Source organism: Notolepis coatsorum (genome assembly GCF_963971535.1).
Source record: "Notolepis coatsorum genome assembly, chromosome: 19".
NCBI classification, from domain to species: Eukaryota; Metazoa; Chordata; class Actinopteri; order Aulopiformes; family Paralepididae; genus Notolepis; species Notolepis coatsorum.
Genome location: NC_140183.1, coordinates 55205801 through 55271109, shown reverse-complemented (window position 1 = coordinate 55271109; position 65309 = coordinate 55205801). Strand labels below are relative to the sequence as shown.

The window sequence follows — 65309 nt, the reverse complement described above, 5'->3', positions numbered from 1 at the left end:
GATATTCTAGATAACAATGCCAGACAGTGCAGGGAGTCTCTCAGACAGGAAAAGCAACGAAGTAAAATGCGAAAAAGGCATTCAAGAGAAATAAAAACTATGAAAGAGAATATTACAAATGTAACAAAGCAACGAAACAACCTGATAAAAACAATAATGCGCAGAAAAAAGGCTACAAATACATCACCACTGGACTCTCCAGGCACAGAAACAAAGAAGATGCTATCAGGAAGCAAAGTAAGGAATCCAAAAATCCAAAAGACCCTTCTATTCCACAACATCCCCAGAAGAGAGCTGAAGACAAACAAACTCCTGGCCCACAGCGCCAAAAACCAGCACTGAGTGTGTCATCAGGCACGATTCTTAAAAAGTATCGTCTTCTTCAACAAATGAAAGAGTTTGGGTTAACCTACAAGTTAATGAGAGAAAAGGAGCAGCCTCAGAAAAAGCCAACATTAATACAGGGTATAACACAGACTGTTCAGGATTTCTTCCTGAACTCTACACGTGTGACAACGGATAAGACTGACACAATCACCAGGAACAAGATCAAGCGGCACATAATGATCCTGCTAGACTCCATGCTCAACCTCCACACTGAATTCCAGATTAAGAACCCCACTGTAAAGCTGAGCTATTCTTCATTCTGTGCTGAGGCCCTTCTATGTCACAGCACCAAAAGCATCTGATCGGAAGACATGTCTGTGTCAAATACATGAAAATGCATGCTTAATGCTCGAGGTCCTTACAATGTCTGGTGTTGTGAAGTCAAACAAACTGGATGACAGTTTTCAATTAGTTTGTTGCTCTCCAGCAAGTGAGGCCTGCCTTCTTCGCGCCTGCTCACAATGTCTAAACAAAGGTACAGTTACAACCCAAGAGCAAGACAAAATCGATGTTCAATGGAGGCAGTGGGAGAGAGTTCAAGAAGACACATGCAATGGAATCGACATGAACACTAAGCTTGTCGAACACAGAGGCAGCCTTTCATTGCTCATCAAACTCTATGAGCAAAAACTCAGATAGGAGGGCCCCTCGCTAGGAGGGCAATTACCCCTCACCCACCAGCAGGGGACAGGGGGGGACACAGGGACCCCCCGAACGCCTTGGGAGCACTTTATGTAAAGTTTATGTTTTTTATTTATGTTAATCATTATATGTATTCGGTGAAGAGAGCGGAGGCTCCAACCGGAGGGGGGAATGAGTGTGACATGGGGGGGACTGACAGACGAAAGAAGAAGAAAGATGACAAGGGTTAAAGGTATACAAATGATGTCGTTAAACGTTAATGGAATGAATAATGCGATAAAAAGGGGCAAAGTGATGTTGAAATGTAAAAAAAGTGAGATGGAAGTGATTTTTCTGCAGGAGACACATTTGGTAGCACAGGGTCATGAGAAACTGAAGAGATTTGGATATGAAAATGCATACTATAGTTCCTTTGAACAAAACCCGAGGAGAGGAGTAATCACGTTAATCAAAAACAGTCAAATTTGAATTGATCAAGGAAGTAAGAGACAAGGAGGGAAGGTTTGTTTTGGTGAAGGGGAAAATGGAGGGCCAAATGGTTACGTTAGTAAATGTTTATGCACCCCCAGAGAGTGAGAGGGATTTATATGAGACCATTTTTGACATGATAGTGATGGAACTAGAAGGGATATTGATATGTACGGGAGATTTTAACGTAGTACTGAATCACAACCTAGACACCACGAGTACTAGAAAAGGACGGGCGCCCATCAGTAGATATATGAATATTCAGATGACGGAAATGGGAATTACAGACGTTTGGAGGGAGATGCACGCCATGGACAGGGAATACACACATTACTCACACCCACACGTGACGTATGCGAGAATAGACTACTTTTTGATGACGACGGGGGACAGTTACAGGGCACGGGAGAGCAGTATAGGAGTGGCGGACATATCGGATCACAGTGCCATATATCTGACAGTAGATCTAGAAGGGAGACGGAGGAACACGATTTGGAGACTAAATGTAGGAATATTAAATAACAAAGGGGTGGCGAGTCAGATCAAGGAGGAGATAGCCAGATATAAGGAAGAAAATGACAACGGGGCGGTAGACCCGAACATTCTATGGGACACACTGAAGGTAGTGATAAGGGGGAAATTGATGGAAAAAACAGCAATGCTGAAGAAGGCCAGAACGGAGACATATCACAATCTGATAGGGAAGCTAAAGAAGCTAGAGGGGAGACACCAGATATCAAAAGAACAGGAAACGCTCGGAGAAATCAAAGAAGTAAAGGCCAGGATAAATAGGGAATTATTGACGGAAATAGAAAAGAAAGCGAGGTTCATGAAACAAACGTACTATGAAGGGGGACCAAAATCGACCAGACTGTTGGCTAGGAGAATTAGAACGCAACAGAAGTTGAACACGATACACACAATAAGGGATACAAAGACTAATGAAATATTGAGGGACCCAGCTGAAATAGAGAGGACATTTAGAGAATACTATGAGAAATTATACACAGCCAAAAGCAGCGGGAGAAGAGGAAATAGAAACATATCTGGAGAAGCTAGAGTTACCATCGATAGGGAAAGAACAGAATGAAGAGTTAAATAAAATAATTACGGAACAAGAACTGGAAGATGCAATTAGTAGAGCTAAAAACAACAAGTCTCCGGGGAGCGACGGATTCCCATCGGAATTCTACAAGACATTTAGAACTGAATTAGCACCCATGTTAGGGGCGGCGTTCAGACACACGATGGAAGAGGGGAAAATGCCCCCCTCGTGGAAGGAAGCCATAATCACCACGATACCGAAGGAAGGGAAGGATAGGGAATTATGTAGTAGTTTCAGACCTGTGTCCATACTCAACGTAGATTACAAGATGTATACATCGATAATATCAAAAAGATTTGAGACGTTTATGCCAGACATTATAGATGAAGATCAAACTGGATTTATTAAAGGGAGACAGACACAGGACAACGTGAGAAAGACATTACACATAGTAGAGGAGATACAAAAACAAAGGGGGTAGCGCGGTACTGATTAGCCTAGATGCAGAAAAAGCGTTCGACAGTGTGAGCTGGACATTTTTATATAAAACATTGATGAGGTTCGGACTGAACGGGAGGGCGATGAAGATGATCAAGGCGCTATATCAAGAGCCGACAGCGAGGGTTAAGGTGAATGGCAGCTTGACGGATAGAATCAGATTAGAGAGGGCTACCAGACAGGGATGTTGTCTCTCACCGACGCTCTTCGCCGTTTTCATAGAACCACTGGCACAACTGATCAGGCAGACCGAGGACATCAAGGGAGTAAGGATAAAGGGAACGGAATATAAACTAGGCTTATTTGCAGACAACGTGATAGTATACATGAGGCAACCAGAAAAGAGCTTCCTGGCACTGATGGATCTACTGAAGGAATATGGTCACTACTCAGGATACAAACTAAACGTGACAAAGACACAGACCTTAGCATGGAACTACTCTCCAACGACGGAAATTAGAGAACAGTACGGGATAAGATGGGACATGGACAAGATTAAATACTTAGGGGTGAACATCACGAGAGGGGTGGAGAAACTGTTTGAGGCGAATTATACACAGATAAATCAGAACATCAAGAGAGACCTAGAGAGATGGACAGTAATGCCCTTGGACTTCAATTCAAGAATAGAGGTAATTAAAATGAACATACTATCAAGGTTACTGTACCTATTCCAGTCACTACCGATACAAATACCACAGAATCAATTCAGGGAGTGGGACAGACTGATATCGAGGTTCATATGGGCGGGGAGAAGACCACGGGTCAGATATAAAACACTACAACTACCAAAGGAAGAGGGAGGGATGGCAGTACCCAGCCTACAAGATTATTACTATGCAGCACAACTGAGAGCAGTGACGTGCTGGTGTAACGACAGATATGAGGCAAGATGGAAAGACATTGAAAAAGAAGGGGAGGGATACAAGGTACAAGCTCTGGTGGGGGATAGGGAACTATTTAAAGAAAAAGAGGGACTATTAGATCCAATCACCAAATACACCTTGACCATATGGAACAGAGTAGTAAAAACACACAAATTGGAGAAGCAGTCAGGGGTCCTGAGATGGGTAGCACATGACAAGAGATTCAAACCAGGGAGGTTAGACCATGGATTCAGAAGGTGGGAGAGGGGGGGGGGGGCAACAGCAATATGCAAAATGATAGAGAAGGGAGAAATGCAGACACTACAAAAATTAAAGGAGAAATTTGGACTAGAAAACAGGGACCACTTCAGATATCTACAGGTTAGAGACTACTACAACAAAGAAATAAGGGGGGCCAAAGACGAGGAACAGAATGGAATAATAAAGATGATAGTATGGGCATACGAAGGGGGGCAAGGAAGAGTAATATCAGCAATATACCGGGCTATAATGACCAGCAAGGGACACACGACCGATTACATAAGGGAGAAATGGGAGAGAGAGCTAGAGATAGAAATAACAGGGAAGGAATGGGGGAACATATGCGAGGTACAACATTCAACAACAGGATCGAGAATATGGAAAGAATTTGGATGGAAAAACCTAATCAGATTCTTTATAACCCCAGAGCTGAAGGGAAAATATGCACCAACACAAAAAGCATGCTGGAGGATGTGTGGGAAGGAGGGGGCAAATCACACGCACATATTCTGGGGATGTCAGAAGCTGAAGGGGTATTGGGAGGAGATAGGGGAAGCAATGATCAGAATATTAGGATACGGGATACCACAAACAGGACTGGTGCTTTACTTAGGAGACCTGACACACGAGGGAATACAAGGGGGGGACAAATATTTAATAAAGATAATGTTGATAGCGGCCAGAAAAGCAATAACGAGACTGTGGTATAAGGAAGACCCACCGACAATAGCAAAATGGGTAGGAATAGTGGAAGAAATACAGGATATGGAAAGGATAACACACATGCTGAGGTTACAGGAAGAGAAATTTGGGGAAAGATGGGGAAAGTGGGAGGATTATAAAAGGAACGAGAACGACATCACAGAGGAAGAACCAAATGCAACACAAGAGAGCGAAGGGTAAAGGAGGAAAGATGTTCAAGCAGGGTCTATGAACCCATGTCACACACCTGTACTTTAGTTAATATTATCTATTTTGTTTTTGGGATATTACAAGTGCTGAATGCTTTTATACCTTATTATTTATGTCTGTTTAACGGTGTGATATTAAATATTCAGGGATGATGTGGTTTGTGTATGGGTGAAACAAAAGGCAAAGTGAAAGTTAATAAACAAGAAAAAAAAAAAAAAAGGACGAAGGAGAAGGGAAGAAAGAAACTCAAGGAGGGTCTCTGGACCCAGATCACACATACAAACCTTAGTCAGCATTTATTGTCTTTGAGTAGGAATTACCTGTTTATGCCTGTTTAAGGGAGATACACAATCAGCCTTTGTATCAAATACCTAGAAAACAACAGTAGGGGAACCAGACAACTAACCATGTGATACCCATGTAAATATTTATGTGCACTGTTTTTTCTTTTTGTTTTTATTGTGATACTAGTCTCTTCATTTTTTATTATTTATTTTTTGTAAGTGCTGTCTGTCTAAATAAATGTTAATAAAAAATTTAAGTTAAAAAAAAAAAAAAAAAACTCAGATAGGAAACCACAACACATGTGTGTTCATTGCGAAACCAGTCAAAAGAATACAGCAACACAATTGAGTCCTGTGATGAGAGTACAGCAATCGTCCATGTTGACTTTTCAGAATCCTGGAAATTCAAATATAAAGCTGAAGTTCAGGCCTGCCATTTCGGACAAAATCTGCCACAGATAACACTCCATACCAGAATGTATTACACTAATGGTGGAAAGGCAGGGTTTTGCACACTGTCAGAGTCAAAGAGACAGGATGCTGCAGCAATCTGGACACAAATGGATCCAGTCCTAAAAGATATCAAGACAAAATATCCACAGGTTACCACCGTGCACTTTTGGTCTGATGGTCCAAGCAAACAAGAACAAGAAGAACTTTTTTCTTCTGTCTGGTATCCCACCTACACTGGGGTTAGAAAGGACAACGTGGAACTTCTTCCCCACTTCTCATGGTAAGGGCGCACCAGACGGCATTGGCGGAACAGTAAAAAGAACAGCTGACAACCTGGTCCTGAGAGGAAATTATGTGACTGATGGACACATATTCTTCAAAAAGGTCTCAAACAGTCTGAATGGTGTTCAGCTGTATCATATTGTGGAAGAAGACATGCAAAGATACGACACACTTCTCATGAATCCTCTCAAACCGGTTCCCTCAACAAGACAAATACATCAGATCATCGCACATAAGGACAGGATCCACAACAGACAACTATCCTGCTTTTGCAGCAAGATGTTGGATTGCCAGTGCTTCTGCCCAGCTACCTCCTATTACCATGGCAACCCATGAGAACAGCAGAGTGATACACGGAGGGCAAGGAAGAAGAGACCTCTGGCCATGTTGTGGGAGGAGATGGAAAATGAGATGGAAGAGGGTATGGAGATGGAAGATGTAATGGAGGAGTTGGACGAAGAACCTTTGAAAGGTCCTGAGGGTACGGTGACAGTAAAGACTGTTAGCAGCCTTAGTAATGGAGACTGGTTAGCAGTAGTATATGATGACCACTGGTGGCTAGCCAAGACCATCGATGTGGATAATGAGCAACAAGATGTGAAAGTGGAATTTCTGCAACCCCATGGTCCAACAGAAATGTGGTTCAGCCCAAATGTGGCAAGAAGGATGTCTGTTTCTGCCCAGTTCAAGACATCATAGTGAAACTAATCAGAAATGCAGAAGGAAAGGAAGAGGAGAAGTGGGTGAGAAAGTGGAGATCAGGAAGTGGTGTAGGAGGTAGATGAAAACAGGGACGAGAAGAAGGGGTCCTGTTCTCCATTACTGTTTTTGTTGTTGGAAACGGTGCATTTTGTAATAGTTGGAAACAGTGTATGTAAAGTTTGTTGTTTATTACAATTGAGTTAACAAAATGTTCAGTATAAGACAAGGAGTTATTAGTTCTTATTATTGTCACTTCCATCTGTTTAAAAAATTGAGCAGAGATGCAAATCCAATTTTGTCAACTCCGTCAGTTTCTCGTCAACACCGTCAGATCATTGTCAACACCGTCAGATATTTATTTTTGTTAATCTTGGGGAAAATACAAATTCCTTCTTCAGTTTGTTGTTTAAGTAATAAAGGAGCATTAGATCTTCATCCTCTTGTGTCTTATTTACTTAATGATCTTTTTTTTATCATATCAAAATTAAAAACAAAGTTTGAAAATGCTAATATTTCTAACTCTGGGTTTTCAGAATAGTGTGAAATTACACCTGAGGTTTATATATTATTGCATACCAGAGTAACTAAACACTATTACAACATACTTCAGAACTTCAGATTCTTGTTGGACTGGAATAATTAGAATTATATACTTTTTTGTGTCTGACGGAGTTAACACAAATCAAGTTTCAAAGGGAAACATGTGAATTTGTTGAAAATGTTTTTCTATGTAGAGCCTGCACCTTTACATGGTTAAATAGCTCAGACCTTTCTCTACATGAATATATAACTCTAATTAATATAGTGTGCATTCTCAAAATATAATATTTAAAAATGGTTTTGTCCCGACTCTCAAGAATCAGTGATACCCTTGTCCTCACAAGTATTCTGCCAGGGAACTTATGGACATGACAATAGTATTTATAAGGTGTTTGATCATTGTGTCGTTGTACATATTGTGTATACACCGTTAGAAGCTAACGATAGCTATGAGCTAACTAGCGCTACAAGCTCAAACACATTTACATTTAGTCATTTAGCTGACGCTTTTATCCAAAGCGACTTACATGTTCTGTACGACAAGCCATCAGGAAGGGCACAACTCTATCAGCTGAGCAACAATGTTCATCAAAGTGTTGAGTGCTACAGTGTAGGTTAGTTTATTAACACCCTACAACCACCACTATTGTCGCGTCCACAAGCTCCCCCGGCAGAACACCCGCAAGGACAAAGGCACACAAATGCTGCACATACACTCATCCACACACTGCTGACACACTGATACTCATATATATTGGCTGCTCCTTTAAATTACTGATAATAAATTCTTTGTTATTTCTTAAATTGTGCCTGTCTCCCTATTCTCCCTCTCCATAAAGTTAAATACTCTTTCACTATAAAAACATAAGCTGCCCAAATTACAAAGTCAAGACACTTTATTTTGAAAAGACACTTAATTTTGACAAAAAAAAACAGAAGAAAACATAAATTGAGTACAGCTGCTCCAAGATTTAAAATGACAATTGCTTTTATCAAAGTGATGATGATTATTCTAAACCATTGGACTAAGTTGCACCTTCTGTGTAAATAGCAGAAGGAACCAGAGGACAACAGGATGTGTGTGAACAGTGAGCACAAACAAACCCCTAAATACAAGGGATTGAACCGACATCAACCACAACAACTCGATAAAGAACACCTACGAATAAGTGATGTTCTTTGAGTGAAGGAGAGGTCTGACCCGTTGCATACGGGTGGAGGTGCTAGTCTTGTATACAAATATCTTGTTAGTCTTCATGTCTGATTGGGAGTCCCATTGCTGTGAGTGTGACTGTGTGTGAGTGAGGCTGAAGTCTAGTCATCATTGTCAGTAGATTTGTAGTGGTCGTCATCAATGGTAGAAAAGATGTGTCCCTCGTTGCTCAGGAACTCCACCGCTTGCCTGTTCAGAGGGGGAGGGGATGTCAACTGCATTGTGCCCCAAGGTTTGTGCCTATAATATATATATATATATATATATATATATATATATATATATATATATATATATATATATATATATATATATATAGAGCTGTGAAACTTCACTGGCCTCACGATTCGATTGTACGATGCAGCTCAATAATACATTACATCCTCAATTTTATAATCTATATTACTGCACACATGGCAACCGTTTCATCAATTAATACAAGCAGTCAGATAAATTTACATTTATTTAGAAAGTTCTTAAATCAGAATGGCAAAATAAATGTCTTTAGTAGTGTTGCATGATAGATACTAGAAAGGTATCTCGATACCCGCTGTTATAATAATCTATTATGTTCCGTCATCGATGCTGAATCGTCCACGTCGCGATGCATCTTAGAATCGAGAAATGTCCACACCCCTAATATATATATATATATATATATAAAGCTAAAAGAAGAAAACCTTCAAAAGAAGGGACTGCACACTCCTCAGGACTGATTTTGTTTTTTATTTGTTTGGTGCACAACGCGTTTCGCTTCCTCAGGTCCTAGCACTTGAGGAAGCGGAAGCGAAACGCGTTGTGCACCAAACAAATTAAAAACAAAATCAGTCCTGAGGAGTGTGCGGTCCCTTCTTTTGAAGGTTCTTCTTTTAGCTTTATACATATCTCTTGCACTGACCTGCACCTCCAGTCGGGGTCCAACAAGATGTGCATGAGTCTTATTTAGTTTATATATATATATATATATATATATATATATATATATACACACCGGTATTATATAGCTTCTATCCAAAGCGCCTTACAATTTTGTTCCTCACATTCACCCATTCACTCACACACCGATGGGGGAGGCAACCATGCAAGGTGCCAACCTGCTCATCAGGAGCAGTTAGGGGTTAAGTGTCTTGTTCAAGGACACATCGACATGCTGGCCGGGAGGAACCTTCCGATTACCAGACGACTGCTCTACCTCCTGAGTCACTATCGCCCCCGTGGGGCGGGGGGGGGGCTTAACGAAGGGAGGAGGGCTTCCTGTTTCAGAGCCATACATGGAGAGAGAGAAAGAGTGGGGTCTCTTACTTGATGACTGCCAGACTCAGACCACCGAGTGTCTGCTTAAGGTCCTGAATGCCGATGCCCTGAGCGTCTTTGCAGCTCCTTATCAACTGCAGCACCTGGGGGAGCAGACGCGTCACATTCAGAACATGTCAAAATATTGTGATGCTTTTATTTTGAGTAACCTGTCTTTGGATTATTATGAGCCTGGGACCCAGGGTCCTCTCTGGGAAATCATTATGATCACTCACCTGATTCTGGTTCGGACTAAATCCGTTGTTAGCCATGTTGTTGGCACCGCCGCCCACGTTGGACGTGCCAGGCCGCGACCCGGGAATGACGCTAGTGTTCAGTCCTCCTCCGCCACTCATCTGCAAAGGGAAATAGAACAAAATCAGTGACATGTTGAACTAGCTGCAGTAGAAAACATGAAGAAAAAATATATATATGTCAGTAAATCAGCCCCTTGCGTCATTAGTGTACATATGACATGGTCTATGTTTGTTCATTGATGTGACAGTGCCTGGCAACATACTGTTTGTGTTTTATTTATTTATTTTTCATTTCTTCTTTTGTGTTTTTTGTCTTGATGTGTATTTGTGAAACTATAAAAACAGAAAATTTGTGATATAATATCGGCCGATATGGCCGTTTTTTTACACATCGGTATCGGTCCGATATCAAGATAGGGCCGATATGGGCCGACATAAAAATTATTACGTGTATTTTCTGTGTTTTTTTTTTTTTACATGTTTTGGCCTTAAATAGTTTCAAAATATCAGTCATTTCTGAAAATAAGTTACAAAAGTTTTTTTTAAATGCGTTTTGGAAAATAGCTCTTTATTTGATTATCATAAAAAAGTGTCTAACAGAGATATCGACATCGGTAAATATCGCTATCGGCCAGAACAGCAATATTAATATCGGTATCGGCCACAATTTTCACATCGGTGCATAAATATATTAAGAAAACATGAAAAAAACACATGCTCAAAAACAAAAGTTCCTAGTTCTGGTTGTGAAATTACCTACTCAAGCCCTGCCCTCTTTTCTTGATGTTCAAATCCTCCCCCCTGACCGACCTTTCCATCACAGTCGAGAATGCAGCTGTGACCGCGTCCCCGACCGCCAAGAACCTTGGTGTTGTCCTCGACGACCAGTTGAACTTCTCTGCTCACATCGCAGCGACAACCAGAACCTGCCGATTCCTCCTGAGCAACGTCAGAAGGATACGCCCCATCCTGACAAAAGAAGCCACCCAACTCCTCGTCCAATCAACAGTCATCTCCCGCCTCGACTACTGCAACGCACTGCTCGCTGGCCTCCCGGCCACTGCCACTAAGCCTCTTCAACTCATTCAGAACGCAGCAGCCCGCCTGATCTCAAACCTACCGAAGTCGGCCCATGTCACCCCACTTCTTAGGGACCTGCACTGGCTCCCCATTGCTGCACGAATCCGCTTCAAGGCCCTCGACCTAGCATACCGTGCGGCAAAGGGAACTGCTCCCGCCTACCTCCGGTCAATGGTCTCTAACTACACACCCTCAAGACCCCTACGCTCTGCATCTTCTGGCCGTCTCAGACCCACTCCTATCCAAGCTCCGGGAGGGTCATCAAAGAGAAGTCGCCTATTCTCAGTCCTTGCCCCACAATGGTGGAATGAACTACCCACCCCAGTTAGGACAGCCGAAACACGTCCAATCTTTCGCCGTCGACTAAAGACGCACTTCTTCAACCATTATCTGAATAATAAAAAAAAAAAAAAAAAAAAAAAAAATCTAACCCTAACTAAACTTGTCCTAATAAACTAACCTACACTGTAGCACTCAACACTTTGATGAACATTGTTACTCAGCTGATAGAGTTGTGCTCTTCCTGATGGCTTGTCGTACAGAACTTGTAAGTCGCTTTGGATAAAAGCGTCAGCTAAATGACTAAATGTAAATGTAAATGTTCCAATCACAACTGTCCCTTCCCTTCAAAGCAACAGCTGCATTGGGGGGGGGGGGGTCAATAAAAGAGGGCGGGGCTCGAGATAGGTCCATAGCATTGCTAGGTAACAGCTTTGGCCCAAGTTAATTTCCTGTCAGCTGCAGGGGCGTCGTTCTGGTATGGCAAGGTATGGCACTCGCCATACCTTGGCAAATAAAAAAATAATAATAATTTTCTTTTTTATTACAATTTTTTATGTTGATTTAGAATTTGAATGTCAACATTATGAACGAAGCTTCGAACTATTCGGTACAGCCCTAGCATGTTTTGATATTGTCAATTATCTCACTTTTACTAGGTGACTTTTACTGTGACTAACTGAAATATGCCAAAAAAAATGGAAAATGGACATAGGGAAGTTTTTTAATCAAAGGGCAGCAGAGACAAGTGATACAGGGACACAGGTAAGGTCTTACAATGGCTTAGTGATTATAACAGTGCAGTTCAGCATTCAGTAACAGATACTTTTTGTGAATGTGTTTTTGATACTACATTCTGTTGAACACACACCTCAAAACCGTACCTAAGGAAAATTGGCTCAATTGCAAGAAAAGTAATAGACAGTTATGATATTACATTCTGCATAATTCGTATGCAAAATATTGTAGTCTGTTAACACATTTCTATAAGAAAAAAATGCTTGTGTAGTCCTGTGTCATACCTAAATGTCATATAACTGAATTGTATAGAAACAACCCACCAAAAGTGACTATTGCACAACTGGTTTGACAAAAAAAATCTACCAAGACGGGGAAAACCCCCCTTCACCCCCCCCCCCCCCCCCCCCTCCCTCCTCGCCATACCTTGCCTTTTACTGAAACGACGCCACTGCTCAGCTGCTTCTACACACCTGTGTCACACGGCCTGAATAGTTTAAATGAGTCATCTTTTCTCATCTACCATCTATGACAGGGGTGGCCAACCAGAAGAGACACAAAAATGACTGTGGTACCACAAAGAGCCACACCATATACCAGCGTTTCTCAACCTTTTTTTTCAGTCACGGCACCCTTCATGTGTTTATAGGTCTCACCCTCTGGCCTCTGAAGTGGCTAATGTCTTTTTTATTTGGGCCTTAAAAAGGTTAAAAGTACCCTGTGAGACCCACGGTTGCAAAATTACTAAATCACGTTTAGCCATTAAAAAAAAAAAGGTCTAAATGTTTATTTAAAATGTTTTAAGCACATGTATAGTCAATTGGTCCTGTTGTTCAGCCTCACAATGCTATTTGATAGTAAATGTGTTTATATGTCCCTCTGAAGTTGCTAATGTCTTTTTAATTTGGGCCTCACAGGTTTAATCTCCGAAATATACAGTAAAAGTGTATATTTTCAGCATTACGTTTGTTTACCAATGATTTGAACTGTTATTAGTGAAATATAAGATTATAGAAATCTCAGGGCATTGAGTCGGAAACCGGCGCATATTGACAGGAGGAAGTGGCACAGCCAAAAGTGAGTGTAGTCTTTTGAAGGAAGAGACTCAGGGCTTTCAAATTTCGAAAAACTACCCTACCCAGCTCACACCAGCCCCTGTCAATCATCTGACTTCTGTATTTACTTTTTAATTTCTCTTATTTTTTGGGATTATCTCCCACAAACCTGAACGTTATTGCCATAAAACAGAACGCAGTTAGTTTCTCTACCTTTCTGTGAATGTCTAGCAAAAACGGTGTTGCAATATGATGAAAAATGGTGGAGAAATTTACATTATAAAAATGGCAGAATTCAGTACTGTATCTACAAAACCTGTTTAATCATCTTCCCTTTATTCATTTGCTTAGATTTTTCAGGTCTGGTCAATTTTAGCATGGTGTTATTCACAGTCAAAGATAAACAAATATATATATTTTTTTAAATATAATTGATATTCTCCTTTGGTTCATTACAATTTACTCAAGCCTAGTAACAGACACACTATTTCTGACACTGGGAATACATTCCCTGACATCCATAGATGTCCCTAGATTCAGATACCAAGAACATGCAAATGGACCATTTAAAAAAAAATCTGTAAATGTTTATTCTACGTCCTTATGGAATGAGTGACATACAAAAAAAATAAAATATATTATAATAATTTATTTTTATTTTTATGGATGGATGGAAGAGCCACACATTGACGGGCAAAGAGCCGCATGCGGCTCGCGAGCCGCGGGTTGGCCACCCCTGATCTATGATATAAGTGACGGGTGCAATGACACTCGTTAACTATCGCAAATGAGACGTTCTCTGAAACACGGGAAGTTAACCTGTTCCACCCCACGGGGACGGTACCGACCCCTTTTTGACATTATTATCATATATTAATATTTTTATGAGTGATGCAATAAATTAACGTTTTTAAAATCAAACGTTTTCAAGTATTATTATCACTACTATGTCACAAATACATGTAGAATGTAAAACGTTAGGTTGGCAATAGTTTAGCAATAGGTTAAAAGTGAGTTTATATCATTTTAAGTTTTTATTTTTCACTCGCGTTTTTGACGCGGAAGCGGAAATGGAAATGTTGAACCATGGGAATTGTAGTTTTTTTGCGGCCATTTTGAAGATCGCCTCGCCAGCTATCTGCCAGCCTTCGGAATTTCTCAAAACTACACTTCCTGTGGTCCACTATGGTCGTTCAAAGTTCGGCGTTCTGAATGAATCATATCAATAATTGTTATGATTCGCGATAATAAGCTACAAAAGGTAACGTTTTTGACAAATATTGAAACGCAGTCAGTTTCTCCACACTATTGTAATCATGTAGGAATAATTAGATCTGAAATTAGTTACAAAATGATTACACTGTGGGAGAAATAAAAAAGTACAGTCGATTACATTAAATATCTGTATATGTTATTATGCATGCCTGGTGATACTATATCCAAATTGAACTCGGCCATTTGAAAGATACTATATGTATATATACCGGTATATAAATGTGCGAATTGGCTATAATAAGGTAATGTATAAGCATATATTCTATATTCTATAATAATATTTCAAATTGCATTGGTCCGGATGGGAGAATTCAGTACTGTATATACAAAACCTTCAATTTTATCATCTTCCCTTTATTAATTTCCTTAGATCTTTTGTACACATGATCTCAAGAGGGTACTGAATTAGCTCAGTGGCAGTTTTTTAAGTTTGGTCATTATTATCATGGTTTTATTCACTGTCAAAGATGAAAAGAAAAATCATAATTCATATTTTCCTTTGTTTCATCAGAATTTAAGCAAGCCTAGTAATAGACACAATATTTCTGACACTGAGAATACATTCATTGAGGTCCATAGATGTTCCTAGATACCAAGAATATGCAAATAGCCCTTGTAGAAGTGGAGCAATATTCCATTTACCTAGGTATACATTTTATGCAGATTTCACCTGGGGTGGAACAGGTTAAAGGGGAAGCGGCTAAACGAGAGTAAAGGGAGAGGCCCCGGGGACACAAACTAACAGCCAATCACGTGAGACGTGTACGTTGGTCACCAAGGACAAAAAAACTAAAACTGTACCGTGATGAGGCATTTGAATTTAACTCTGCGATTGCGCCAATGAGTTATTAATTTGACATGCATTTGTCGCTTGGCGCTTGGACCAAGCGACAAGTGCTTGGACCCCGTTTATAGCATTCAATAAATAAATAAATATTTAAGACCATCCCAAACTGAATTTAAGACTATATAATGCTTTTTAACCTCTTAAGCCCGAGCGGTCCGGTACCGGTACGAGAATGACATCACGCCATAAATCCATCTCTACAGAATGTATGAATTAATGTTGCGTGTTTTCTGGCCCGATCCATAGATGTGCGACTTGGCCATAATAAGGTTATTTATAGGCCTGATATTCTATATTCTATAATCATATTACAAATAGCATGTGTCCGGATGGCAGAAATCAGTACTGTATCTACAATATCTTCTGTTTAATAATCTGCCCTTTATTCATTTGCTTAGATCTTTTGTACACGTGATCTCAAGGAGGTGCCGAATGAGCTCAGTGGCAATTTTTCATGTGTGGTACATTTTAGCATGGTGTTATTCACCGTCAAAGATGAAAAAATACTATTTACTCAAGCCTAGTAACAGACACAATATTTCCGACACCGTGAATACATTCCCTGAGATCCATAGATGTCCCTAGATACAAAGAACATGCAAATGGACCTTGTAGAAGTGGAGCAATCTTCCATTTACTTATGTATTTTTAGGCGAATTTTCTGAAAATAGGGCTTGGGTTTAAGCCCTATTATTAGTAAATGTGAATTTAAGACATTTTAAGACTTAAAAACTCAATAGCAGTGTACAGGGAAGTGGTGTTTCTTCCTCAAAATAGGTGCGAACACGTGTCCCCCACATGTGCCAGTCTGATGCATCAACATCTGCTGTTTTGCAAATAGCAACTGTTGTCTCTGCCATTGCTATTTACAAAAACAAGAAAGGGCGGGACACAAATAAATATGTGTTTTGTCTACACCAACTGTGTAAAGACGCCTTATGCCAACGTTTCTTTCTGCCGAGCTGTGACCGACTTCACCATTTACTTCATCTAGCCCCACTTCGCCTCATGTGGTGCACAAGACTAGTAGGGGACAGCCAGGTGGGGAACAAGTCTCACCGTGGTCTGTGGTTTGTTGAGCAGCAAGTGAGCCTGAACAACCTCCAGCATGTGTGACGTGATCTCGTTGGTATCCTCCAGGGGCCTGACACTGAACGCCACCAAAGACTTGGTATTCTGAGACAGGAAGAGGAAGAGAGACACCCACGCACACATATAGTTCATCTGACACTTGAGACATTTAGAGGAACAATAGATTGACACCAGGGTGTCAAACGGCTCATATCCTGCACACACATTTTCTTCAAGTTTTGTTTTATTTGTCACATGGTACATGTACATTATAATGAAATGTGTTGTGTATGACCCTCCTGAAATTGTGCTTCATACAGTAAAAAGTAAAAGAATAAAGACCAAACACTATACCAAATATACAATATACGAAACTAAAATGAAAAACTACCGGTAAATGCAAAATAATGTAGAAGAGGTAATCTTTTATGAATAAATGGATAAAATATGGTGTAATGTTTAAAAGCGAGCTTTGCATGCTCTATAATGAAGAACTACAGTTGACCTCAACCTCGACTACTGGAAATACTAATAATGTCCCTGTTTTCCCGCTCACTGCTGTTACATCAACCCTCAGCGGGATCACAAAGCCCAATAACAGCACTTACACCAGACAGTACAATTCATCTGCAGGAACCTCGCTTCACATCAGAATGACAGTGGAAATGAATATCCACCCCTACACATGTCAGGTTAAAACACACAGTGTCTCGGGTAGTTTATGAGGTCTTCGGAGAGGTACATGATAGAGCGGAGCGATAAGAGTTCAAGTTTTGTTTTATTGTACTACGGTAATCATGTTCTATTATATTTTTATTAGAGGTGGGCATAGATTACTTTTTTTTATCTAGATTAATCTATCTGCAATCCTGGAGTTAATCTAGATTAAAATGGCTCATTTGAAGTCTGCCGAAGGCATTCAAAATATGCGTGTTCTACCCAAATAATGACCAGAAGTCCTTACTTTTTCTTTCCTCCTTAAGTTTCTCAGGCCAGGTGGCCCATTACACCATGAGCCCATCTCCTGTTTCCAAAATGCATTACAGACTTGTTTGAAAAAGCTGTTTTGCTATGATAATTGGTAATGAAATATCAAAATAATGTTCAATAAGATGTACTTGTGTTTAATAAATTGTTTTATTCAGAACACAAATAATGTTACCAGTACAGTCACTCAGTAGCTATGTGACATGGCTTGACTCAATCAGTCCAATCGCTACTTCTCCTTCTTCCACCAGTCACTCAGGCAGACCAGCTTGTTCACATTGGCTGGTGACAAACTAGCTCTCTTCTTCTGTACAATATGGCCTGATAAAGAGAACAGTCTCTCGCATGGGACAGTTGAGGCAGGGGTACCCAAGTACTTCAGGGAAATGTGGGCCAGCTTACCATAGACAGCAGTGTGGTCTCACCACCACTTCAGTGGACACTGATCCTGAAGGGCTCCTCTACCTTGTACCTCTCCACAGCATTGCATACTGGTGTGTCGTCATCCGACTCCGACTCTGATCCCATCAGTAGAAGGGCTGTCATCTCAATTTATATGGCGTAAGAAATGTCCTAGAGTCCGCCTATCTCTGTTGTACCTTCCATTCGATGCAGGGGGGTTGACCCGTCCTAACCTTCATTGGTATTACCTGGCTGCACAATTGAGAACTGTAATGTTTTATTTTTCTAAGGAAGATCCACCATCATGGATGGGAGTGGAAGCATACCCAATGCAACTACCACTACATTTATACATGTATTCAGCTGAGCCAAAATATTTAAGAAAACATACTACACACCCCATAGTGCTCAACATGATTAATGTATGGTATGAGGTAAAGAAATTTATGAAAATAAACAACTCCATGTCACAATTCAGCCCAATCTGGGGAAATGTCTCATTTAAACCAGGCAAACTGGATGCCGGATTCAAACTATGGACAAAAGAAGGAATAAGTAAAATATCTGACCTTTACAAAGATGGGGTCTTGATGCCTTTTGAGGAACTATCAATAAAATACAGCATCCCAGGGAAACATTTTTTTAAATACTTGCAACTGAGAAGTTTAATTTCCTCTCTGCAAAACCAATCACTGGCAATTCCTACACTTTCATCTTTAGAAAAAATTATCATCAAGAACTGCAATAGCAAAGGCCTGTTATCAATGTTCTATAACTGGCTTGTATCTGGTTCAGACGAGACGTCATTATCTAGATTGGAGTCATGGAGGCTGGACTTGGGAGAGGAGATCTCAAACGAGGACTGGAACAGAGCATGCGAGGAGGCTCAGACACAAACAGCCAACACTAGCTTAAAACGACTTCAATACAAATGGCTGATGCAGACTTATATAACCCCTGTCAAACTGAATAAATACAACAGCAACACACCAGATGGGTGCTTTAAATGTACCGAGGATCGGGGAACTTTTATACACTGTATTTGGGAATGTGACAAAATCAAGAAGTTCTGGGGGGAGGTGGTGAATAAAATCAAAGATATCCTGTCAGTGAATATCCCACTAGACTCCAAAATGATATTGTTACATTTATATTAGGGATGCTCGATATTGGCTTTTTTACCGATACCGATATTCCGATATTGTCCAACTCTTAATTTCGATACCGATACCGATATCAACCGATACCGATATATGCAGGGTTTCCCCCCAAAAAAACTGAATAATTTCAGGTAACTAATAATTTCACTGGATGCATTCAAAAGGCTTTCTAAATGTAAGCATTATCTGTGCAAAATATGATAATTAAAAAAGGAAAAATTAACATTACATATCTCTTGTTGTTGAATTAAACCAAAATGCATACTTTTGACAATAAATAAAATAAGAATTGGTTTTTACTTGCTTGCCTGGGTAAATAAAGGTTAAAATTTTTTTTTTTTTTTTACCGATACCGATATTTTCCGATATCACATTTTACTGCCGATATCGGCCGATAATATCGGCACGTCAGTGAAGGTGTTATAAAGATGTCATTTATTTTTATTTTTATTTATTTTTATTTTTTATTTACATTTTCTTTTCTTCTTTTCAATTATTTTTATTTATGTACGAGCTATTCTAATGGAGGTACCAATGAATGTACGTACTATTTCTGTATGACAACAGTAAAAACAAACTCAAAGATGCTAAGAGAGAGAAAAGGGGAGGGGGGAGGGGGTATGTGGGTATACGTATAATCTTGTGGAGAAAAGGAATTAAGAATAACTGACTACAATGAAAACCTGAAATGTGTACTGTAAAACCCAATAAAAATATTGTACAAAAAAAAAGAAGGGCTGTTTTCTTTTTAGCTTGTAACGTATAGCGTAACTTAGTTAGCAGCTAACGTTAGTTAAAAAGGTTTTTAACCGCGATGGGCATATAGTAATGGCGAGGATATAAAGCATGTTAAAGACGCATTTATTGGACGCGTTGCTCGCAGAGTTGACATAGAACAGCACGACTCCCAAGAGGAGTTTATCACAGGCTGTAGAACGCAGCACTGAAGAGCTAAAGTGTGGGTACTGCTCAGCCCCTCCCTGCAGCTGGAGCGTTATGTGACTGTAGCCACGTTTTGAATACGTCGTCACAACACGTTAGGTTACATCAGCTAATGTAATTGGCTCCCAGACCCAACTTTGAGAATAGATTAACGACGGTAAAAAAAATTATCGCACAATAAGAATCCACCGTTAACGTAGCCCGGTAACGGCGTTAACGGCCCGGCATTAATCTTTATTATCATTTTTTTTTTATCCACTTTTTCTCCCATTTTCTATATTTTCTCCCATCCAAATTTCGTATCATCCAATTCAACCCTCCCCTGTCACGGACTCTGTTTCTTGCCTCCCACAAGCCGGCTGCAATGTGGACTAAGTCATACATAGCACAAGTCCCCTCCGGTACTTGAGGTAACAGCAGTCGCATCTTTTCACCTGCACAGCTCGATCTCTGTGGCGAGGAGTAACGCGTGGGAGGCTCACGCTGCCCCCGACACTTCCTGATTCTACTGCGCAGGCGCACCAACCGACCTGTAGGAGTCACTGTCCACAACGCCCGATCCCCACCCTTCAGTTTCCCTCCCCGTAATACGGCCAATGTGTATTACTGTGGACGACCAGCTAAACTGAAAGCAAATGTGGAGCGCTGGGCTCGAACTGACGAGCCCAGCGTCTCCAGCATTTCGTGGCGAGTGCCTTGCCCACTACGCCACGTAGCCGCCCAATTTTTATTATCATTTTAGCACACATCGTGATATCTCACACATTGGGTGTATTAAGCAGGTCTAGTGTTTCTAGGTGCTGCCTGACTGAGGACCAAGGAGTCTTTCTATACCGGTATGTTCATTGCGCCCTTTCTTTTTACAGTATCAATTAGGGCTGCAACAACTAATCAATAACTAATCAATTATAAAGAATTGTTGACAAATCGATTGTTTGGCTCTATGTTATGTTGCACCTCCATGGCCTGTTGTTAAAGCCATTTGATTTGTTAACGCCTATTAACACTAGTTTGTGTTTTATGTTTTTCTTTATTATAAAATTCTTGCAGCTCCTTTCAAACTGAAGACTAAAAAAGGTTTGTTTTATATAAAAAGAAAATATATATAAAGGCTGTCAAAGTTAACATGTTATTAACGCAATTATTTTATCTGCACTATTTTTTTAACACAAGATTAACGTTTACTTTTTTTTTTTAAATAAACATATTTCTTTATATATATATATATATTTATATGTTTTTTTTTTGTTTTTTTTACTAGACTTCACTTGGGTGTATTCTTGATACTCTCAATGGGTCTCATTCTCGAACGTAGTTACGACAAAATATTTCGTCTTAGCCAGATTTCGGCCTATTTAAGACATATTAGGGCTGGGAGTGGGAGTCCTCAAATTTTCCTGAGATCTTATTTGAGAGCAGATCCAAGAGTGCTGAGGAGCACACTTAAATATGCTCTCAGCCCACGATCAAATCTCATGATTGATTGACTAATTTAAAACTTTATTACAACTTGACAGACTGTGTTCTCATAGTGATTCCTTCACGTCAACACTACAGGCCTCCTTGGAATTAATTACTTAATCATAATTAAAATAGATATGACAATATTTGTATGATAAGAAATTACGTTATTTGATGTCGGAAAAAATAAATAATAGCTACACACACTGCAAATGACTCGGAATAAATAAATACATCAGCCACATAATTCTGTTATAATATAAATATTTCTTATTTATAGTTTGGGACATTTGCTTATTGTATACATTATAAGAGCCAGTGGATAAACATTCCACTGCTCATCTTACCGGTACGATGTTGCGTGTGACAAATAAACCTGACCTTGCAGGTGCACTTGAACAGCAATCATGTACATTGAACCCTGGCATCCAATTAACAGTGATTAATCGCGCCATGCTTAAAACGTATGGTCAACTCTGCACCCAAGGCTTACACACACAATTATGGGTAACGTCCAGCATAATTATGCCCGATACGAACGCGCAATGAATAGAGAGCGCCAGTACAGGGACCACGCTGATCTCTTCGCCGAGAGTGACGCGTACCTGCTGGGACGCTTCAGGCTGTCAAGACCTGTGCTAATGGAGCTGTCCGAGACGCTGGAGCCAGCACTGAGGAGCCAGACCAGACGCTCCAACCCTGTGCCACTGCACGTCCAGGTACTGTCCACCTTGGGCTTCCTAGCAACTGGAACATTCCAGAGGGAGCTAGGAGACAGGGTGGGCACTGGGCATATCCCAGACCTCCATCAGCCGCTGCATCCCACGGGTCTTGGCTGGCATCGTGGAGTTGACCACACAGTACATCAGATTCCCCTTTTCCGCCCAAGAGCAGATCCCAGTGAAGACGGCATTCCATGCCATCGCTGGGCTGCCAAACATCATCGGCGCTATTGACTGCACCCACGTGCGCATCCTGGCACCCTCCCCAGACCCGTTCCCATACCTTAATCGGAAGCAGTACCATTCTATCAATGTACAGGTATGTTTCTATTTTTTGTTTACTCTCTTGTTACCACTTCATCCAATTGGACAGCACCTTGCTTCCTTTTCTCATCTTACTTGTTTTTTCTTTTTGCCTGTGTTTCCTATATCTATCATTTATTTTGCTTCTCTCTTCAAATAGAATTTATAATTATTATTTATTATTAGGTCATCTGCGACGCCAACAACCAGCTGTTGAACGTCGTCGCCCGTTTCCCAGGAGGTGCGCACGACTCATACATCCTCCAGAACAGCGAAGTGGGTATGCTCCTCGAACAAGGAGACGCAGGAGACGCATGGCTAATTGGTAAGTATCTGTGCGTATAGAATTGTTCTTGCACCAGTATAGTCTAATGACTTGTTTTATTAGGAGACCGTGGATATGCACTGGCCCCATGGGTGATGACCCCAGTCGCCAACCCTCACGCCGCGCAGGAGGCGGCGTATAACGAGCGCCATGCGCGCACCCGGTCCACCGTGGAGCGCACAATTGGGTCAATGAAGAGACGCTGGATGTGTTTGGACGCAGCAGGTGGCAAGCTGCTGTACAAGCCGGATAAGGTGTGGATGAAGGCAACAGCTGATAAATTGTTTTGGCCGTGCCGTGTTAAAACATGTATGAGTGCCCACCTCAGCCCAATACAATCATATGTTGCATGTCATTTATTGTGGCTTATTTATTCTTTCTAGGTGTGTACGATCATCATGGCCTGCTGCGTCCTGCACAACATTGCGGAGAAGCGTGGTGTCCCGCTACCCCTCCAGCCACCTCAACAACCACCTGACCAGGACATGCATCCTGACCCATTAATGGGCCCGGATAATAGGCGTGCTGTCTTAGTCCGACAACAATTAATTGCACGCATGTGAATAGATTATTCACATGCGTGCAATTAATTCCTATTTATAGGTGAATTAAATCTGGACCTGAATTCGACTTGCTTGCTTCTGTCATTATTCCATGCAGTTTACAATGTATACCAATAACTAAACACATCACTCAGTAATACTCAAAGGGTGTCAGGGATGTTTATTGTGGGTGCCCCTGTAACCGGAGCTGACGCTGCTGAAAAGAACCCCCATATAATTCTCCACTCCCGATATCTGAATTAATGAATGGAAACTTTATTAACAGATTGCAGAATTTACAATACAGTACAGCTCAATACACACAATTGTTAAGGGGATGCAGACCAGAGGAATACGTTTGTCTTGTTTACAAGGGATCCCCACCTCCATTTCAGCATTGGTGAAATTCCTACGTCGTTGCTTAGAGGCAGGTGCGCCTCTTCCAAGTTCCTACCGTGTCAGAACGGCGCTTTGACATTTCAGCGAGGGTTTGCACACTGCCCATTGACTGCTTTATAAGGACTGTCTGGGGCGTGGTTTGTATGCAAATGAGCTGAACGGGAACGCGCTTTGGAGTTTACGACAGAATGCCATTCTCCAAGCAGATATCAGATCATATAATTTCTGCGACCGTTTCAGCCACTTAAGACATATCTCCAGCACGTTCAGGACTCAGAGTGTACTTGTCATAGATTATGTCTCAGTGGTTCCAAGATAAGTCTTCCAGAATATATCTTTGAAAAATTTTCGGGAATGAGACCCATTGATACTATGTTTGTTTCTGACTCAAAGTGTGTGTGTGAGAGAGAGAGAAAGAGAGAGAGAGAGAGAGAGCGAGAGAATACTATGTTTGTTTCTGACTCAAAGTGTGTGTGCGTGTGAGTGTGAGTGAGTGAGTGGGTGAGAGGGGGGGGTGAGAGAGATGAGGAAGGGGCAAGAGAGAGAGAGAGCTGCAAGCGAGTGTGTGAGAGAGAGAGCGAGAGGGGGTGGGGGTGTGAGTCGTCAGCTCTTGTGTGGGTGAATGTAACAAGTTCCTAACGTTTTCTTTCCCCTATTATTTCATGCACTTTATTCGTTGTTTTAAATTATTATTTTCTTTTAAGTTATTTTGTGCATCACTCCGTTTTGAATTTGATGCAAATTTGCAATGCATGAGGGTCATCCTTTTGTGTTAAATGGCTGCATAAAGCAAGCATTTGTTGACTCATGTTGATGAGTATTAAAACTTGAAAAAGATCCGTTTAAGGTAGATTTAGAACAGATGAAAAATATGCGATTAATCACGATTAACTATGGACAATCATGACATTAATCAGATTAAATATTTTAATAGATTGACAGCCTTAATTATATATATATTATATTTGCACTCTTGATGTATTAGTTGGGGGCCTTAGGGATATTTTCGTGCTTTTGCACAAATTTGCACGAACTTAGCCTCATATAGCCCTAAGGCCCCCAACTAGTATAACATACATTTGCTTTTTGTTTCATAACAGTCAATTTGCTAGTTTTTAATTTAATCGTTTGAATAAACAATAGATTAATTGACTATCAAAATAGTCATTAGTTGCAGCCCAATACATCAATACAAATTTGATCCATTGTTCAGCCCTAGTGTTTGGATGGTGAGCTCACCTGGAAGGAGCGCAGGTTCCCGGAGACCTTGACATAAGTCCCTGGGGGGAGGACTGTGCTGTCCACACCGGGATCCTAGCAACGACAGGAGAGGACACAGTCAATAAATGACCACGGCTAACGGAACACAGGGTATCTGCGAGTTTCAACAAGTTACATTTAAGGCTTTTTAAGACCCATTTAAAAATCACTTAGAGCAAACTTTTATACCAATTTTGATTCTCACACGTTAAATACAAGCTCTTGCCAGAGGCACCAAGCTCTCGGTAGCCTTGAAAAAACTACTTGAATACAGAAACATTTAATATATTGAATATTATTTCATCTCCCGACAGCCCCCCAAAATATTTAATACCTGTGCAAATGAAATATAAGACTTTTTAATAGATACCTTGGAACAGTCAAGTGGAAATCAGGCTTTACTTACATAACACATTTCATACAAACTTGCAACGCAATGCGCTTTCCAAACATGAAAAGATGTTTATTTAAAAGTAGCAACAAGATGATAATAGATTAAATGTCAAATATACAAAGTAATAAAAAGATACAATTAACACTTTCAGAGCCGTTCACGTAGATCTACGGTTCTGTCATCCGATCGTTGAGTGCCGGAAACGTAGATCTACGTTTCTGTCACAGTATTTCTTTTATTATCTATATCCATTCATAATTCAGCGGGGCACCTTGTGCATACTGTTCTGAGTGTGTCCTAAGCTGGCAGACGGTATTATACCGCCCTCTAACGCCTTCGGCCAGTAATGCACCCGGTTAGAAATGGGCAGTGTTGGGCAAGTTACTTTAAAAAAGTAACTAGTTACAGTTACTAGTTACTTCTTCCAAAAAGTAACTAAATTACTTACTCAGTTACAAATTATAAAAGTAACTTAAAAAAAAGTAACTAGTTACTTCAGAAAGTAACTATTACGTTACTTTCAAGTAAAATTTTGCTAAAATGTGACACGACCTCCACCCCTCTTTAACGGAACATAAAATACATGTGCATGTTCAATTATTTATGATAAATCTGAATATTATAATGAAATGGGCACTTAATACAATACATTATTAACATAAACAATGTACACAAATCTAAACTATTTTAATGTTGCTGTGGGACAAAGTGAGACTAGCCTCCAATCAAATGCCATGTATGTATATTATTATAATTACTATGTTTATATAGTGAATCGATACAAATGAAATACCACAATAGATGTTTTGGAATTTTGATATTTATTCAACAGGCCACAACTGGGACAAATTTAATTATGCTTTTTAAGCACTATACCACAAATAAATAACAAATTAACTTTGTAGTGCAAATAAAACTTCAGACAATTGGTAGATACAGTATACTGTACTTAAAGTATTTTCTTCCTCGAAAAAGTAGAACAGTAACAATATGAGGTGTTTTCAATGTAACTGAAAAGTGCAATGTATAGCAAAACGAAGGAATCCAAATGTAAACAGGTAATACATTAAAGAATATCTCCATAAAAATAAATCTCTTTCTCTGGCCATTGTTGACAATCTCACTTCAAGAGGCTGCAGCCAGCCAATACATCTAAATTAAATTATGCTTTTTAAGCACTATACCACAAATAACAAATTAACTTTGTAGTGCAAATAAAACTTCAGACAATTGGTAAATACAGTATACTGTACTTCAAGTATTTTCTTCCTCGAAAAAGTAGAAAAGTGTAACAATATGAGGTGCTTTCAATGTAACTGAAAATTGCAATGTATAGCAAAACTAAGGAATCCAAATGTAAACGGGTAATACATAAAAAAAAATAAAAATACATCTCCATAAAAATACATATCTTTCTCTGGTCACTGACAATGTGCTTATAAAATGAATATCTTGAAACCAGATACCCTTGCCAGTCCATTCAGAGTTCATCCCAGGAGATATAAAGAGCAGAGGTTACTGACCTCAGCAGCCCTAAAGCTTAATATCTTATTATCAGCAGCCCTAAAGCTTAATATCTTATTCTCAGGAAACCTAAAGCTTCATATCTCAGGTCGCTTTCACACAGGGGCTGTTTGGTCCGGACTTTCGGACCAGAATTCGATAGTCCGGTTTTTCGGGTCTGTGTGAATGCGCGTCGAACTCGGTCCGCGGACCAAGCAGGCGAACTCTATTTCGCCTGAAAACGTAGGTCTCGGTTCGGCTTCAGCGGACCAAATATAGGAAGTGATTATTATTACCACTGCTTGCAGCACTCACTGCAAAACAAGCACACTGCATCTAATCCAGGGGTGTACAGTGCGACATATATATCGCACGTGCTACAGCAACAGCTGTCTGTGCGATGGATGGATTTACTTCAGTAGCACTGGTGCGATAGGGATTCGGTTCATATAGATACTCTTATTTTGAAAATCCTGTAGCGGGTCTCATTTCTACCCACGCGCAGCTCCAGCTAGGCTCCGAAAGCTAGCAACGTTCAGGTGCATGATACTCTTATTTTGAAAAAACTCTTGTGACAACTCGACGAGTCGTATCCGCCCTATCCGTACTTCTGCAAGGAGCAGCGCGTTGGTCGGTTGGTGCGCACTGCTGCGTTAACACAGCAGTGCGCCTACACGTCCCGAAATAAGTCTGTGGTGTTTTTTCTTTCTCGCAACGGGTCAAATGCATCTACATGCTTTGCACCGTCGCCATTCCTTTATGCGCACATCGCCCGAAATTAACGTTTATGTACCATTACAATCACTACAACGTTAGCAAGCTAACAAGCTAATCCTGATCAGAGGCGCAGAGCCAGCAGACAGTGTGGAAATGGAAATGGGGGGGCACTCTCTCCCCTTCCCTGTGTGTGTGTGCGTGCGTGCGTTTGGAAAGACGATGAAGTCACTAGTCAGGACTCAGGACAGGAGTATATTATAGTAAACTGAGGATGGACAGATAATGATGATATTCAAATATAAACAAGTTTCGAGAGGAGTGAAAGTTTGAAGACAGACTAGACTACAATATGATGCGGGGGTGGTGAGTTGAAACTGTGTGTGAATGAATGAATGAAAACTTTATTTAACAGATTGCAGAATGGGTACAGTACGGCTCAATACACACAATTGTTAAGGGGATGCAGACCAGAGAAAGACGTTTGTCTTGTTTACATCAGGGTCCCCCATTGTGTGTGTGTGTGTGTGTGTGTCCCAACCGACCCCACTTCTATGTTTCAATAAATTATTTGCATTTAAAACTATTAACGCTGACTCATTCCTTCAGTCCACTCAAAATTATGCTAATATTCCTTATGTTGTTTATGATATTAATTGAAAATAGCATATGAGAGTATCATAGTAATAATAACACATGGCGATATACTAAATGACAGCCAAACATGGCACTGCAACTAAATAACGCAAATACAATAGGCACATTTGTGAATATATATAAATAAATATATAAATATAACACGTTTTATACTTGTGCTACAAGATTTTGGCCTGTGCTACAAAACTATCAACCTCTGTAGCACCAGTGCTATGTGCAAAAAAAGTTAACGTACAGCCCTGCGTCGGAGGGACGATCGCTGTGGATAACTGGAATGGCGATGAGATTATTGGATTCTTTTTTTTTCATTACTTCAGAGACCAGGTAAGGACACTATATATGAAAGCTTGCGTTGATCTGATATTTATTTCTACTGCGATTGAAGCTATATGTGTTTATGTGTCTGGCTGTTCTGCCGTTGGGATGCAGGAGGGGGGGGGGGGGGGGGGGGGTACGCCGGTCTAAACCACATTGCATGCGTGCACCACAAAGGATAATAGTGATGATCTAGCGTTGATTTCAGGAAGATCCGATAATCAGGTGAAAAATGATGTGTTTATTGAATTACACAAAAACGCTGTTTTCGTGTCTTTCCCCTGGAATTGCTCAGAAGCGGCCGGACTATGTTCATATTCAAAGCGGTATCAAACGGAAATGTACGGATGAAAAAATTATCTGTTTTTTGCACGTTGACCAGAAGTAGCTCAATGAGACTCGAGGGCGTTATTAGTAGGGCTGTCTTAAATACTTTGAAGCTTCGTTCGATGGGCATGGGATTCGAATATGAAAATAAAATTCGATTACCGGTATGTAAAAAAATTAAAAAATTGTGGCAAAATCAACTCTGCCTCTCTTTGTTAATTACAACAAGCAATGCTGTTTGTTATTTAAAATGAGGTCGGACTCGGCACTGACAGATTTGTGTTCATTGTGCTGCTTTTATAAAGCCTCAAATGACGGCTTACAATATTTCATGGAAGCAAAGTAGTTTGTCTAAGATTTAAACTTTACAGCACTGACAAAGTTGAACAAAGTGCTGTACAAGTCCCACAACATAATTTTTTTTTAAGTTATAATAAAAAAAAAGTTATACTTTTTTTTTTATTATTATTTTTTATTTTGAAGCTTCGAATTAAAATCGAATCTCGGCCCCGAAGCTTCGAATTCCAAAAAAAAATCGAAGGTCAGCCCTAGTTATTAGACCCATAGCGATACTATAAAATATAGGTTTAGTTCTACAAACTACAACTACGTTTACATGGGGTTAATGGGCGGCACGGAAGTGGTCACTTCCCGGAAGGGGCGTGGCACTCAGTGTTAATGGGGGAGGGGGATGATATTTAGCAGTATGTCAGTATACTGGAAATAATGTTCTGCCATCAGACTATGACTCATTGAGTGGAGAAAACAGCCTCCCCCTCTCTGTTCTTGCGAGGTGTTTTTTTTACTAAGCAGACTTACCTCTGTGTCCACCCACTGCTTGACGTCCATGGGAGCCCCCGTCATGTCATCCACCTTGTACTGGATGTTGGTCATGGACTTGTCCGTCGACCTGATCACACCCACAACAGTGACCTAAGACAGAAGAGATGCCATTATTCAACCGTGAGATCAAGAACTTGTGAGAACATTATTCCATTTCTGCAATGTGATCTTGGTGTTTCCTATTCAGTCTGCAGTGCACTCAGAGCATCTTAATAAGAATGCAGATAATAGTTTATATACTAAGTCATAACTGAAGTTCATATTAATGGTTTGTATATGCCCCCTGACCAGTGATTCTAGACCAGTAATCTGGCAAGAGAACTTTAAAAATTAACTCTGAAAGACTTTGGATGCAATAAGCCATGATGTGTTTTATTATCTGTGCTTGTGCACTGCAGCCGTTAGAGAAGCCGAGACCAGTCAGCACAACAGATAATCTAACTAAATTTGATCATTTCTTTTGTAAATAAAGTGAACATAATGTTGCTTCCCTTTTTAGCCACATGTTAACTTTGTTTTCACTCTGTGGAAACTGTATCTCCTCTTGTCACCAGGACACATGTGTGAACTCTCTGAACTCTCTACTTACAAGTATACACATAAGCACACACACACACAACACTCATGCGGCAACCGCTAAAACAATCACTTTAAACAAAATGTCACTTTAAATAATGGAAAAGTCACTTTAAAAGGAAGGAGGTATTGTATAGTATAGTTTAGATACACTAAGTATAAAAATGGCGGAGTTAAAATTGTATAGTAGTGTACATAGGAACCAGTTTCTCAGGAACTTAGCATGTCTTTTTTTATCATGCACACCTTGTGTCTTACCTATTTTTTTTTATGCCTATTTTTATTATTGTATTTTGCACAATTGATGCGGGCATGACCACCAGCATTTCACTGTATGCCCTGGTATGTATGTGACAAATAAACCTCTCGATTCTTGAACAAGCGCCATCTGTTGATGCTTTGAATACATTACAGCAATTCCAGCTATAGTGGATATACAACAATATTACTTGCATGATGCCATACAGCATCTTGTTGGAATGTATTTGACCTTGACTGTGACCCATTCAGTGCCAACCACGAGATTAGTCGGGTTAACTCGCCATGCGTTGCGTGCCAATCACAAGTATACTCAGGTTTTAATCGTTATTTCTTTTATTAGCAATATCCATTCATTTTTCATCCATCCAGCCCGACATTATCATTGGGAATGGGTCTGAGCTCGCAAAGGGCAAATACCGCCACCTATCGTCTCCCGGATGGTATTGCACATCATTGGATTGGATTGGCTGGGACTGGGCATCAGAAAAAAAAACTCCGGTCCGGGGTTTCCCTTCTCGGGCGATCAGTATTGTGTTACCACATTCACTGGCGAGGCTGGGAGCAGGGTCGATTATGTGTTTTGGACTATAACGTTGGATCAATAAACGCGATCAATATTTGGAATGGCGATCATGAATTGGATTAATCTTTTTGCAGAACATCTGATGTGAGGTAAGGACTCTATTTTACCAGTCTTGGGTTAATCAGATGTTTTTTTCTCCACCATTGGAGCGTGTGTGTGTGTGCATGACGTTAGCACTTAGCACTGACCAAGTCATGGATAATAGATTTTTCAGCCCGCTTCTCTAGCATGCATAAGGACACATATACTATCGATAATCTAGCGTTTATTTGAAAACTATTCATAAGTCAGACAAAAAATTACAACGTGTTTTGTGTATTCCACTCAAGGGCTATTATCGCAGATTTCTCTGGAATTACTAGAAATCTCCAAAACTATACTCTTATTCAAAACGGTATAAAACAGAAATGTACCAATGTTTCATACATGTTGACACTGCAAGCAAGTCATTGATAAGCGACGGGTGTATTAGACCCATAGCCATAATTTAAGATATAGTTTATGCGTTCGCAAATATCCCCGTCCTCCCATTGACTTCAGCGCTGGCATGCTAGACCTAATTTGGTGATATGGGCTTGGCCCGGAATGAGTTAAACAAGCACCCAAATCTTGTTCCAGGATTCCACATAGTTAAATTAATTGCCTTATAGCCGTGTGGGGTTCAAGCTACTATACTCAGTCTCATACCTGGGCTGGTCAATCAAAAAAAACATGTGCATTTAGGAACTTTAAGAGCAATTCTGTGTCATTGAGCTGCAAGTTATTAGAAATCCATAGGACTCATGATAGGCCTAATGCTAATTAAAGTATACATGCAAATTGATGCATAATAGATTAGAATTCCCTTACTAATGTGTAATGGTTGGTTTCAAGGAGTGTTTCTTGATATGTGATATTGGCTTAACCAGTGCTGCAGTACTTCCATCACCTATCCAGTGAGATTACTAATCATCACACTATACATCAGAGTCAGACCGGCAATATGTCATTTTGATCACCACGCCCCTACTTTGGTCACACCACACCACTTTTGGGGGAAAATAACTGGGGGAATAAACAGATTAGATGGTGTTTGTTCATAAACTACAACTTGTATGACCAAATACATGAATATAAACCACACTGAAGACCTCTTAGTTTTAGGTCACTTGGAGATTCACAAGTGTAATATCAAAAGTCCAGGTAGAGAAATGAGGAAATATCCTGCAGCTGACTGGGGAGATAGACATGCCTGAAAACATATCAACGTGAACTTTTCCACAAAGGTGTCAATGCTCAATGGTGGCCAGTGTTGGAAAGTAATTGCTTGAACAAACCTTTAAAACAATGCAAGCGTTCGAACCACCATGTAAACCTTCACTTTCTTTTCTTTAAAACACTGCAGTTGCTGCGCCGGCCTACCTGAGACACCTCCACCTCTCCCACTTTGAACGCCTCATCAGCCTGTGTAGCAGACATCAGCTGAGACACGGTGCATGGGATGATCTGCGAGGCACGTTGTCTCTGTACACACACACACACACACACACACACACACATTAACAAACTGACTTCATTAGGACTGTCAATTTGTCAATGTTGCCATCACCACTATAAATTAGTGTATAGTAGTTACTGCAGTGTGGGAGGGGGTGACTTGAGAAGCTGCTTTTGCTTTGCAAGGTAGGCTAAGAGAAAATACATGGTGGCTTTAGCTAAAATGTCTAAATGCAAGAGTGACAGCAGTATTGTTGCTTGATTGATTGATTGAAAACTTTATTAACAGATTGCAGAATGGGTACAATACACAGTACGGCTCAATATACACAATTGTTAAGGGGATGCAGACCAGAGAAATACTTGTCTTGTTTACATCAGGGTACCCCATTTTCAATTAATCGTAACATTTATGACATACAGATAAACAGTACTGTTACATCCAGACATTATGACATACAAGATATACAAATATATTACAGTACTGTTTAACCCATGCAACCTCCCGTAGTTGCTCGTTGAGAGCGGTTTTGAAGGTGGGTAGGGATTCAAATAGTTTACGGCTGTGGGTAGGGCGTGCCACATTGTTGTGGCATAATTGCAAAACGTGTTTATAGTCCCTTGTTTGAGCCGAATCTGGGTTGAACATGATTGTGGAACTCACTCTGGTGTTGTGGTCGCTACTGATTGGCATTTGTTTTACCCCCCCCCCCCCCCCCCCCCATAGTTGGAGCTAAACAACAAACTACAGTGTACAGACCCCTTTCTTCTCTCCTCCCTGGGACTGGGACAAGGCAGGTGATGCGAAACCTCCCGGGGACTGATTGTACCCTCCAGCCATACTTGATTCACCGTAGCTACCTGCAACGACACAACGACCAATAACTTCACGTCTGGCACCATGCTTTGCTGTCTGATTGACAAAACACACCCATGAGGTGGTTTAAATTGACGTGGTTTTCTTGTCGGCCCCAGTTAACTAGAAAAACAACAACAACAACAAAGCAACTGCAGTTAGCAAACAAGCTAATGTTAGCCAGAGTCGGGGAACTTTAGTAAGGAATCCTAACCGCAGTAGCTGGGATTTAAACTCACCTTGATTCCACATGTTATTGGCAGCTTATTTCGGGGGTACTAAGACAACGTCTAAACCGTTAGTATAACTATAATAAGGGAGACAGACAAGTCAAGCACACGGCTCTGGACACTTTCCTTGTATAATTCCGCGCGCTGAATTGAGCAGTGTACAACGCCTGCGCGAGAGAACTGCCGCGAAATATCTTATCCAATGAAATACACGGAAAGGGTCACACACTCGTACGCAAAGCTGTCTCTACGCCCGTACGTCACGCGTTTAACAATCGACAGGAATTGATTGATTGAAAACTTTATTAACAGATTACAGAATGGGTACAGTGTAGAGTACAGCTCAATACAATTGTTAAGGGGATGCAGACCAGAGAAAGTCTTTCGTCTTGTTTACATCAGGGTCCCCCATTTTCAATTAATCATAACATTATGACATGTACGACATACAGATAGACAGTACTGCTGCTACCTCTATACATATATGACATACCAGATTTGCAAATACAGTACTGTTTGTGATACAAAAAGAGTCTAGAAAAGAGAGTATATACATTTGACGTCGAAACTGTACATTGGAGGAGGTCGGGTAGGTGGGGTGGGGGGGACTGTACATTGGAGGTGGTTGGGTGGGGGGGGGATACTGTACAAGCAAAACTGTACATTGGAATATTGACGAAACCATACTTGGTTCCAAGAGGAGGGTCTCGTGTATTCTTGGGTTAGGTAATTTACTGTACATTGGAGGGGGTTGGGTTAGGACATTTACAGGGGCCAGTTTCGAATTGCAGTCTCCCGTAGGTGTTCTTTGAGAGTGGTTTTGAAAGTGGGTAGTGATTCACATTCCTTTACAGCTTTGGGTAGGGCGTTCCACATTGATGTTTGATTTGATTTGATTTGAAATCTTTATTTCGAACATGCAAATGAATACAAACAAACAAATAACTAAACAAAAGCAAAACACAACTCAATCTACATGTTCGAAAAGGAGTAGGAAGAAGTATACACTTATTTAATCCTACCCCTTTTCCACTACTCAAATGAGTGTACTATTTTAAAACATTTAAAAAATATATATATATATTATGCAAAACAAAAAAACAAAAACTATATATGTAAAACAGGAAAAATGTAATAAAATAAAAATGTAAACACCCGTGAATATCAAGTGGCATAATTGCGAAATGTGTTTAGTCCCTTGTTTGAGCCGAATCTGGGTTTAACATGATTTGTGGAGCTCCCTCTGGTGTTGTGATCATGGTATATTCACTGACCTTTGGGAAGTATTTTGACATGTACATGGGTACCTACCTTAGTCGTGTAGTGTATCTTGTAGACCAGGCCCATTGCAACTTGCAATGGGCCGCCGTCCAGGAACGCCGTCCAACTCTGCGTAGGAGAGTGCAACATAAATATTCGTCAAGATCGCCGCCGCCACCATAGGTACTGTCACTTGAGCAGTGACAGTACACCCCCACTTCAAGGCACGACAAGGAGGCTTGTTTGAGAGATGACTTTCGGCTCGCCTCGAAAACAAACGAGAGTAGCCGATTACAGCCGGGGGAGGAGTCAAAAGTCGAACACTTCAGAGTTGAAGCTCGCCTCGTCTCGCAAATTTGGATTGATTGATTGATTGATTGATTGATTGATTGATTGATTGATTGATTGAAAACTTTATTAACAGATTGCAGAATGGGTACAATACAGTACAGCTCAATACACACAATTGTTAAGGGGATGCAGACCAGAGAAAGACTTTCGTCTTGTTTACATGATCAGGGTCCCCCATTTTCAATTCATAATGACATTTATGACATACACAACATGAGGGGCGGGGCTAGGGGGTGGCTACTTGGGCTCAAGCCCCGAATGTTTTCTGAAAAGCCCCGAATCTATTTAATTTTTTTTTCTTTTTTCTTTTTTTTTTGACAATTAATCATTGTTACATGAAAATATGTTTGCACCAGATTTAGCAGAAGCTAATTTCCATCTGTAGTCTATCCAGCTGCTAACTGTATTTGAGTGAGTTAAGTCTTGGTGTTATGGTAGACTCAGACCTAAGCTTTAAATCACAATCAACAAGTTGACAAAAACATAATTCTTCCACCTTAGAAACATAGCTTTTGAGATATGTGATAACACAGGCTGCCGGCATGTCTTTATGAATGGAAATATCGAATAAAAGAAACAACGATGAAAACCCGACTATACTCTGGTTTTCGGGGGTCCTGCCGCTCAACGTTCGGCGAGTTAACCCTAGATCTTAGATCCTAATATGAAAAACGATGTGATTTAATGTTCTATGTCTTACCTTGACTTTGTCTATTTTACTGCTATCTATTTTATGCTTTATGTCTGCACTTTATGCATTGCTCTTGATCTGCCAATGTTGTGCTCATTTTATGCCTGTCTTTTTGTACTGCTGTGAAGCACTTTGAGCTGCAATTCTTGTATGAAAGGTGCTATACAAACACAGTGTATTATTATTATTATTATTATTATTATTATTATTATTATTATTATTATTATTATTATTATTATTATTATTATTATTATTATTATTATTATTATTATTATTATTATTATTATTATTATAAATTATTATAGTTTGCTTCATTAATTAAAGGGTGTGAATTTAAGTGTTCTCTAGTGCCTTTTGTCTGCTTTAAGGTGGTGGTATAAGTTAAAGGTTGTGGTGTCAAAGTAAAAAAAATCTATCTGGGCTAAGCCCCGGATCTCCTACAATCCTAAATCCGCCCCTGCACAACATACGGATATGATATAATAATCGAATCATCTAATCTAATCATGACATTTATGACATACATGACATACAGATATACAGTAGGCTATACTTACTCATTAGCCTCATAGCATAATTGCCTAAGTCATTTTTTGGCCAAATTGATATTTCTGCCTAACTCTACTCTCCTCACACTGCTGCACCACCCTGGCTTAGTGACTGTGTCCTCAGCCAATCAGAACCTTGTTATTTTAAGAATCCCTTTCTGCCTAACTCACTCGTGTGACTTGTGCCAAAATTAGTTTTTTCTTCTTTTCCAAAAGTCTTGAAAAATGACTTAGGCAATTATGCTATGAGGCTAACAATATGTGACATACAATATATGCAAATATACAGTACTGTTAAACAGATCCTAACAGTAAATATATACATACGAGGGGGAGGGAACTGTACATTAATTAGGAGGGGGTGGGTGGGTGGGAGGGGGGTTCAGACATTTACTGGGGCCAGTTTTGAATTGCAGCCTCCCGTAGGTGCTCTTTGAGAGTGGTTTTGAAGGTGGGTAGTGATTCAATTTTTTTTACGGCTGTGGGTAGGGCGTTCCACATTGATGTGGCATAATTGCGGAATGTGTTTAGTCCCTTGTTTGTGCCGAATCTGGGTTGGACATGATTTGTGGAACTCCCTCTGGTGTTGTGGGCGTGGTATTCACAGACCTTTGGAAAGTATTTCGACATGTACATGGGTACCTTAGTGGTGTAGTAGACCAGGCCCATTGCAAATTGCTGTACTCTGTCGTCTACTCTAAGCCATCCTAGGTTGTCAAAATGGGCAGGGGTGAGGTGGGTTCTAGGGGTAAGGTCAAGCAGTAGTCTGCCCAGTTTGTTTTGTGATGTTTGTAATCTTGTTTTTAGTGCCTTTGAGGTGCTTTGGTACCATGAGGTGCAAGCATAGTCATAGTACTAGTCATAGTGTGTGTGTGTGTGTGTGTGTGTGTGTGTGTGTGTGTGTGTGTGTGTGTGTGTGTTCATATTATATATATATATTGAGGCAAAACAGAATTATTCAGCATATTTATGTGGTTGATTACGCACGGTCTACTCATGTTGTGCGTTCTAGGGAAGCTGCGCCCTATTACGCATAGTATCTGAGTCCTATCTTCCCGCTCCTCATTAGGACGAGTGTGGGGATATGACCCTCTCCGCTTTGATGGTCGTAAGGGACCTCAGGGGGTACATGTATCATTCAGTCCAATAGGCGGAGTGAGACGCGAAGCCAGTACGAAGTATAATGGTGGTTATCCTATAACCCTAGTTATACGACTACTGGCAGAGCGTCTCGCTTTTCGGCCCTGAGGACCCTTGGCTGTTTTCACGTGAAATTCAGACTCGGAGGGGCAAGCATGGCCACTACATCCGGCCTATATACGGCAAGAGGTAGGCGTGGCTATGGTAGATGTAAGGTATAGGGCTGTCTTAAATACTTCGAAGCTTCGAAGCTTCGTTCGATGGGCATGGGATTAGAATATGAAAATAAAATTTGAATATATAAAAAGAATAAAATGTATTTCTTTTTTGGTGCAAAATCAACTCTGCCTCTCTTTGTTAATTACAACAAGCAACGCTGTTTGTTATTTAAGATGAGGTCGGACTCGGCACTGACAGATTTGTGTTCATTGTGCTGCCTCAAATGACGGCTTACAATATTTCATGAAAGCAAACTAAGTGTTTCGTTTGTCTAAGATTTAAAAAGGTTTAAACTTTACAGCACTGACAAAGTTGAACAAAGTGCTGCAAGTCCCACAACGTAAAAAATAAAGAAAGAAAAAATGTATTTATTATTATTATTATTTTTTTTTATCTCGAAGCTTCGAATTAAAATCGAATCTTGGCCCAGAAGGTCAGCCGTGGTAAGGTGCATGCTTGTTTTTTTTCAGCGAGTGCAATAGGCACACGAGTATAGTCCAATAGGCGGAGCGAGACAAGAAGCCAGTAGGAAGTATAACTGTGCAGGCCTAGCTCATCTCAAACAAGCCTGGACAACTATCAAGACTTGGCAAAACTTGCCAAATGTAGACGGAAAGAAAACCTAACCTATAAATCCCAATAATAGTTTTTTATATTGCCTTATAAGTCTGCTTACGCACATACATACGGAAGACACTTTCTGTAAATAATTGATTTTATTTAATCTTATCTCATTTTATATTTGATCTTACTATTACTACTTATTGTTTCCATTCTTGTATTCATTATTGTTTCTTTCTTAATTGTGCACCGTTGAGTCTGAGCTCGAAACACAAACATTTCATTAGTCTGCTATGCCCCTGTATTGTTGTGTATTTGACAAATAAAGAACTTGACTTGACTAATAATAGGCCTACATATAATTTTTAGCTACACTTATTCAATTGTATGTTATAAATAAAATAGAAAATCGTTTTTAAGAATAAGGATAAGGATAAGGATATCTTTTATTAATCCCTCACAGGGAAATTCCAGTAACACACACATACAGCTCATCGTCTCATTAACAACATATCACAATCATAAAATGTTTACAGTAACAACGGCACAACATAAATTCAAACAGGAATGAACATTTGTTGACACATGTCGACTACAGAATGCCTGAGACACCATATGCGATAGTCGGCTGCAGCAACACCGGGGTGTCGTTGCCCCAGGCGGGAGGGAGGGAGGATAGATTGTCCAGCAACGGGAGGGGCGGGGATTTGGGGGATAGGACTTTGGTGATGAGACAGTCTTAGGCTCCCCCCCTCCAGCACGCATACTAGTCGGCTGCCGTCACCATCACGTGGGAGTGGCGCCGGGCGTACGCGCGGGAGGGGGGATTGGGTAGGGATTGGGGGTGGGGGAGGCCGCTTGCCACTCTTATCTCCCAGAGGGCCTTCGACTCCAGCAGCTCCCTGGTTCGACCTTGGTCCAGGAATTTGTTTTGGCTGACTGACTGGCACATGTATCCCAGCCACATCACTTTAAATTTGATTTGAATAGAGTGAAATATAACTCTATTGATTTGAGTGGAGTGAGTTTTAACAACTCCGTCCAAATGACTGAATGCATTATTAGTCCAAGTGTCCAAGTGTCTTAATCAGTTCATTTTGGTAAACAGATCCAAAATCTTCTTATTGCAGTCCAAAAGCTTCGATAATCCAAAAATGACCACGCCTTCAAGTTGGTAGCCCAATTTATGATGTCCCAAGAGGCAGAGAGGGTTAGCCTTATTCTGCTTCTTGACGAAAATATGCAATCCACTGATTAGATCCATTTAGAGTTTTTGAGTCACTGTGAACCAAACATAAGCCTGGAAAAATTTTCTAAACAAAACTACAGGCCATTTGTAAACAACAACGATACAATAATAATAATAAAATGTTGAATTAAAATATTCCATAGAATTTCTATATTCTAATTATTTCTATAATACCAAATATGAAAGTTACCATCCCATTTCACCAGTCAGGAACACCAACATTTACATTTAGTCATTTAGCTGACGCTTTTATCCAAAGCGACTTACAAGTTCTGTACGACAAGTCATCAGGAAGGGCACAACTCTATCAGCTGAGTAACTATGTTCATCAAAGTGTTGAGTGCTACAGTGTAGGTTAGTTTATTAGGACAAGTGCATGACAGTAAGGTTAGTTAGGGTTGCGACATCAAGGGTTGCAACATCAAGTTGTTGCCTAATCTTAGACTACTATAAACTAGGCGCATGGCTGTCTAAGATAACAGAGAGGAAGGAGGAGGTGGTGTTATATTTCACTTTGTACGTTCTTTCACTTTGAGCAACAGGTACCTCGTACCTACAATGAAGAGTTCTCTGCTCCTAGCATGTCTACTTCTAACATTTGGAGAAGTTGTTGCCCTATCGGGTGAGTAGCAGCCTAATAATACTTGAATTCAAATGAGTAGCTAAATGATCACAGAAATTTTTGGTCCTGAACATAATCATCAAAAATCTTTCCAGGGAACTTTTGGCACATCACAGATCTGCATTGGGACCCAACGTATAACCTCACCAACAAAGCCGAACTTGTGTGCGCATCCAGTGGGCAGCGTCCCGCGGTCAATGCGGGGACATTTGGAGACTATCTCTGTGACGCGCCATGGGATCTCATCAATTCCTCTGTGTATGCTATGAAGGACATAATGCCAGAGCCGGATTTCATCTTCTGGACAGGGTATTAGGCTACATTTGACCTAATCGTTTACAGCTTTCCCATTAGGCTACGTGCTACGTTCTTGTGTAAAATCCAATTCCTCTAGAAAGAAGCTGATTATAAACAACCGGTCATTTGCTTCTCAGAGATAACACTCCACATGTGCCAAATGAGGACCTGGGAGAGGAAGCAGTGCTCTCTATTATGGGCAACCTCACCCACATCATAAATCTGCTCTTTCCCAGTGAGTGTGACTTCATAGGTTTTGGAGGAAGAATTCTTCTGTGAGACTGAATTCAAGTTACTTTGTGTCTTCATATTGAAAGCTCTCCATCGGATTTCAGGTACTAAGGTGTATTCAGCTTTGGGCAATCATGACTACCACCCCAAGAACCAGCTTCCCGCAGGCCAGAACTACATCTATGAACAGACTGCACAGATGTGGCAGAACTGGTTGGAACCAGAGTCGCAGAGGACCTTTAAAAAAGGTGGCTATAGCTCCCCTTAGTACCACAAAACACCTCTAATTCACATATAATTGCTAGTGTATCAATTAGAAGCATGTGTCACATTGTCGTGTAATCCCTTCAGTGTTCCTCTGTTTCTAGGTGGATACTACTCTGAGAAGCTGCTGAACCAAACAGGTTTCAGGGTGTTGGTCCTCAACACTAACATCTACTATGATCAGAACCAGCTGACACAGAACATGAAAGACCCAGCAGATCAGTTCAGCTGGGCAGACCGGGTTCTGACAGAGGCTGCGAACAACAAGGAGAAGGTACTTCTCAAGGAGATGAGATGAATAACTCAAAATACTAAAAGACTAAAACTCTACTATAAACTAAAGATAGCTATAGGTTGCTATGTGAACCACACTTTGCCTTTGAAACAGTTTCTCTGTCTAGGGGTGTAATCCCACACTGACTTTGTCTCACAGGTGTACATCATTGGCCATGTTCCTCCAGGTGTCTTTGAGAAGAAGAGAAGCAAGCATTGGTTTACACCTGAGTTCAACAAGCGCTACTTGGAGCTGATTCAGAAGCATCATTCAGTGATTGTGGGACAGTTCTTTGGCCATCATCACACTGACAGCTTCCGCATGTTCTATAACTCAGAGGGTACAATCATATAATAACTTTATTTCATAATAATATTTATTATATATAGTAGCCTATATATATTATTTATATAGCACATGGTCAGATGTTCCTAAGAACACAATTGGCAATGTGTTTAGTGGGAAGCCACTGAGGGAAGTCCTGGTCAAGTTTTACAAAGTTTTAACAATCTAAATAAAACAGCCATTGTGCTTCAAAGACAAACAAATCAAATAATAAAACCAGAAAATATAATGAAGAACCATTAAAGGGGCACCAAAAACAATGCTGAGTTATTTTGCACATAATCTCACACATATCCAAAAACTCTAAACAGTTTTGCACATATTAATTTAGTCAGTGATGTCATCGGGGACATTGAATCCTTGTGTTGTGTTAATTACAGCACCATGAAATGATGTGTAGATGAAAAAACAGCAATACCTTGTCTTATAGGGTTAACCGTCTGTAGTGTGGTAGTGAAAGGTTAACCTTCTGTAGTGTGGTAGTGAAAGCGTTAACCCTTTGTAGTGTGGTAGTGAAAGGGTTAACATGATATATTAATTTTCTGTATCACAATCACAATAGTCGTTATGCCAATTCCCTTCCTGGTCGTTGCGCGCATTGCCCCACTGTCGGCCTGGGGAGGATGTAGAACAACCACATGCCTCCTCCGATACATGTGGAGTCGCCAGCTGCTTCTTTTCACCTGACAGCAAGGAGTTTCATGCTATTTCCCCATGACCCCCTCCCTGCTGAACAGGCGCCCCGACCGACCAGTATGAATCGCAGTTTATAACAACCTACCCACCGGCTTCCCACCACTAACACTGCCAATTGTGTTAGTAGGGACGACTGACCAAGCCGGAGGTACCGCTGACAGCTGGATTCGATCCCAGAGTCTCTGCGGTGGTAGGCGAGTGCTTAGTCCACTGCGCTACCAAGCCGCGCCCTGGGTTAACAAGATAACAGGATTTTGATTATTTTTAATAGGACAACTAATCCAAATGGGAAATCTCCCGTATTTTATTCAACACTTAGCAAATAATGTAGATATTACACAGACTTTCCTACACAAGCCCCTCCATCCATGTCAAGTTCTCACCATTTCATGACCTTGTGCCATACTGAGTGATTAACCGGTGTCTGGTTTCCACAGACTCTCCTATCAGTACCATGTTCTTGAGCCCAGGGGTCACACCCTGGAAAACCACATTGCCTGGGGTCGTGGATGGAGCCAACAACCCTGGGATCCGCATCTTTGAATATGACACCCAAACACTACTGGTCAAAGTAAGAAAAGTCCTTTGCCACACAATTGATTATTTTCCCCCAATAGAGCTCAGATTTGAAGCTCCCAGAAGTATCTACAGAATATTTGACTGAGGGACAATCCGAACATGCCATTTATTCTAATCTTCATGTTCCTGTCTGAAATGATGTGTACCTTACAACACACAGACCCATTTAAATTCTTACCAATACCTGTTCCCACACAACCAGGACATGGTGACCTACTATCTGAACCTGAGCCGTGCCAACATAGCCCAGGCACGCTGGGAGAAAGAATACCGGCTCACCGAGAGCTTCAGAGTACCAGACGCCTCTCCAGCCTCCATGCACCAGGTTCTGGAGCGCATGGCTAACGACCGCTGTTACCTACAGAAGTACTATGAGTTCAACTCTGTCAACTATGACCTGACAGAGTGTAATAGAGACTGCCGTATTGACCACGTGTGTGCTGCCAGAGAGGTGGACTTTGAGAGGTACGAGCACTGTCTGGAGAAAGAAGGGGCAGCTTCCATTCATGTTGCCCTGCTGCCAGTCCTCTCTATGGCACTAAGTCTGGTCTGGGCCACCTGGTCGTGATCATCTATGACAGTGGATCAACCTCTTTGCCCACAAAGCCTTCCTGTGTCCAAAGAAATATCCCAGGTGGGAACAGGGTGGAAAGGAACCCAACCTGAGGATGACATGGCCAACGTGTGAATATGTAGTACTCCTCAAATATTTAGAAAGCAAACATGCCTCTCTATTTCCTTTTCCCATTCATAGCAAACATGTGAGTGTGTAGATGTGGCACCCACAGAAAGTAAAAGGGCTGTTGTTATATTTACATCAAATAATATTAACTACTTTTTGTAATTTATTTAGTAAAATACAGAAATTACTTCGGTTTAGATTTTTTGTTTTTGAAGTATTTTGTGTTTACAATCATTTCCAATAAATTAAATAATCTCAAGGCCCCCCTGAGCTTGCTGAGGCCCCCTTGAGTTACTATCTTCATTATTCGTGGATTATGTATTTCTTCATTTTCAATCATGTATGTCATAGAGTCCCACATAATTTACAGCAGGAGGAAAAAAACAAATACTTTTTTTTTTCTTCTTATTTTGGAGATCGATGTCATACTGTGACACTGAAATGAAAAAATATTTCATCAACTAAGATATTTAGTCAACAAAAGGCTTACCTTAGTGATATGTGGTGCGAAATTTGCGAACAACAAAATATTTTTATTTTTATTTGATAGATTTTCCACAAATAAGGGAAGGACTCTAATAGAGCTGCATAGTTCAGGGTTTTATTTCAAAGTAGGTCTACAGATGCCAGTGTTTTTTCTCCTTGTCTGTGTTTTATTTCAAAGTAGGTCTACACATGGTAGTCTTTTTTTAAAGTGGACTACTTTTTTATTTTATAAATGTTCCACAAATAAGGGAAGGACTCAAATATACCTGAATAGTTCAGGGTTTTATTTCAAAGTCGGTCTACAGACACCAGTTTGAGGTTTTCCTTTGTTATAACAGGTAAAAACGGCAATTAAAAAGTCAAACATTTTCTTTTTTTTGCTTTATAATCCCATTAATGCAACAAACTGTGTGCTATAAGTATAAAGTATAATAAATCGCAAATTACTTTGGGTATGCAATTGTCAGGCGTTTTATGCTAAATGTGGGGTATGCTTGGGGATATATAAAACGTTATACACTGTTATCTTCATTTTAAGGGTAAATAGGTTGTGCGGCTCCCTGAGCATTTTATTTTGTGGGACGGGGGAAAAGTGGCTCTTTTGATAGTAAAGGTTGCTGACCCCTGGCTTAACCCTTTGTCATGTGGCAGTGAAAGGGTTAACCTTCTGTATTGTCGCAGTGAAAGGGTTAAATATACATGCCCTTCCACACTACGTTTTATTAGCACTGAAAAAGAGCCATGCTGCTGCCATAGTGTAGCCTAAATATAAATTTTACTTTTCAGTCATATGACAAGAATGAAGTTGTTTATGTAACGGTTGCTAATCAATAATGTCTTCGTAATCCTACGAGGAAGAATCAAAGGCTAATGTTAATGACAATAGACCTGTCTAGTCTAATCATGCTTTGAACTGCATGATGTCAATATATAGATTACCAAGCACCAAGTAAGGTACATAAAGATGCATTATCACAGTTAGAACATTTTAGTGTTATCACATTCAGACAAATTAGTTTTTGATTACTGCCAGCGAAGATCATGTCAACGCAACAGACAACAGATACTGGACTTCGAGCTCGTTACACATTTATTGAGTGTGCGCTTGAGCAATTTATTCCCAACAATGACGTGTAGCCTAAGGACTGTAGCCCATTTCCCGCACTGTGATCTTGCTGTGATTGGTTGCGGGGAGCTGCTCAGTGCTGTCACATGACTAGAACCTGCTGAGGTGAGAGGCTGCATGGCTGTGTCTACACTACAGTGTTCTGGTCGTCCTGGACATAGATATATAAAGACTAGATGGCTCAAGGCGGAGTCTCCCGCGTAGAGCACCTACGGGAGACTGCAATTCGAAACTGGCCCCTGTAAATGTACAGTAAATGTCCTAACCCAATAATACACGAGACCCTCTTCTTGGGACAAAGTAAGGTTTTGTCGATATCCCAATGTACAGTTTTGCTTGTACAGTTGTACAGTTTCCCCCACCCCACCTACCCAACCCCACCCCGCCTCAATCAATTCAATCAGTTCACCCGCGGCCATCTTGCTTGAGTGGACTACTGCTGGTGATGATCTGCACAAACAAAAATACTCTTAGCTCACTGAAATCTTGACGGATTTACAAAAGGTTTATTACAAACGTTGTTAACGTGGCTATGATTCTTGTTTGGAAGAATTATTTTTAATGTTTCTTTCTTTTTCTTTCATATGGAAGTCCATTATAAGTATGCAGTATGAAACATCTCTGACGTTTTTAACAAACCAAACGGTTGACGATTTAGCAAGCTATAGTTATTTCAATAGTACATGCACCATAGGCATGCATGTTATGAGTGGGGGTGCTCCACCTACGCAAGATGGCCACCATGTGGCAACATTGGTCTCCATTGGCCAGCAGCGCGGGTGAGTCATCTAGTGATAATATCTATGGTCCTGGAGGTCCACCGGAACAGGCCGTGCCAGTCAGCTTTCCATGACTGAGCAGGGAGAACAGCTCATGCAGCATGCTTTGGAAGACCCCCTCATCTAGGGTGAGAAGGGGATGTTTAGTGGGACGTCTTTTAAGATGCATTTTAAAAGACAGATTTAAAGGAATACTATGCCAAAAAAATAAAGCAGGTTTATTATATCCATAATCCCACATGTCCAAAAACTACAAACTGTCTTGATTTTTGGATCAAGGCAAGAATTACTAGGAATCCACATGTCAAAAAGACTGGTATGGTAATTTAAAGGGGTGGTTCACCCCCCTCACCTGGAGTGCTATCTATGCATCTAGATCATTTTGGTGTGATTCGCTTAGTTGTGGCGATATCTGCCATAGAGATTTCTGCTGTCACTCCAATACAATGGAGCTGAACTGCACTCGGTTTGTGGTGCTCAAAGCACAAAAAAATACTTTTGAAAAACCAGAAATACTATATAGAATAACTTTCCAGAAATAATGACCTGGATAATACACAGACCTTGTGACTCAATACAGCACACGTGAAAAAAATAGGAAAAATCATCAAACAACTGGAACATCTTTCAGAGTGACATATTTCTCCAACCACTGTTCACATAACCACCTATTTTCTCATACAGATGTGCACTGACCTTGAGAGACAAGGTGGTACGGAGCTATCTTCCTCCGCCAACATGAACAACCTGGCTACAAAAGTCCTGTGGAATCTTTCTTCAATCACTTTGATAATGTCATGAAAATCAATAATTGTCTGTGGTAAAAAAAAAAGGCGAAACAGTGCCTCTATCATCTGAGACTATTAAGGAAGTTCAGAGTATCGGGGAAGATACTCCACTCCTTCTATTCCGAGGCTGTAGAGAGAATTCTGACTGGAAACATCACTGCCTGGTTTGGAAACAGCACGGCCCAGGACAGGAAGGCCCTACAGAGAGTGGTGCGCTCAGCAGACCGTACTATGGGTATTGCACTACCACCCCGGCTGCAGGACTTATATAACAGGAGGTGCAAATCCAGAGCCTGCAGAATAATGAAAGACCCCTTCTTACCTCCATCTCGAAAGTCATGGAAAAAATAGTATACGAACAGGTCGAAAAGTACCTCGTGGGAAAAAATCTAATCTACGAATTCCAATCTGGCTTCAGAACATCCCACTCCACTGACACATGCCTTCTCTATTTGAACGACCACATCAAACAAGAGGTGGACGGGGCAAATACTGCGGCATGGTCATGCTGGACCTACAAAAGGCCTTCGACACTGTCAATCACTCCATTCTGATTGACAAGCTAAAAGCAATTGGTTTTGATAGTCTATCAGTGAGCTGGATGCAATCCTACCTGGAGGGGACAGAACAGATGGTGGAGGTAAACAGTACGCGTCTATGCCTTCTACAACGCTGTTCGGTTTCCGGGTTCCTCTGATTGGCCACTAAGCCCACGTGACCGCACGCTAGCACGCCCCCCTTATCGCCCACTCTCGCGCTGTGAAGCGGAAGCGCCAGCGGGGCGAGGCGGTGGTTTCTCCCTGGCTCCGTGCACCGCTGACTCGGTCCAGCTCCAGCATGTCATAAATGTCGATATGAATTGAAAATGGGGGACCCTGATGTAAACAAGACAAACGTCTTTCTCTGGTCTGCATCCCCTTAACAATTGTTCTCCCCCACTACTCCTCCAACAGGTGTTTGTGCGACCATGTCGACCTGAACAATGGGGGATTAATAAGAACAAGCCGCCTCGGAGAGAGGATACCGCAGGCGGAAGACGGCCGCTGGAGCTGGACCGAGTCAGCGGTGCACGGAGCTGGGGCGAAACCACCGCCTCGCCCCGCTGGCGCTTCCGCCGCCTCGCCCCGCTGGCGCTTCCGCTTCACAGCGCGAGAGTGGGCGATAAGGGGGGCGTGCTAGCGTGCGGTCACGTGGGCTTAGTGGCCAATCAGAGGAACCCGGAAACTGAACAGCGTTGTAAAAGGCATAGACGCAAACAGTAGCCTACCCCCCCCCCCCCCCGCCCCCCCCTCCCAGTGAGCTGTGGTGTTCCACAAGGAAGCATACAAGGACCGCTACTGTTCCTAATTTATGCAAATGACATGTCGTCAGCTTGTGACTGCAACTTGTTCCTGTTCGCAGACGACTCAGCCCTGCTGGTCTCTGACAAGAACAAGTTACATCACAAAACAAACTGGTCAGACTTCTACTTGACCTTACCCCTAGAACCCACCTCACCCCTGCCCACTTTGACAACCTAGGATGGCTTAGAGTAGACGACAGAGTACAGCAACTTGCAATGGGCCTGGTCTACAAGATACACTATACGACTAAGGTACCCATGTACATGTCAAAATACTTCCCAAAGGTCAGTGAATACCACGACCACAACACCAGAGGAAGCTCAACAAATCATGTTAAACCCAAATTCGGCTCAAACAAGGGACTAAACACATTTCGCAATTATGCCACATCAATGTGGAATGCCCTACCCAAAGCTGTAAAGGAATGTGAATCACTACCCACATTCAAAACCGCTCTTAAAGAGCACCTACGGGAGGCTGCAATTCGAAACTGGCCACCGTAAATGTCCAAACCCCCCTCCTAATAGACAGTCTCCTCCCCACCGTATATATATTTTCTCCCACCCACCCACCCCCTCCTAATCCCTCCTAATGTACAGTCTCCTCCCCATCATATGTATATATTTTCTGTTAGGATCTCTGGGTAACAGTACTGTATATTTGCATATCGTATATGTCACAAATGTAACAGTACTATATACCTGTATGCAGTGTTAATTTTGGCAGCTATTTTTTTTTTTTAAACTTAAATTTGTATTAAACATTTATAGACATACAACACAACATAATCAATAACATCAACAACACTATTAAACAGACATAAACAATAAAGAAAAAAATTTAATACTCAAAAACAAAATAAAAAATACTGACTTGAGCAGAAATTCCACAAACATAAATAATAAAATGGAAAAACATAAAACAGTTGTCATACCCTAAACAAAAATTAAAATAAAAAAGCGAACTAAAGCAGCATTTTGTGACATGGGTTCAGAGACCCTCCTTGAACCTCTTTCCTCCTTTACCCTTCGCCCTCTTGTGTTGCATTTGGTTCTTCCTCTGTGATGTCGTTTTCGTTCCCCTTGTAATCCTCCCACTTTCCCCATCTTTCTCCAAATTTCTCTTCCTGTAACCTCAGCATGTGTGTTATCCTCTCCATATCCTGTATCTCCCCTACTATTCCTACCCATTGTGCTATTGTCGGTGGGTCTTCTTTGTACCACAGTCTTGTTATTGCTTTTCTGGCCGCTATCAACATTATCTTTATTAAATATTTGTCCCCCCCTTGTATTCCCTCGTGTGTCAGGTCTCCTAAGTAAAGCACCAGTCCCGTTTGTGGTAACCCGTATCCTAATATTCTGTTCATTGCCTCCCCTATCTCCTCCCAATACCCCTTCAGCTTCTGACATCCCCAGAATATGTGCGTGTGATTTGCCCCCTCCTTCCCATTGATTGATTGAATTGATTGAAAAGTTTATTAACAGATTGCAGAATGGGTACAGTACAGTACAGCTCAATACATACAATTGTTAAGGGGATGCAGACCAGAGAAAGACTTTCGACTTGTTTACATCAGGGTCCCCCATTTTCAATTCATCATAACATATATGACATACATGACATACAGATAGACAGTACTGCTACATCTATACATTTATGACATATCAGATTTGCAAATACAGTACTGTTTGTGATACAAAAGTGTCCAGAAAAGGAGTGTATATACATTTGGCATAGAAACTGTACATTGGAGGAGGTTGGTTGGGTGGGGTGGGGTTGGGTGGGTTGGGTGAGGGCTGTACATTGGAGGTGGGGGGGGGGGGGGGGGGGGTTGGGAAGGGGACACACACACATTTTACACTGTACATTGGAATATTGACAAAGCCTTCCTTGGTCATTTACTGTACAACTAGGTTAGGACATTTGTAGGGGCCAGTTTCGAATTGCAGTCTCACGTAGGTGTTTTTTGAGAGTGTTTTTGAAGGTGGGTAGTGATTCACATTCCTTTACAGCTTTAGGCAGGGCGTTCCACATTGATGTGGCATAATTGCGAAACGTGTTTAGTCCCTTGTTTGATCCGAATCTGGGTTTTACATGATTTGTGGAGCTCCCTCTGGTGTTGTGATCGTGGTATTCACTGACCTTTGGGAAGTATTTTGACATGTACATGGGTACCTTGGTCGCGTAGTGTATCTTGTAGACCAGGCCCATTGCAAGTTGCTGTACTCTGTCGTCTACTCTAAGCCATCCTAGGTTGTCAAAGTGGGCATGGGTGAGGTGGGTTCTAGGAGTCAGGTCAAGTAGTAGTCTGACTAGCTTGTTTTGAGATGTTTGTAATTTGTTTTTTAGTGCCTTTGAGGTGCTTTGGTACCATGAGGTGCAAGCATAGTCGTAGTACCCTTGAATGAGTGCTCCTGCTAGAGTCCTCAGGGTATTCTTGTTTACCAGAGCGGAGATCCGGTACAAGAATCGCGTTCGTTGGTTGACTTTTTTTATTACATTGGATGCCATTTTGTCACAGGAAAGATTAGCCTCTAGGATGGAACCCAGGTAGGTAATTTCATCTTTCCTTGTGATAATATTGTCACCCACTGTAACCGAGAAGCCGTCGGTCTTGCTGAGTTTGTTATTTGAACCGAAGAGAATGGACTCTGTTTTGCCCATGTGTAATGATAGTTTGTTGTCGGCGAGCCATATGCAGATTTTGCCTAGTTCCGAGCTGAGGGCTTTTTCAACCTGTAACTTGTTCTTGTCAGAGACCAGCAGGGCTGAGTCGTCCGCAAACAGGAACAAGTTGCAGTCACAAGCTGACGACATGTCATTTGCATAAATTAGGAATATGCTCTTTGTGTTGGTGCATATTTTCCCTTCAGCTCTGGGGTTATAAAGAATCTGATTATGTTTTTCCATCCAAACTCTTTCCATATCCTCGATCCTGTTGTTGAATGTTGCACCTCGCATATGTTACCCCATTCCTTCCCTGTTATTCCTATCTCTAGTTCACTCTCCCATTTCTCCCTTATGTAATCGGTTGTGTGTCCCTTGCTGGTCATTATAGCCCGGTACAGTGCTGATATTACCCTTCCTTTCCCTCCTTCGTATGCCCTTACTATCATCCTAATTATTCCATTCTGTTCTTCGTCCTTGTCCCCTCTTATTTCTTTATTATAGTAATCTCTAATCTGTAGATATCTGAAGTGGTCCCTGTTTTCTAGTCCAAATTTCTCCTTTAATTTTTGTAATGTTTGCATTTCCCCCTTCTCTATCAATTTGCATATCGCTGTTGCCCCCCCCCCCCCCTCTCCCATCTTCTGAATCCATGGTCCAACCTCCCTGGTTTGAATCTCTTGTCATGTGCTATCCATCTCAGAACCCCTGTCTGCTTCTCCAATTTGTGTGTTTTTACTACTCTGTTCCATATGGTCAAGGTGCATTTGGTGATTGGATCTAACAGTCCCTCTTTCTCTTTGAATAGTTCCCTATCTCCCACCAGAGCTTGTACCTTGTATCCCTCCCCTTCTTTTTCAATGTCTTTCCATCTTGCCTCATACTTGTCGTTACACCAGCATGTCACTGCTCTCAGTTGTGCTGCATAATAGTAATCCTGTAGGCTGGGTACCGCCATCCCTCCCTCTTCCTTTGGTAGTTGTAGTGTTTTATATCTGACCCGTGGTCTTCTCCCCGCCCATATGAACCTCGATATCAGTCTGTCCCACTCCCTGAATTGATTCTGTGGTATTTGTATCGGTAGTGACTGGAACAGGTACAGTAACCTTGATAGTATGTTCATTTTAATGACCTCTATTCTTGAATTGAAGTCCAAGGGCATTACTGTCCATCTCTCTAAGTCTCTCTTGATGTTCTGATTTATCTGTGTATAGTTCGCCTCAAACAGTTTCCCCACCCCTCTCGTGATGTTTTTGGCAGCTATTTTCATTTTAGTTTTAGTCTTAGTCATGTGGCAAGTGCTCCTTTTTCGTTTTCATCATATTTAGTCATTTTCATTTATTTTTCGTTTAGTCAGTTTTAGTCAACTAAATGTCTGAGCATTTTAGTCTTAGTCAGTTTTTGTCTCAATTTTGTCTTTTTTGTTTTCGTCTAGATTTAGTCGACGAAAACGGATGACATTTTTGTCTATTTTTAGTCAATGGAAAAAAACGTTGTCAGAAGTCAGAAATAGTCAACATGGAACATATTCTGATTTAAATTGCCTATTTATTTTTTAACCTAGGGGAATCTGAGTCGGCGGCACAAGTAATACACAGGAAGGGTGCACTCACTGTCGAGTGTCGATCTGTGAATGGAGAAATAACTTAATAAGACAGTCACATTATCTTTCTTTGCCTTGCTCACCTGGCAGCGATTTATTTGAATGATAAATATTAAATAACAGTGTCGTCGTCAGCACTGGCAGCCAGTAACAGTAAGTAACAACATTGCCTAACAGGATACTGTCGTAAACAAACACACAGTAGTACAGTAGTAGTTGAACTTGAGTAGATAATAGTACACACAGTAGCAATCTGATTGCAATCTGCTTGCATAAACATATAAAATGATAAATCACAATCTTAGGTCAGTGTTAGAGTGCCACATGGAAGAGGTCTGGTTAGTGGGTTAGTGGTTAGAGGTGGTCTAGGTCTGGTATGGCCTAGACCACCTGACTCTCTAACCCCCTAACCAGACCTAGTAGACGTCCACCTCTAACCCCTAAGTTAGGGTTGGTGATGATGGTCAGTGCTGCTGCCTGCATAAAAACATTATATAAAATCACATTCTGAAGGTCAGTGTTAAAGTGCCACATGGAAGAGGTCTGGTTAGTGGTTAGAGCGAGGTGGTCTAGGCATGGTTAGGGTAACTTAGGGGTTAGAGTTAGAGGTGGTCTAGGTCTGGTTAGGGGTTAGAGTAGAGGTGGTCTAGGTCTGGTTATGGCCTCTATTAACCAGACCTAGACCACCTGACTCTAACCCCTAACCAGACGTAGACCACCTCCACCTCTAACCCCTAAGTTAGGGTTGGTGATGGTCAGTGCTGCTGCCTGCATAAAAACATTATATAAAATCACATTCTGAGGTCAGTGTTAAAGTGCCACATGGAAGAGGTCTGGTTAGTGGTTAGAGCGAGGTGGTCTAGGCATGGTTAGGGTAACTTAGGGGTTAGAGTTAGAGGTGGTCTAGGTCTGGTTAGGGGTTAGAGTAGAGGTGGTCTAGGTCTGGTTATGGCCTCTATTAACCAGACCTAGACCACCTGACTCTAACCCCTAACCAGACCTAGACCACCTCCACCTCTAACCCCTAAGTTAGGGTTGGTGATGGTCAGTGATGCTGCCTGCATTCACAATTGACTATTTAGACTTGTTCTTGTTCATCTTGAGAAAAGCACTTTTTTCCAATATGTCTCTTGCTCTGTTGCGGCGGCCATTTGAGAGGTAACCAGTTACACTGAAGACACGTTCGGCAAAGGCTTGGGATGCTGGCATCGCCAGGAGATCCAAGGCCAGAGGTTTCAGATGTGGAAACACCATAGGACTCTGAGAAATCCAGAACTCGATAGCAGATTCCTCAACGTCTGTGTTAGCACTAGCAGCCTGGTGGTTGGACAGCCCTTCTTTGTATTTCAGAATCTCCTGTCTAATGTTAGTGGTCTTGGGCGTCTTTGGCCTTGCTGGACGACTGGCACTGAAAAACTTGAACCTAGGCCGCTTTGCCAAAGGTGTCTCTCCTGCTGAAGCCACATTTTCCAGTTCCTCCTCATCATCATCGGTCACCTGCTCCACTCGCACTTCCACTCTTCGTGGCATGCTGTGAGCAATGTAGTCTTCTGCCTTTCGTAGAAGATCCTGCATTCCCTCGTCTTCATTCTCAATAAGGGTCTCAGCTGATACATGGGGGTCAACAAAACATGCTGCTGCAGCAAGAGGAGAGAACTTGACGGCTGTGACGTCAAGGAAAACGCTGAAACGATTGTGCATGTTGAAAAGCATCTTATGTGCCAGTGAAGCTGCCTCTCTGTAGGTTCTAGCATGAGCTACATTGAATTCAGACAGATGGCTTCTGAGATCCAAAAGAGCAGGCACAACGAGGGAAAGGGATTGGGTGTCACTTTGCAGCATCTTTGTGTGCTCAGCAAATGGCAGTAGAAGGTCTCGCAGCATGGCAATCTTCTGCCACTCACTGGGCTGCAGGCTGTCCCAGCTCATGGATTCCGCTACCGCTGTGACGTGGTCCTTGAGTTGAAGACAACGCGCCATCATGGCGTGACAACTGGACCATCTGGTGAGACAGTCTTTGATGAGGATGAGACCAGACCTCTGCAGCAAGCGCTCTGTGGCGACAGATGATTTGTGGAACTGGTTGACCAGGTGTCTTGTTTTGTCCAGCAGTCTTCGGATTGAGGGTTCCTTGTTCAGCAGCATGTTTACTACAAGCTGGAGGGTGTGCAAAACGCATGGGGTCCTCTCCATTGCTCCATAGGCATAGTCGTACTCGTCCCTACATGATGGAGATAAGAAAAAATACAAATGCATAGTTTAATGATCCATTTATTCTTTTTAACTTATTTATTCAATTCACAATGTTTAACCTTTTAACATATTAACTTATTTATTAATATGTATATGAAATTCAATTATAACCAGGCAGTTACCTATTTATTATTATTCGAATGAATATAGAATTATTTCAACTTCAAGCACAGACTGACCCGTCAATGTCATCCTCTCCTTCCTGCAGCACATCGTTGTTGTTCTCGTCAATGTCATCCTCATTGTGCTCAGAGTCCGACTCCTCAGAAGTTGTGGCCTCTTCTGCAGTACGGAACGGGAACGCAGCCACCATGTTGCTGCCATTGTCAGTGATCCTCGTGAGGATTTTCTCTTTTGGGATGCCCCAGGCTTCTATGCACTCCTCCACAAGCACACTTATAGCTTGAGCAGTGTGGGGGTGAACCATTTCCTTCAGGTTCAGGAGAATATAAGAACATAAGAACCACCAGGGTTAAAAATCGCGCTGAGCCATGGATGCACACTGAAATACTGGCCGCTATGAAAACCAGAGACAAAAAATGCTCTGAACTTCATAAAAGTCAGACAAAGCTTTCCAAAAGCTAAAACAGTGAACTCCAAGCCCACGTGGTTGAAAATTGAGCGCCCTCCAACCTAACAAGGCCACTGGCCATGACAACATCCCCTCCAAATTCCTCAGAGACGCAGCAGCCGCCATCACTCCAGTCATCACACACATAATAAACCTCTCTATAAAACAGGGACACGTCCCCAAGGACTTCAAAATTGCGAGAGTGACCCCTCTGCACAAAAAGGGCAGCAAATTAGACCCAGGCAACTACCGCCCTGTTTCTATTCTTACCTCCATCTCGAAAGTCATGGAGAAAATAGTCTACGAACAGGTCGAAAAGTACCTGGCGGAAAAAGATCTAATCTACGAATTCCAATCTGGCTTCAGAACGTCCCACTCCACTGACACATGCCTCCTCTATTTGAACGACCACATCAAACAAGAGGTGGACGCGGGCAAATACTGCGGCATGGTCATGCTGGACCTACAAAAGGCCTTCGACACTGTCAATCACTCCATTCTGATTGACAAGCTAAAAGCAATTGGTTTTGATAGCTTATCAGTGAGCTGGATGCAATCCTATCTGGAGGGGAGAGAACAGATGGTAGAGGTAAACGGTACTCTATCCCCCCCCCCTCACAGTGAGCTGTGGTGTTCCACAAGGAAGCATACTAGGACCGCTACTCGTCCTAATTTATGCAAACGACATGTCGTCAGCCTGTGACTGCAACTTGTTCCTGTTTGCGGACGACTCAGCCCTGTTGGTCTCTGACAAGAACAAGTTGCAGGTTGAAAAAACCCTCAGCTCGGAACTAGGCAAAATCTGCATATGGCTCGCTGATAACAAACTATCATTACACATGGGCAAAACAGAGTCTATTCTCTTCGGTTCAAATAACAAACTCAGCAAGACCGATGGCTTCTCAGTTGCAGTGGGTGACAATATTGTCAAAAGGAAAGACGAAATTACTTACCTGGGTTCCATCCTAGAGGCAAATCTTTCCTGTGACAAAATGGCATCCAATGTAATAAAAAAAAGTCAACCAACGAACTCGATTCTTGTACCGGATCTCCTCTCTGGTAAACAAGAATACCCTGAAGACTCTGGCAGGAGCACTCATTCAAGGGTACTACGACTATGCGTGCACCTCATGGTACCAAAGCACCTCAAAGGCGCTTAAAACAAAATTACAAACATCACAAAACAAACTGGTCAGACTACTACTTGACCTTACCCCCAGAACCCACCTCACCCCTGCCCACTTTGTCAACCTAGGATGACTTAGAGTAGACGACAGAGTACAGCAACTTGCAATGGGCCTGGTCTACAAGATACACTATATGAATAAGGTACCCATGTACATGTCAAAATACTTCCCAAAGGTCAGTGAATACCACAACCACTACACCAGAGGAAGCTCAACAAATCAGCCCAAAACCCCCACCACCTCCTAATAGACAGTCTCCTCCCCACCGCATACATATTCCCTCCCCGCCGTATGGATATTTCTCTCCCACCCACCCACCCCCTCCTAATGTACAGTCCCCTCCCCGTATATACTCTGTCAGGATCTAGGGGTAACAGTACTGTATATTTGAATACCGTTTATGTCACAAATGTATCAGTACTAATTACCTATATGTCCCTATGCCATAAATGTCATGTATGTTGTGTATGTCATAAATGTCTATATGAATTGAAAATGGGGGACCCTGATGGAAACAAGACAAACGTCTTTTTCAGGTCTGCATCCCTTTAACAATTGTGTGTATTGAGCCGTACTGTATTGTACCCATTCTGCAATCTGTTAAATAAAGTTTTCATTCATTCATTCATTCATTCATTCATTCATTCATTCAACTATTAGTCGCGTTGGCGTCACGTGGTCTTCAATAACGTGACGTCACGTCTCGTTGTCGTCATGAAAAAAACCTTCGTTGACGAACATCTTTCGTCGTCAATTTAGTCAACAAAATTAACACTGCCTGTATGTCATGTATGTCCCTATGTCATAAATGTCATGATGTCACGTATGTTGTGTATGTCATAAATGTCACTATGAATTGAAAATGGGGGACCCTGATGTAAACAAGACAAACGTCTTTCTCTGGTCTGCATCCCCTTAACAATTGTGTATTGAGCCGTACTGTATTGTACCCATTCTGCAATCTGTTAAATAGAGTTTGCATTAATTCATTCAAATCAAGGATGCATACATACCCCCATCCCCCCCCCCCCCACTCCTACCCCCCCCCCCCCCCCAACCACCTCCAATGTACAGTCCCCCCCCACCCCCACCTACCCAATCCAATGTACAGTTTCTACGCCTAATGTATATACTCTTTTCTTTCTGGACTCTTTTTGTATCACAAACAGTACTGTAATTGCAAATCTGGTATGTCATAAATGTATAGATGTAGCAGTACTGTCTATCTGTATGTCATGTATGTCATATATGTTACAATGAATTGAAAATGGGGGACCCTGATGTAAACAAGACGAAAGTCTTTCTCTGGTCTGCATCCCCTTAACAATTGTATGTATTGAGCTGTACTGTACTGTACCCATTCTGCAATCTGTTAATAAAGTTTTCATTCATTCATTCATTCACATGGTCAAAAATAATTCGGACAGGGGCTCTAAGAACAGACACAATCATATCCCTTTCTTCTCCCTAGACTCTAGGGCCTAGACTAGATGGTGGTGACTTGAGTGGTCAGTCTCTGTGGGCATTCTGTAATTACCTCAGTGGCAGGTCCTGGACAGTGTGTCACGTGACAGAATACGTCGCTCTGGTTGAGGAAAGGGCATGCATTATGCAAATACTAGTGACGAGTTATAAACAATGTGCTATTCAAACGAACGCGATAACATTTCATTAAAGCCAACACAATTATGTCCAAGGCTCCACAGTTTACATTGAGTCGCACCAGTTTGGCAATGATTTTATGGCTTATTTATGGTATTTCCTCCCAAATTAATGAAGTAGGCTACAGCGGTCTTAGCCCCACGAAAGGGGCCACAGCGGTCTAGTTTTGGTTTGGCACACCGGCTAACGGAGAGAAGTAATGCTATTTCACGTAGAACAGAAGGAAACTAGGAAAGTATTAATTTCGCTTCACTTTGAGAGACAGCTGGTATGATGAAGAGCGCTCTGCTTCTATCATGTCTACTTCTCAATTGTGGAGAAGTTATTGCGCTATCGGGTAAGTAGATACGGCATACGGCTATATGACAATCGAATTTCAAATAGCAAAATGAACGATAAACCTGATGAACATGAACATACGCGATCAAGAGTAAGACGAAGCTCTTTTTTTCCCAGGGAACTTTTGGCACATCACAGATCTGCATTGGGACCCAACGTATAACCTCACCAACAAAGCAGAACTTGTGTGCGCATCCAGTGGGCAGCGTCCCGCGGTCAATGCGGGGACATTTGGAGACTATCTCTGTGACGCGCCATGGGATCTCATCAATTCCTCTGTGTATGCTATGAAGGACATAATGCCAGAGCCGGATTTCATCCTCTGGACAGGGTATATAGTAGGCTACATTTGACCTAATCGTTTACAGCTTTCCCATTAGGCTACGTGCTACGTTGTTGTGTAAAATCCAATTTCTCTATAAAGAAGCTGATTATAAACAACCGGTCATTTGCTTCTCAGAGATGACACTCCACATGTGCCAAATGAGGACCTGGGAGAGGAAGCAGTGCTCTCTATTATGAGCAACCTCACCCACATCATAAATCTGCTCTTTCCCAGTGAGTGTGACTTCATAGGTTTTGGAGGAAGAATTCTTCTGTGAGACTGAATTCAAGTTACTTTGTGTCTTCATATTGAAAGCTCTCCATCGGATTTCAGGTACTAAGGTGTATTCAGCTTTGGGCAATCATGACTACCACCCCAAGAACCAGCTTCCCGCAGGCCAGAACTACATCTATGAACAGACTGCACAGATGTGGCAGAACTGGTTGGAACCAGAGTCGCAGAGGACCTTTAAAAAAGGTGGCTATAGCTCCCCTTAGTACCACAAAACACCTCTAATTCACATATAATTGCTAGTGTATCAATTAGAAGCATGTGTCACATTGTCGTGTAATCCCTTCAGTGTTCCTCTGTTTCTAGGTGGATACTACTCTGAGAAGCTGCTGAACCAAACAGGTTTCAGGGTGTTGGTCCTCAACACTAACATCTACTATGATCAGAACCAGCTGACACAGAACATGAAAGACCCAGCAGATCAGTTCAGCTGGGCAGACCGGGTTCTGACAGAGGCTGAGAACAACAAGGAGAAGGTACTTCTCAAGGAGATGAGATGAATAACTCAAAATACTAAAACTCTACTATAAACTAAAGATAGCTATAGGTTGCTATGTGAACCACACTTTGCCTTTGAAACAGTTTCTCTGTCTAGGGGTGTAATCCCACACTGACTTTGTCTCACAGGTGTACATCATTGGCCATGTTCCTCCAGGTGTCTTTGAGAAGAAGAGAAGCAAGCATTGGTTTACACCTGAGTTCAACAAGCGCTACTTGGAGCTGATTCAGAAGCATCATTCAGTGATTGTGGGACAGTTCTTTGGCCATCATCACACTGACAGCTTCCGCATGTTCTATAACTCAGAGGGTACAATCATATAATACGTTTATTTATATAGGGTACAATCATATATACAGTAGATGCATGAAATAGCTGCCAACAAACCAGTCTCCCTTATATTTGAGTTTAAAGTTAACAGGATCTCCAAATGGATTTCCTATTATTTATTTAAACTCAGAGTTGGCGGTTAATTCATGTCATTTTCCAAGCCTTTCTATCCATGTCCAGTTGTTGCCATTTCATGACTTTTTGCCGCACTGAGCGATAATATTAAAGCTGCACTATGTAACCTCTTCGTGAAAACAATTGTTTCTTCAGCAAGCTAAATCACAGAGTTGGGGCAACTTGTGCTGAAGAAGAGCAAATCCTTCAAACTTGTGATGCATGAAACACAGTGAAATTGCCCATACAGGCTCTTCTGGTCAGGCCCAACCAGTGCCACAAAATCTCTAAAAAGCTACGGTCTCATTTCTTGAGCATAACATGTGAAAGACACACAAATGTATATCAGTGCTTAAAGTTACCTTGCTTGAAGAAATGCCTTTTTTGTTGCAGTTTCCTGTTATTATCCATGTTCAAACAAGATGCAGTTACCTCTCATGTAGTGCAGCTTTAATTGGTGAAAAACGTCGCCTATTTCCACAGATTATCCTATCAGTACCATGTTCTTGAGCCCAGGGGTCACGCCCTGGAAACCCAACTTGCCTGGGGTCGTGGATGGAGGCAACAACCCTGGGATCCGCATCTTTGAATATGACACCCAAACACTCCTGGTCAAAGTAAGAAAAGTCCTTTGCCACACAATTGATTATTTCCCCCCCAATAGAGCTCAGATTTGAAGCTCCCAGAAGTATCTACAGAATATTTGACTGAGGGACAATCTGAACATGCAATTTATTCTAATCTTTATGTTCCTGCCTGAAATGACGTGTACCTTACAGCCCTTACAACACACAGACCCATTTGAATTCTTACCAATACCTGTTCCCACACAACCAGGACATGGTGACCTACTATCTGAACCTGAGCCGTGCCAACATAGCCCAGGCACGCTGGGAGAAAGAATACCGGCTCACCGAGAGCTTCAGAGTACCAGACGCCTCTCCAGCCTCCATGCACCAGGTTCTGGAGCGCATGGCTAACGACCGCTGTTACCTACAGAAGTACTATGAGTTCAACTCTGTCAACTATGACCTGACAGAGTGTAATAGAGACTGCCGTATTGACCACGTGTGTGCTGCCAGAGAGGTGGACTTTGAGAGGTACGAGCACTGTCTGGAGAAAGAAGGGGCAGCTTCCATTCATGTTGCCCTGCTGCCAGTCCTTTCTATGGCACTAAGTCTGGTCTGGGCCACCTGGTCGTGATCATCTACGACAGTGGTTATCAACCCACAAGGAGTGCCTAAATCAGCATGGGTAGGTGCTGTTTCGAATGGAAAAAGTGGAAAAAGCATGGCAAGGTAGTGGAAATATGCCATAAGTCTGGTCTGGGCCACCTGGTTATGATCATCTATATACGGTACTATAGCATAGGACTTCACCCATCACTAGGTCTTTCAACATTCAATAAAGTGATTACACTATGTCTTTGTAGCATTTATTATCTTCAATATTATTCGATTATGTATTCTCCCATTTTCAACCATGTGCCTAGTGTGTTAAAGTGAGTCCCGCATGTAACATGTAACTTGCAGCAGAAAACTGTCCATCTCTATTTCTTTCTCTTTTTTATTAGTACTGAAAAAGAGCAGTGATGTCTCCGAGTCCGTAACATATTGTTAATATTGTTTATTTTTCAGTGTAATATGGTGTAAGTGTAAGAATTGGATCTGTCCTAAGGGTTGCTAATGAATAATGTCAGAATCGTATGAGGAAGAATCAATGGGAAATGAACACTGGTGTTGGCAACGATATATTTGTCTAATCACGCTCTGAAATGTATTTGCTCATCTTCATATAAGCTGCCTAGTAAGACAAATAAAGATGCATTATTGCAGTTACAAGATGTTTCCATAATCTCACATCATTACACATGTATACACACAAATTAGTTTTTGATGGTCTTTACTGTTCATCAAAGGTAACATCAATGCAATAGATAGATGATGGATACTGGGCTTTGAGCATGCTACACAAGATACACATTTAACAAATGTGTGCTTGAGCAATTTATTCCCAACTGTTCATGCAGCCCAGGGACTGTGAACCCATTACATGCTGTGATCTTTAAGATAAGATATTCCTCCATTGATCCCCTTGGGAGGTCAGTACCGTCACATGACTAGAACCAGTTTGGCTGAGGTGAATGGCTGCATGGCTGTGTCTAGAGCTTTCTGGTAGTCCTGGAGGTCCACCTCGGTACAGGCCGGAGCGGTCAGCTTTCCTTGTTGGATCAGGGAGCACAGCTCATCCAGCATGCCTCGGAAGGCACCTTTATCTGGAGAGAGAAGGAATCTTTAGTGGGATGTTAGATGCATTTGAACCCTTTGCCAGTGGAGCTACTAGTTTATGAAATTCGCACTATAGCACACAGTAGGAGAAGATTGTGTAACGCTAGTTTTTCCGCACAAGAGTGACAAAAAGAGTGCACTGGAGGCGTGTAAACAGGCCCTTGTGCTTCAAATTGATTGGTCTATAGATCTCCATAGAAATCTAACAAGTCAACTGCCTGTCAATCAAAGGAGGTCAGACTGCCTGTCAATCAAAGGAGGTCAGACTCGATACAACTTCGCCAAAACCGAAAGTAAAACTTAACGTGGATGGGATATAAACACCATGAGAGCAAAGGAAACGGCAAAAATGTACTTTGCAATGGTTATATTTATTTAGCTTGTAGACTATAGAACAACAATAGAAAACTGTCTATTTAGAAAATTCAGCTGGATAGGTGTACTTTTTTGTATTCTATCTTAGAATTTTAGCACTGTATAGATTTCAATGGCGACATCATTAGAATGTTGGGAGTCATCAAAATTCGTATCTCGTGAGATCGTAAGAGACCTGTTTAAAGGAACACGCAAACGTTTTTGGAAATGTGCAAGAAGTCAGACAAGAAGATATATATACCAATTTCCTCTGTGCGTTCATTGGAAGTTATCTGGCTGCAAGCTAGCCTAGCTTAGCACAATGAATGGAAGTGGATACGGACAATTATCATAACTTAAAACTCTGTAAGAGGCTAGCTGGTCCATATCCGCTTTCATTAATTTGTGCTAAGCTAGGCTATCTTGCAAATTGGTATCCATCTTTTTGTCTGACTCTGGAGAAGACGGTAAGCACATTTCTCATAAGGATTCCTTTCCTTTAAGGATTTACATATATATTATCCTGTGTCATGTGAACAACTCCACATAGTCTTAACTGACTCACCATGCGCATGATCTTTCTTCCACTGCGTGACCCAAAAGCCCCGCACCTTCACATTCTTGAAGATGAGAGCACTCTGGAGGGAAGGAGGGACAGCATGTGATGAATGTATATTAGATGCACACGTTAGCTAATGAATGGCCATGGAAAATAAGTGTCTAGGTGAGGCAACGTCAAATCGGAAAACACTACTATTGGAGGTTTGAACTTACAACAGGTACAGTAACTGGTTGTTTGGCCATCCCTCCATATGTTACCATAGATCGTCCAGCCCTGAAGCAAATAAGGAATACACACTTCCTCTAATTAGCTATAGGCTCCTCTTGACATTTAAAAGCATACCTTTTCCCCCCAACTAATGCCTTGTCTCCACTTGTCATGGTTTAGCCGTGCTGTGGCCTGTCTGGCGCACAGTGAGCATCTCCATTGTCTTTAGAACCTGGCCAAAACTGTCTGTACCCCGGCTGAGACAGCCACCTTTCACAACCCGGCTAGACCTGGCCAAAGCTGGCTGAGACTGTTGTATCATCATGGCTTAGCTTGTGTACCACAGTCGGTGGTGTGAATGTTTAAAGGTTGCCTAGCAGCCGGAGAGTTGACAAATACAATGGAGACACAAACCCAACCAACACCATACCGTGCTAGACCATGGCTAGCCCCAACCGGGCTGAACACAGCTAATGGAGACACAACCCCTACCAACACCATGCTAGACCATGGCTAGCCCCAACCGGGCTGAACACAGCTCATGGAGACAAGGCATACGAATATTCACCATCCAGGGGAAATACTCACTGTAAGTGACGGAGGAGCTCTGTCGCGCTCTTGCCCCCGACTGCATTCAGTGCCAGCTTAGGCCGTGGACAGATCTTGAAGGAGGAGAAACATTCATCTTAAAAGGATCAGTACAGTGTAATTTTATTGTTTTCTTATTGTCAACATAGCCTACGAAAAGACCAAAACCGACACTGCATTTCTTCTACTCGTCCTACTCTCCTACCCTTAGGAGCTCTTCCCAAAGTATGCCAAAATTATTAAATGCAGCTCGCAATCCAGTTTTAGATATAACGTATTGTCATGACAAACAGTTGCATTGTACTGTAGTTATTACAAAATGTACTTCAAAAAGGTAACAAGCTCTGTCGACAATAGTAAACAGAACAGTGTAGTCCCTGAGCATGCGCATTACACTCCAGGAAAAAGTACAATGTTCATTGCAACAATGAATTATGTTGACCAAAGCAACAGCACGGCCATGACTTGTTTTAACAGGTTTTTGGATAGCAATGGAATTCTATGACTTCTGGATATGAGCTACATCTGGTGTTGGCTAGATGGACCATACCAACACCAGATTATAGCTCATATTTGTTTTGTAAGGTTTTAAATGAGTAAGAAATTACATTACTTTTGAGTAGTGGAAAAGGGGTAGGATTAAATAAGTATACTTCTTCCTACTCCTTTTCGAACATGTAAATTGAGTTATGTTCTTTTTTCATTTTTATTTCATTTTATTGCTAGAGATTAATGATTTGTTTTTGTTTTATTTTGTTTGTATTTACATGTTCGAAATAATGATTTCAAATCAAATATCCAGAAGTCGTAGAATTCCATTGTTATCCAAATACCTGTTAAAACAAGTCACAGAGCCGCACTGTTGCTTTGGTCAGCATAATTTCCATTCCCATTTCCATTTAGTCCTTTAGCCGACGCTTTTATAAAAAAAAGCGACTTACAAGTTCTGTACGACAAGTCATCAGGAAGGGCACAACTCCAGGGCTTGACATTAAGGCTTGTCCTATTGTCCGGGACGCGTGTATGCCTTCTACAACAGAACTTCGTTTCCGCGTTCGAGTTTTGCGCTCTGATTGGCCAGGTCATGTGACATGTGCGCCAATCGTGGAACAGCAAGTTCTGCGCCTATTTCCGGGTCTAACAGCCTGCAAACTACCTGGCGATCTATCGCCATGCTCTAAGACAAACTAACCTTAACCAACTTCGAAAGAGTGCCTAAGCTTAACCGTCGGAATCAGGGCAGGCGTTCTAT

The 65309-nt window shown here is 41.5% G+C and overlaps 4 protein-coding genes across 4 annotated transcripts in view; 2 read left to right on the top strand and 2 right to left on the bottom strand.

Moving 5' to 3' along the window:
* Positions 1 to 7032: 7032 nt before the first annotated feature.
* rpa2 (replication protein A2) lies at positions 7033 to 33830 on the bottom strand. The gene is made up of 9 exons (XM_084336098.1): positions 33696 to 33830; positions 33361 to 33461; positions 32526 to 32627; positions 29681 to 29794; positions 24931 to 25005; positions 16437 to 16553; positions 10083 to 10202; positions 9856 to 9950; positions 7033 to 8742 (listed from the first exon to the last, which is right to left on the bottom strand). Exons 1-9 carry the CDS (start codon positions 33706 to 33708, stop codon positions 8655 to 8657), a joined length of 825 nt encoding a protein of 274 aa, XP_084192224.1. The 5' UTR covers positions 33709 to 33830; the 3' UTR covers positions 7033 to 8654.
* A 6762-nt stretch (positions 33831 to 40592) lies between these two features.
* LOC311246502 (acid sphingomyelinase-like phosphodiesterase 3b) lies at positions 40593 to 43581 on the top strand (the record flags this gene model as incomplete). Its single annotated transcript, XM_084336652.1, has 7 exons — positions 40593 to 40636; positions 40762 to 40859; positions 40960 to 41103; positions 41224 to 41393; positions 41553 to 41733; positions 42872 to 43005; positions 43216 to 43581. 7 exons carry the CDS (start codon positions 40593 to 40595, stop codon positions 43579 to 43581), a joined length of 1137 nt encoding a protein of 378 aa, XP_084192778.1.
* Positions 43582 to 58380: 14799 nt separating this feature from the next.
* On the top strand, positions 58381 to 61479 carry smpdl3b (sphingomyelin phosphodiesterase acid like 3B). The gene is made up of 8 exons (XM_084336180.1): positions 58381 to 58497; positions 58617 to 58830; positions 58960 to 59057; positions 59158 to 59301; positions 59422 to 59591; positions 59743 to 59923; positions 60542 to 60675; positions 60896 to 61479. Exons 1-8 carry the CDS (start codon positions 58431 to 58433, stop codon positions 61259 to 61261), a joined length of 1374 nt encoding a protein of 457 aa, XP_084192306.1. The 5' UTR covers positions 58381 to 58430; the 3' UTR covers positions 61262 to 61479.
* A 470-nt stretch (positions 61480 to 61949) lies between these two features.
* The window catches only part of mecr (mitochondrial trans-2-enoyl-CoA reductase), an 11764-nt gene continuing 8404 nt past the window's right edge, over positions 61950 to 65309 (bottom strand). Inside the window, exons 7-10 of the mRNA XM_084335664.1 lie at positions 64058 to 64131; positions 63475 to 63535; positions 63266 to 63338; positions 61950 to 62333 (exon numbers count right to left, since the gene is read on the bottom strand). Of these exons, the coding sequence (XP_084191790.1) occupies positions 62170 to 62333; positions 63266 to 63338; positions 63475 to 63535; positions 64058 to 64131 (372 nt within the window). The 3' untranslated portion in view covers positions 61950 to 62169. The remainder of the gene's footprint in view (positions 62334 to 63265; positions 63339 to 63474; positions 63536 to 64057; positions 64132 to 65309) is intronic.

What these genes read in the sequence shown, in the direction of transcription:
- smpdl3b (XM_084336180.1), top strand. Translation starts at nt 58,431, where the DNA reads ATGATGAAGAGCGCTCTGCTTCTATCATGTCTACTTCTCAATTGTGGA. An exon ending in AGAAGTTATTGCGCTATCGG is followed by an intron (nt 58,498 to 58,616) that starts GTAAGTAGATAC and finishes TTTTTTTCCCAG; the next exon opens with GGAACTTTTGGCACATCACA. An exon ending in CATAAATCTGCTCTTTCCCA is followed by an intron (nt 59,058 to 59,157) that starts GTGAGTGTGACT and finishes ATCGGATTTCAG; the next exon opens with GTACTAAGGTGTATTCAGCT.
- rpa2 (XM_084336098.1), bottom strand. An exon ending in AGCAGTGGGTGGACACAGAG is followed by an intron (nt 25,006 to 29,680) that starts GTAAGTCTGCTT and finishes TGTCGTTGCTAG; the next exon opens with GATCCCGGTGTGGACAGCAC. An exon ending in CTGAGTCTGGCAGTCATCAA is followed by an intron (nt 8,743 to 9,855) that starts GTAAGAGACCCC and finishes CCCTCTGAACAG; the next exon opens with GCAAGCGGTGGAGTTCCTGA.